Genomic DNA, 72089 nt, shown 5'->3' with positions numbered 1-72089 from the left:
GCTTTCTCAATAGTCATTCAGAGGAAGTATCAGAAGTTATTCGTCATGTTGTCAGCATAGTGAAAGTTGACAAAAACCATATACTATTAAAGAAGTCAATGATTCAAAAGAAACCGAGCAAAAAATTTCTATCTTCAATCGTATCAAGCCTTCAACTACTCGATCTCAAGTCTTTCAAAGATTGAGTATGGCCACGATAGAAGAAGGACACCAATGCCCAATGTCTACTGAATTCAAACTTCGGCTTTCAAGAGGCTAACTATCTTCACATCAAAGAAAGATCGACCTTCAATATCTTCTTTTGATCGTTTCAAGACAACAAACGATCAACATAAAGGAAGGATAAAAATTTTGAAGGCAACATCATTTCATTAAGAAGACAACGACGAAAAGATCCACAGTCGTATTTCTTCATGCATGAAGAGGAAATTGTCTGTTGATATAAATATAGAAGGTTCCTTGATAGTGAAGCCAAAACTCATCATATTGACGAATCCTATAAATGAAGAGGATGATTAAAACCATGATAAAATAAAAGCTTCTGAAGTTTATATATGAATGAACCCCTCATTGCAAGAGCCTAAACTACATGAGCTTAAAATGTGAACGCCCCCCCCCCCCAAAAAAAAAAAAAAAAAAAATCTTTGTACGAACCACGTTATGACTAGATCTCCGCCATTATAAAGGGTACATAGACAGCTTAAAGAGATTTAAGTTGTCACGTGATCAAAAAAATATATATGTGTATGTACATGAGTCCAGTGTAAAATAATAATAATAAATAGATAAATAAACAAATCAAAGAAGTAGAAATTTGAAGAAGGCTACAAGGCGCCAGAGAACGTCACTAAGGAAATAAAAAAAAAAAAACTTCCATATAAGAGATTTCAACACTACAATAGTTGAATCTAGTAACTAAAATAAAGATACAAGAAAAAAAAATTCTTAGGCCACTGGGTACTGATGTACGCTTAATCCAATAAGACAAGCAACGTTAAGTCAAAGTACCCAGTGGTAGTTCCCCAACTTCTGCTGCACGGCTTCTAACACCTGGTGAAGGACATCCAAAGCTTTGACATCTTTATCAGAAAGGATTCGAGTGGTCTCGATCTTGTTTATCGCCCCTCGCATCTCCGAGGCCTCAAGCTTATGCCGAGTCAAAAAGCCTTCGCTTTCAAAAGTCAGCTGAGATATTTCGGTCTGTTCGACCCTGATGGCCTATAACCTGGCTAAAAGTTCCTCATCTTCTTGTAAGGCTCGAAAGTCGCGTTCAAGTAGCACTTTTCGTTTAGCAAAAACACTACTCTCATTGTACAGTATTTTCTCCATATCAGACTTAGCCTCCTTCAGACATTATTCCCTACTTGTCTGAGTTAATTGAGAGAAAAAGGATAGCTAAAGCTTATTATACTTCTCCACGTTTTGAAAATACTCATCTACAAGTTTTCTAAGAGGAGTGAGGTTGGCACCATAAATGTCGACAATAGCTCAGAATATTTCATGAGTTTCTTTCTCCAGACAGAGGACCTTCTCGAAAGAAGTACGCATGATCTTCTTGTGCATAGTCTTCCACATGGCTAAGGTCGTGTGCCGTCGAACGTCGAAAACCACATTGGCAACACAGAACTCGAAAACCTTAGGAATGACCAGAGGTTCTGCTCTATTTACTCGCCTCGGGAGGTCACGATCGTCTGGACTTTCCAAGACCCTCGACGCTTCTCCGGGTTGGAGAACCCTTCCTGTTGCAGGCACCAAGGGGCAAATAGTTTCCTTGGTTAGGATCTGAAGCCTTGATGTTCCCAACTACCACCACCTCTTTGACATGAGGGATATCACCAAGGATAGCACGCACTTGATAAAACCTTGGCACGGGATCCACTAGCAGCGCTTTGGAAGTACCAATTCCATCAATGGTTGAGTCAACGACAAAAGAGCCCACCAAAGATTCTTTGCTTTGCAATGCCTCAAGCCCTTGAAGAGAAAGGTTCAAGGGTGACTACAGGAAAAGGAGACTAAATGTAAACTGTATAGTCAAAAAGATGAGATGAGAGGACTTTAAAAAAAAAAACAAAAAGGAGACGAGGTACCAATAGGTTGAGAGCATTAGAAGCCACTGGATCATTCTGAACCTTCTTAAGAAAACCGATATCCGATGCCCTGTGCTTTTTTAGGGTCACTTCTAATGACGGTGCCCAGTACTACTATGTCTATCCTCCTCAATCGGTTTAGAAGCGTTTTTTTGTGCGATCGTGGCCGCCTCCTCAGTCAGGCAAAACTACTTACCTCCATGATTGATCCCTCTACCTTTGGATAGTCTGGGTGGCGCTGGGGGAGGAATAGTACTGGTCACTAACAGATGATGGTTCTCTTCGAAGTAGTTCCCGTGCTTTGTTAACCACAAATCCTTGAATCGTGGAGTAACATGGGTGTGCAGATCCAATCTACAAGTCGACAGAAATACCTAAGACAAGGGCTTTTATCTCATGCATATTCTCCAGTAATGTAAAACATTCTTCGGCATAGGGGTAGGTGGTATTCCCAATATATTTTTCAGAATGTCCTGATGGAAGCCAAACTGTCGGTCGAAGCGAAAAGGACTATACGAGTCTATAATTCAGACATTCCCACACTGGGAGGATAAATAGCCTGATCGCACGCTGGAGAAATAACTGGACTTTAGAAAAGATAGGTCTCTACCATCAGTCAAGCGCCCATGCCTGCTTCTGTTCTAAATGCTCGTGTGCCACTGAATACTGGCGCCGCTGTGGATCAGCTCTCATGCCTCGTGCTCATCAAAGTAAATCGACCCCCCTTCGTCAGAAAAGCTAGCCATCTTGGGACCCCAAATAGCTGCCGGGACAGGGTAATGCGTGTTGAAGTAATAGCCCAGCCAACCATGGACATAATGCATGGGGAAGTGAAAGTCCATACGCCAATTGGGTTTGAAGCCTCTGTTATCAGCCCTAGACCATGGTAGATATTGGCCAAGACTGGAACAGCAAGACTGTAAACAGTCCCATTAGCCATTAAACTAGCCATTCTAAAGACCCAAGGGTGAAGGTAACCTCCCTTCTGAGGAAATACAAAAAGACATAACTAGCAGGATAGAAAGGTAGCCAGATAGGTTTTGTCCTTCAACTTATTTCCTACCTCTAGCTTTGCAAATAGCATGTTTTCCCTGCTCGACCAATCTCAAAACGTGATCTGTGTACCTTAAAGATTTTGTGTGGATCGGGAACGAGAGGCTTTCTTTTGTTTCCGTTTAATAGGCTTGGCTTATTTGCAAGTCCCCAGTAACCAAAAAGATATCCAGAAGCTGATGGACACTAAGGAGTCATGCTTCGAAGGAGTCATGCTATTTTCTCTATGCGAGCACACTATCAAAAAATACACCTGAAAAAGGTGTTCACATGTTTTCGGCAAGTACTTCTCTTTCTCGCGGTAATCGGTTAGCACTTTGAGGGAAGGAACCACTTCCTCGTAAAAGCTTCCTTTGATTGGAAGGCCCCCAAGCAACCAAAGATCCCATAAAGAAATTGATGCTTCGTCCGCCACGGTATGAAAAGTGTTGGTAGAAGGGTACCAGGCTTCACAGAAAGCTCGAATTATGTCACCATTGCGATCATGTGTGTACAAGAAGGGCATCACTGTGCCAAACAAACTAATGTCATGAAGGAATCGTTCGCTTCAACCAACTACAACTTCGAGCCACTCCCAATAACAGGTAACAAAGTCGAATTCTCCAAGGACTTTTGTGATGGCATTCTAGCGGACCTGGCCCTCAATTATATGACGTCCGAGAGTTAGCATGCGATTTGGATTAGAGGTCTCCTCATGAATAGAAGATTACAGGATCCATGCAAGCTCTCCCCGGGTCAAGGGCACTTCCATCGATAATTTGGAAAGGATCATCTCGTCGTCTAGACTTAGTAAATGATCAGTGAAAGGATCGGCTAATGAATTTGCCACAGGAAGGCTAAGTCCGTCCTTTATAGGTTGACTCCGGTCTTTAAGAATCACGAGGTGTCTCTCATCAAATGAAACGTGCTTGGTGAAGTGAACCATCGTTCTGCAAAAAAAAAATGTCATAAGGGGATAAGCCTCAACCAAAGGGTTCAAAGATTTTTTTTTAAAAAAAAAAACCTATTCTCCATGAAAATTTGCTAAAAAAGAAGAGGAATGGAGGAATCGTAATAGAGCCTTCTAGGATCGTCCCTAGGGTGATCGAACGGGAGAGTTGTAAGCCTTTGCGGGGCCCCTCCCATGACGATCAAGATGCACGAGCAATGAGACAAGGTAGACCTTCCTGAGGTCATTGATAACTGGCAGAAATATCAATTATTATAAGATTTTTCTTTAGAATTATGAGGGCTAACAAGTAGAAAATGCAGTGATAATACTCAAAACTTGTGAAAAATTGAGTTTCGCATCGATTATAACCCAAATCTTCACTGACCCCAATATTTTGCGTTACTCCGTGCCAAAGTGTCTATTTTTGTAGCTATCGCAGGAATTAAATGCATGCGTTGGAAATAAGGAATCGAAATCAAACACATGCACTGAAGCCAGGCGACCGCAAAGACAAACGCATGCGCTGAAAACCGAGCTATCGCATAAACGAATGCATGCAGTGATCGCATGTGTCCATCGCATGGAAGTTGCGGTGATCGAATGCGTCCATCGCATGGAGGTTGCGGTGATCAAGCGAATGCGGTAATCACTTAGAGATTGCAGCCACAAAGTGATAACCATAATAGAAGGGCGATCGCAAGATGGGTATAATGCGTTGATACTTCAGTTGAATCAAGCTCGGATGCATACCTTGGAAATATCAACAAGATAAGATGATGTGACATTGCCCATATTACGACAAAGGCAACAGTGAGATATAATGTCGGCGTTTAAACTCTATAAATAGCCCCTTGGACCTTCATTTCAAGACATCCGAACTTCTACCTTAAGGCAAAGGTTTGCGATCACAGATGAGAGCATGAGCGAGATTTTCAGTGAGAATTCTTCATCTCCAAAAACCAGACCGAGTGACAATCAGAGCTTTCGCCGGAGATAGAGCTCGAGAGAGACATCTCCACCATTCATCCATGGCACCACCAGCAGCCTTGATGCAGAGTCTTTCATTTCTTCTCTAACCTCTGTATTGTATTACATTTTAGCTTAAGATATTAAGACATTTTGTAATCAATGCATATCTTGATTCCTTCAATGCCATCTTCTTCATCATCTTTATCTTTATCATCGTTTACCTTCATCATTTATTTATCAAAGGCGATCGCATACTTAATCGTGTAGCTTAAAGATAGGACGTATGTAGCAACCCATCGAAAGGTGTGCGTTGTGCGAGTATAGTAAGTTAATCCTCTTTGCTTAGTGAAAGGTTGTAGCAACGCTTGTCGATGGGTTGTTGCAATGCTTGTCTATAAATTAATTAGCCGCGTCTAACTGCCTGAGAAGGTAAGAGATGGAATGCACTAAAGTAAAGTATGCATTGTTCCTAGAGATAGGCACAATCTTATGCCCAATTAGGAGTTAAACTTATGTACTAAATTCACAGTTTGACTGACACATCAATTGAGGTCAAATTCAAGGACAGATATATTTGGATTTTGATTCCAACTTTATATTTTTTGAGATTCATCCACCCATATTTGTGCATAAATCTCGAAAGGGGGCATTTGTTGAATAAGAAATTTTGGACCAATCACAAGTTGTCATGTCATTTACTAAATTAATGACGAAATTCTAAATCATTAAATTTGGGCCCAATTAGGAGTCGATATATGTCCCGAATGGAAGTTGAAGACAAATTTCTATGGCGCCATGTTGTTTTATCATGACCGTTGAATCAGATAAGATTAACTTGGCCCAATTTGATATTATTATTTGGGTCAAAGTCCAACTAAGCCCAAAAATAGTTCGAATTTGACCCAAATGTCAAATCAAGCCTAAATCCAATTAATTGGGCCCAAAGGCCAGGCCCATGGACCAACCAAGCCCAAACCCATGGGCTAACTAGGCCCAAGCCCATGAAGCCCATCAGAGAGCCCTATAAATAGAGGCACTCTTCTCATTTCAAGGGTCAACAATTCTATATTCCATAGAGCTTATAGAGAATTCTCTACAATCAGAATACTCCTTGACTCCTGAAGTTGACCACGCCTGAAGACTGAAGTCTTTCGAAGATACAAGCATTCTGAAGGCTAAAGTCCTTTGAAGATGCAAGCATTCTGAAGACTGAAGTCCTTTGAACATACAAGTATTCTAAATACTGAAGTCTTTTGAAAATACAAGCAATTTCATATTTAGAGAGCCCAGAGAGAATTCATCAACAAGCAGAAGACTCCCAAGACTCCTGAAGCTATACTCCTAGAAGACAGAAGACCCTTGAAGACACAAATACTCTTCCAAGACTTCTACTTCAAGAACGTTCGGTGCTTTTCTTCTTCAAGTCAAGCACATCCACTCAACCAAGAGAGAATCATAGGATCAAGTACTAGAGATTGAACCACATCACATCAAATCAATCTCAATATCAACACCTACTCAAGTTCAACTCCACAAAATAAGTTTCTCCGGAAGCCTCGTGCAAACACTAATCTTTCATGAAGATCAACAAGCCCGAAGGCCGATCATCTAAAAAGATCAACAAGCCCAAAGGTCGATCGTCCAAGAAGATCAACAAGCCCAAAGATCAATCGTCCAAGAAGATCAACAAGTCCAAAGGTCGATCTTCCAAGAAGATCATCAAGCCTAAAGGCCTGTCTCTTATACACATCTAGATGTGTATAAGAGACAGAAGGTCGATCTTCCAAGAAGATCAATAAGCCCAAAGATCAATCATCCAATAAAATCATCAAGAAAAAAAGTCAATCATCCAAGAAGATCAACAAGCCCAAAGGCCGATCATCCAAGAAGATCAACAAGCTCAAAGGTCGATCACCCTAGAAGATCAACAAGCCCAAAGGTCGATCGTTCAAGAAGATCAACCAGCTTAAAGATTATAATTTATTTTGAAAGCATCAAAATACTATGTATTAAAGATTGTACTCACTTTCCACAAAATTAATACCAATACAAAGTTCAAGTTCCACGAAATAAATTTCTATTGAAATCTCGTGCGAACAGAATCATTAAATTATTTTTATCATAGAAATTTTATTATATGCTTTTTACCAACAAAAAGCACAGATTAAAATTTTACAATACACAATTACTCTATTAATTCTAAAAAATACATGTTAAATACAAACCATTACATTGAATAGTGCATGTAAAAAAAATATCTAGATATCAATAATGTGGATAAAGTAAAGGGCTATTTTTAAATATAGAAAGAACTAAAATATTTATAAATATAGTAAATCTTACTGTCTATGTGCGATAATAGACCACTCTTGTCTATATGTGTCATGATTGACACTGATAGTAGTTTATCGCAGTCTATCATAGTCTATCGCAAATAGACTATAATGCTTGGCTATTATTTGTAAATATTTTCAGCAATTTTATCATTCAAAATAATAAAAGTACACACAAATGAGATATTTTTCAATCACGCTAATTTTTTTTTTGAAAGAATTAATGATACTACTGTTCACACGAGGTTTCCTGAGAAACGTATTTCGTGGAATTGAACTTAAGTTGGTGTTGGTGTTGATGTTGATTTGATGCGATGTGGTTCGATCTCTAGTACTTGATCCTCTAATTCTCTCTCGGTTGAGTGGATGTGCTTGACTTGAAGAAGAAAGGCACCAAACGTTCTTGAAGTAGAAGTCTTGGAAGAGTCTTTGTATATTCAAGGGTCTTCTGTCTTCTAGGAGTGTAGCTTTAGGAGTCTTGAGAGTCTTTTGTTTGTTGAGGAATTCTCTCTGGACTATCTGAATGTAGAATTGTTGAGCCTTTGGAATGAAATGAGCTCTTCTATTTATAGGACTCTCTGATGGGCTTCATGGACTTGGGCTTGCTCTTTAGGCCCAATTAATTGGACTTGGCCCAGACCTTTACGTTCTGTTAATTGGACTTTGGCCTAACCTTTGGGCCATATTAATTAGATTTGGGCTTATCCTAGACCCAAATTAAGCCCATATTTGGGCGTAACTGCACCAACGCCCAAATTGAAATGTCAAATCGATCGAAATTAATTTTACTCAACCAACGTTCATGACGAAAACACGTGATGTCATCAGAATTCGTCTTCAATCTAAATTTGGAACACATGTCAACTCTTAACTAGTCCCAAATTTGATGATTTTGGCATTTCTTTGTTAGTTTAATAAATGATGTGGCGATCCATGATTAGTCCGAAATTTCTCCTCCAACAACTACACTAAATTGACCATTTTCGAAGGTCACAACCTTTGAAAAAATCTTTAATAGATCTTTGAAACATCTTTTTTCGAAGGTTAACTCAACCTTCAAAATGTGACGAAATAGATCCCATCAAAAAAAGTTTTTCAAAGGTTTAGTAACCTTAAAAAATTATTAATTTTCAAAGGTTTATTTTAACCTTCAGAAATTATTATTTTACTAAGGTCACGTGTCTTCGATAATTGTCATATACTTTATTGATAATTGTTTGTTGTCAAATGGTTTTTCCGAAGATTTTCATTATTTTTAAAGGCTTGTAATATTATTTTCAAATAGTTTAAAGCCTTCTTAAATAGTTCTTTATCAACAATTATAATTCCTTTGAAAAAAAAAATATCACCAACATTCAAATTAAATCAGAACCAAGACTTGAAGTAAGCTAAAATGAATAAACAACAATGACCATAAATATTTCTATAAACACTACAAGAATGTTACTATTTGCCAATACAAAAAAACATCGATAGATCTTACAAAAAGCATTGGCAGAAGCTTGGATTGGTCTTCATCTTTGGCCATTTGCACCATAATGCTGTAAGATATAGACCTGAAAAGATGTATTAAAATCCAATAAGCACAATATACTCGAGTTTACTTGTTTTAAATGAATCATGCATCAAAATTAATAAAATAAACTTATGCCTCTGAGAGATAAGCTAAATTTATAGAGTAGAATGATCAAAGAGACAAACTTTATTTTTACCATAAAAATAGATTGAGAAGATCACACAAATTAAAGATGCATAAAATAAAAGATAGAAAGACTTAGGTATAAGAGATGAGAAATAGTGTCATTCTTAGCATCGCTGCAACTAAACTAGATAGCTTATATTATGTTAATCAAGCAAACAACTACCCCTCAAAACAAACACCCAACTAAATACTAGTCTCATTCAAGCATGCTCATTAAGTAAACAAAAGAGAATTTGAAATCATGTATCTCACCACTCTACGGAGTATTGGTTCCAATGATGATCAAAGCTTTTCTTTAGAGCTTCTAAAATCACACTGCATGGTCACAAAGATCTGACAAGCTTCTAAAATCAAAGCAAACTAGTCAATAGCAACAAGCCCACTGACAGGCCTAAACCTGATTCCTGAAGGATCTAATCTAGTTTCATTATCCAATGACATATGCTCTACCCAGCACAAAGGTCTGTAAGCAAAGAAGGTTCAACAAGCATACCAAATTTAGTTATATAAAACCAACCAACAATTTCTTTATATGTGCATAATGTTAAACAGTTCCTTGCAAATATTACTATCTAGATGAATTCTTAAAAAATCAATTACACAACACCAATAACCACAACTTCAAATAATCCAATACATCAATTATAATTCTTGAAGGGATTGAAATTCCCCACAACAGAAGCAATTGGATGCATTAATCTCTAAATTTTGTTTTACAGAACGTAGAAAATTCAGAGTGATGGAAACTATGAAAAAACATAAACCTAAGCATGCTTTCTACAGTGCAAATTAGAGAGGAAGGGATTAAGAAATCACTCACCTTCGAAGACCAATTCTTCATGTTCCTCTCCAATTCGAGTCATCTTTTCCTAATCTCACGAACTCGGCATCCACGAACTCAACGAATAAGAAACGACATCACCAAAAGGTCTTCCCCGTTATTCTCAAGGACGAGAACCATGCAGAGGTGTGGGCTTGCACTCAATTTTAGCGTGAGGGAATGAGAAGAGAATTGAGAGAGAAAAATTCCTCTGTAAACAACGAGAATAACTAGAGAGAGTGAGAGGGAGAGAACCTTCTCTCTTCTCATTTGTTAGGTAAGAGAATGAGAGATTAAGGGGTGAGGGAGTTGTAACTCTGTCCTCTTTATTAAATTTGAAATAATTAAATTCAAATTTTAAATTTGAATTTAATATATATATATTAACCACTTTAATATTTATTTAAACTATATGTTATATCACATGTAATATTTAACCTATAGTTAATATTATATCACATATAACATAAACAATAGTTTATTGTTCTCTCAAATAACCTAAGGTATTAATATAAATCAAATTCATTTTAATTTTAACCTATAGTTTTTATATGAATCACATTCATATAAATAATAATTAAATTATGTTCAAATTATAACACCTCTTAATAAAATACATAAATTTAATATGAATCATATTCATATTAATTTTAACATATAGTTCCTACATGAATCATATTTATATGATTAATATTTAAATCATATTCAAACATTTATTCTCTCATAAAACTATATAAATTTAACATGAATCATATTCACATTAAATTATAATTTATAGTTTTTATATGAATCATATTCATTTAATTAATATTTCAATCATATTCAAATATTTATTTCTCTCATAAAATTATATTTAAATTTAATATGAATCATATATACATTAAATTTTAACATATAGTTTTTATATAAATCATATTTATATAATTAATATTTGAATCATATTCAAATATATATTTCTCTAACAAAAATGTATCAATATACATTATTGTATGAGTATATCAGCATGCAGCGGAAGCAACAAGGATCAATAACCATTCTAATTCATTAATTTTTAGCTATAAATAAAGCATACTCATACAATAATAAGGGGATTTCAAGACATACATTTGTAGAACCGCTTGAAACTCGAATTCAGCTGCAAATCGTCTCCAAATCTTCTTGTGAATCACCTCAAGGCCTTCCCTACTGTTCTCTTGGAGCCTTAGATTGAGTTGTGGGACTCAAAATAAGCTTGAATGAAGAGAATTTAGAGAATAAGCTCACTTATGCAACTTGAAGAACACCTTCTTCAACCCCTCGAGTTTTCAGCAAAACTCAACAAGTATATCAGTTTTTGCATACTAGATTCTCAGTCCAATCTTCCCTATTTATTGCAAGACCATCATGCAAAGACGAAAGTTGCATTAAGACCACCTCATGCTTGAAAGTTTGAATCAAGAATTTGGTGGGAACTGAGTGAGCTAGTTCATGGTGAAATTGGAGTTCTCCTACCTTTTCATTTTGTGTTTTTCAATCTTTTTTCAATTTTGTTTTTATAAAGTATATCTTTTTGCTAGATATACAAAATTGAGATAAAAATCTAAGACAAAACAACTTAAAATTTTTTATTGTTGTGCTGGATCCACAATTAAGCCTATGGATCCTTAGGATTGGTGTAATCGTTTAATATATTATATCCCATAGCGGTGTTTTAGATTTGAGATCGAGCCAAGTATCACAACTTCTTCTACCCATCCTTGTATATTGTTCTTTTTGTTCTGGATTGGAATACAAATTTTTTAGTAGACGATATTTTACAAAAAAAAAAAATCTTCATATTCATAAGGAGAACAACGATTTTTTTATGTGAATTTGACATAACAGGTGAGAAACCGCTATTTATTAATTTTTGATTTCCAAAACCAATTTTTGTTTTCAAAATTGAAAACTTTATTAATTTTACAAAATTAATTCTTTGATTAATTTTCTAATAAAATTAATAATAATTAATTAATTAAACAATTTAATTATTTCTAATTAATTTAATATCAAATATTAAATTAATTTTACACAAATTCCATCATCATGAATCCCTATTCATGAATTTAATATTTAAATCATATCTAAATATTAATTGATTCTCCAATTCCGTTTAATTCCAAAATTAAATGTGTCATTATATCACATATAATTACTAATTTCCTTAGTTTTAATTTGAACGTTTCAAATTAACTAATCACACTACTCTAAGGTTAATCCATTACGAGCTAGTAGGAGGACCTCGTGGACCTACAGATCATAGGCTCCAACGTTCTTAAATTACTTGGCTAAACTCTTTACACCAAATTAACCCATATTTGTTAACTAATGGGTCACACCATTAAAGCCCATCGTTACACTCCCCTCACTATAGATATGTTATATCCACTCGATATAACCATGATTAGTAAGTTAACCCTTCACAGGTTGCTCGTAATAACGGCTAGGTCAAAAGTCTATTTTACCTCCAAGATTACCTCTTGTTCCTTAAGTCCCACTGATCCTCTAATGAACAATTGGTTTGTGATCCCATCCACAAACGAGAGTAGAGCCCCTTGTCCAAGTACCGAAGTCATCACTTAAGGGAATAACCTCTCTACTATTCCTAAAAGCAGGTAGGAACAAATTTCATCTTACACCCTATGTCCTCAGCTATCTACCCATTCTCACCCCTAAAATTGAGGTTTATTGAGTCGACGCTGTTGAGCCAACCCTCACCTATGCAAATCTAAGGATAATCTCGAATAAACAGCAGTTCATAGTTAGCTCAGGATTAAGGTCAAGTTACCTAGGTCATCGCTTTGAAATAGTCAGTCTTAAACCGTAAACAGCGATACAAAGTAAGAGTGACTAATTTCGTGGTACGATCTTGTATAAACCCATTGCACAGGACGCCCCCACTCCTCATGTCATAACATGTACGAATTAGGATTACATCGTCTGTAGCACTTTACAACTCCTTGTAAGAACTACAGAGTGGGTTGTATCCAATAGTGTTATCAGAATAAGGCACCAAACCTTATTCATATACTATAGATCATTTTGACTATTTACTCGAACCTGATCCACTTTTATGTCTCCACATAAAGTTCAAGTACTCATGTAATAGTCATGAATCTTTTAGTTTATTGGATTTATTTATAAAACGAAATAAGCAATTCATATATTCAGTAACAACTTATTGAAATTTTAGAATAAGTTTTATTGTTTACAAACCACGAGCTTTAGGACATAAAACCCAGTAATTATATTATATAATGTATCAATATACACTATTTAATTGTATCTTATACAATTAATTCCCTTTAATTAGTTTGAACAATTAAAATCACACCAAAATTAATTTGATTCCCATCAGTTCTCATTTAGCTAACGAGGGGACGTTGTGCACCTATAAATTGAAGCTCTAATGATACGAGATTAATTGATTAAAATCTTTTAATCAAATTAATCAACATTCTTAACTGTCGGTCACTCCACTAAAGACCGACAGCTGAACTCTTCACACTATAGATATATTTCTGTGTCCATTGGATATAACTAATCAATAGTGTTTGACATTCACAAAGCGCTCATAAGTTCAATTGGGTCAGATTACCATTTTACCCATGCAGTTACATTAACTCCTTAAGTACCACCAATCATTCTAATGAACAACTAGTCATAGTCCAACTATGACCAAACCCCTCTTGGGCCAGAAGAGAGTGAAGCGCCTCATTGTTCAAGCCCCAAAATCAGCCCATCTTCTTACCCTAAATATAGGGAATGAGTGAATTTCTTCTTATGTAACTATGTTCCCAACTCCTCAATCAGACGAATCCCCAAAATGGTAGGTTATTGAGTTAGCGAATCTGGCCACTCTCACCCATACAAATCAAAGGATCGCCTTCATAGAGAAGTTCACAACTCACTCAGGATTAATATCAAGTCCCCTATGGTCATCTTGGTGAAATATAAGTCTCTTCTAGCAACAGCATTATAAAGATAGATTTAACATTTCGTTGTCTAATCTTTATACAAACTATTTTGTTAAGATACTCTCACTCACATGTCACCACAAGACTAATCAGGATCAGATCATTTGTAGTACTTTACAATAATTGTAACAACGGGTCGTATCAGTAATATTACCAGGATAAGGCACCCAACCTTATCCATATGCTACAGACCATTTAGGTTTCCACCTGTATGTCTCCACATACATATTTAAGTTACATTAGATAACCTTGGTGTTGGATTTTATGTCCTAAAACTCGTAGTTTGTAAATTAATAAACATATTCTGTTTTGTTTTTCGATAAAGTTGTTATTAAAATTGTAATCTTGAATCCAATAAACTAAGGTCCTAAGGCTATTTAATGTAGTTTGAACTTTATGTAGTGACATAAATGTGGATCAAGTTCAAATATATAGCCAAAATGGTCTATAGTATATGAATAAGGTTGGGCGCCTTATTCTGGGGACACTATGAATACGGCCCACTTTGTAGTTAGTACAAACAATGTGATCCTGAATCGTTCATATAGAGATATGTGAGTGGGGACATCCTATATAATGAGTTTGCATAAGACTGAACCATGAAATAGTCACTTTTTATGTTCTAAATGTCGTTTTATGTATAAAACTGACTATCTCGTTAATTAATGACCTAGGTAACTTAATCTTAATCCTGAGCTAACTATGAACTCCTATTCACTCGGAATTATCCTTAGATCTGCATAGGTGAGGGCAGCTCAATATCGCTAGCCCAATAAGCCTCTCATTTCAGGGGTAAGATCGGGTGGATAGCTGAGAACATAGAGTGCAAGACGAAATTCACTCTTACTCGTTATAGAGATAGTAGATAGGTTGTTTCCTTTAATACTGAATCCAGGTCTTGAACAAGGGGCCCCACCCTCTCCTTGGCCCTAGAGGGATTCGGTATATAGGTTAGATCTTAAACCAATTGTTCATTAGAGGATTAGTGGAACTTTAGGAACAAGATGTAGTCTTGGGGTAAAACGATTTTTATGACCCAGCCGAGATTACGAACAATCTGTGAAGGATTAGCTTACTAATCATTGTTATATCAAATGGACACAAATATATCTATAGTGAGAGGAGTGCAACTACGGGACTATAGAGGAATGACCCATTAATTAACTAATGTTGATTAGCTCCGTCTAAAGAGTTTTGCTAGCTAATCTCGAATCGTTGGAGCCCATGATCTATAGGTCTATTAGGTTCCCCTACTAGCTCATATGGAATAAACTTAGAACAGTATGATAGAATAATTCGAATTGTTCGAATTAGGTGAAGAAAGAGAAACCGACAAGTATATGTGATATAGTGGTCGGGTTTTTCAATTTAGAGATACAGCTTTAATATTTAAATGTGATTTAAATATCAAAAATATGAATACGTTCATATTCGGAAGTTCGGAAATAATGAAAATGGTCAAAGATGTAAAAAATCAAAGAGTTGACTTTTGACTTTGAAAAGTCAAACTTTGATTGAACTTATATTCAAATGTGATTTGAATTTTGAGAAAATGAATGCGGATTCATGCTCGGGAGGTCAAAATAAGTCAATACGGAAAAAATCATAAAAAGTCAAAATGTTGACTTTTTGGTCAAAGTTTGACTTTGACCAAATGACTATTTTGCCCTTTGACAAAAGTTAGTGGGAAAATCCAAACTTTTGTTGGATAATTCTACTAACAAAATAGTGGGCTAGGTGTTGGCTTATAGTGAAGACATTAAGCCCACTAAGATAGTGGATTATAGGTGAGTTTTTATAGATTTAAGTTCATGCAATTATTGCATGGTTTTTTCTATAAATTGGGTTTTTGAATTTGGATTTAAAACTCTTGAAATTTTGTTAAATTTAGTTTTTCAAAATTGGGCTAAAAACAAAGTTAAAACCCAAACCTAATCCAAAATTCCATTTCTTTTTTCCATCTCTTTCTCTCTCTCGGTTTTCTTCATCCACCAGGTCCCACAACTCGGTTCTGAGTCCAGAGGATAGTAGGTCAACTCTAGTGGTGGTCTGAAAGATTTCGGGTCGAGATTTAGCGAGAAAAAGTGGTGTTCGGAAGCTACAAAGGTTGTTTGCTATCCACTTTATTTACTGTTTTTTTCCTCCATTTGCATGCTTATTTCCTTTAAATTAGAAGCAATTAAAGTGTAATTAGATCCTAATTCCACTGCGTATGTCTCGTGTTCCATCACTTGGGTCTTAGGTTAATAGATTATTGCACAAGTAATATGAAATTAATCAACTATTGATTCAACTAACATAAAACCATGAGGCTTTAGGGCATATACCCCAACAACGCTCTCATATATCACCCTTCAATTTATGTAGAAGATTTACTAAAACTTAGCATTATGTATAAAACTATAACAATTAGACAAACAAACTTGAAATGATTAAATTATTCAAACAAAGGTATAGAGGAGGGTCATAATATCAAATACCTTTTATACACTTCGCTGAATATACAGCCCCATATACCTTAACCACCCTAAATGACCACATATTAAGAAAAAAGTACCATGAATAATAAAATTACCATATATATTATCAAAAAAGAACCAAATGAGAAAGAAATGGAACAAATGGTTTATAGAGGAAAAAATATCCAAATGTGGCAAAGGTGAGTGGCGGTGGGAGCGGAGCAATGACGATTTGAAGAAAAGTAAAAGGGAAAAATGAGGGTTATGGCAGCTTACAAAACGCGTGTATTAGTAATGGGGATGAGGAAGCATGGAACTATAGAAACGAACGAGCTGACGATGGTTGTGTAGTGGCGTGTGGTGGTCATAGTCCTACCATAGGTGAGATGTTTCCACAAATCTCTGGTGAAATCTCAAAGAAGATCACTAACCTTTGGTGAAGTCCCAAAGAAAATCACAACCTCTGGTGAATCTTGAAGGAGTCATAAACCTTTGGTGAATCTCGAAGGAGATAGAAACCTCTAGTAAAATTTTAAAGGAAATCACTAACCTCTAGTGAATCCCAAAGGAAACTTAAACCTCTGGTGAATCCCAAAGAAGATACTAACCTTTGGTGAATCTTGAAGGAGACACTAACGTCTGGTGGGTACACGACTACGGGTAGGGGCAACTATCATTAACATAATATCATGCAATAAATCGGTCCCACAATCATGAAAATATAACATCATACTCATACATCCTCATAACATATCAAGTAAAATTAATTCATGCTCATTCATCCTCTTAAAATATCTCATCAAATTCTAGATCATGCTCATACACATAACATGCTTCAAACACATTTATCACATGATCGTATATTCTCTCTAATCAGGCATCGCGATTCATAAAGTCTTAGAACCATGGAAGTTATCCTTAATTTTATCGTCCGACACAAAGGCGGGTCTTGTAGTAAGATTACTTATCTCAAAATTAAATCCAAGTAAACTCAAGCAAGCATAACTTCTCCTTGCCAAGCAAGGCCTTGAAACAATACGTAAAATAATAAATCAAAATTTAAATTGAACCTTTAAGGCCTAATTCCCAATCTAAATTCGTTCAAAATAACTCTAAACATTTACTCACGTGATTCGCTCCAAATTCACTTTAAAACTTCAAACAACACCTTCAACCTATGCCCAAAATCACAACAAAGGGTTGTAAACCAATTTACATAATCCTTTAATAGCCTAAAGAGCCTTGAAACTTTAAAATACTTGCAGTAACAGTACTAAAATCACCAAAATTGACCTTTAATATCAATGGACAACAATCCTTGACATCTCGAAACTACGTCCCAATATTTAAAACATAGTGAATATCAAAAAATTGGAACTGAAAGTTAATGGGTACTGAAAATGCTTCAAAGATACTACTAAATCACTTGACGTTACCTCAAAACCAAAGATTCGAAGAACAGGTGGCGCGATGACAGTGATTGGCATCAGATGACAGCTTTCAGACGACTGACGATTGTAGGTGGTGATAGATGATGGAAGACGTGGGCAGCGAATCAACAAACCAACCACGAGATCCAACGAGATCGTTGCGAAATGCTGCTGGCAAGATCTAACGATGGCATGGTTGGTCTAAGAAGAATGGACGTTATGGCGCGCCTAGGTTAAATGGAGAAAATTTTCCTAAAATACATTTTTTTTTCAAAATAGGAAAGCCAGAACCGCGACACTCTATCATAGCGTCGCGGTGCTATATGCATGAAAGGCCTCTACATGATAGAGCATTGTGGCATGCCTTAGGTGCTCTCAGATTTTTACGCCGAGGACGGCGCCTAACAATGCTACGGCGCTACCCTGTCCTCTTGAAACTTCATGTTTTGGCCTTTTTTCTTGATATTTGGCCCGGTTTTCATTCTTTTGACTTTCGATTCTTGTTTTTTTGATATTTCTATGAAAAACACTTGCAAACACATTAAATCCAATAAAAAAAATAACTCTAGATAAAGAGCAATTAAAGCATGTTTCAAGTGCTTTTCAATGTTTAGAGGTCGTTCAAGTGTTCTCGAGGTGCCATCAAAGGAGTTTTACCAATTTCCATCCAACGGAGGGTTCTTCGACAATAAAGTTTTCTTTAATATTTCATTCTTTTAATCTCTTTACATTAAGAATTTGTACGCAAATATGTTTTATAAAGCGATGAGTGGTTAAACTCTTTAGTTTTAGGGTATTGAGAAATTGTTTATAAAGTTATGCTAATGTTATAAACTTTTCATGGATTGTTGTAAATAATATGTTTTTCATGGTTATTACGCTTAGTTTTGTTGATTTGCTCTCAATGAATGTTAGATTAGATATTCAATTTGATGGATATATAGAATTTATTGAACTTAATCTAAGGTGTATTTTACTTTATTTTCCTTTTTTTAAAAAAAAAAAAAAAAGATTGGTCGGTTGTACTTTAGTATATACCCCGAGATAATTCTAATCTTCTTTTGTTTGCCCCCGAGATTGATAGAACTTTCAGAAGGAATGTAAGAGCTCAAACAAATCAAACTGGTGAGATGACAGAAGAAGCACCACCAAAGGTAAATAGGGAGCATTTTCAACCAATCCTCATGAAGAATCAACCCGGAGTTGTGAATGTGCCAATAAATGTCAACAATTTTGGATTCAAATTAGAGTTTATACAAATGGCTCGTGATATAACTTTTAGACAATGTCTCACTAATGACTCTTACAAGCACCTTTGATCTTCCAAATGGAAAAGAGGGAGAAGATAAGAATTCGATCGAAGAAAAAAATGTGGTCAAGAAGAACAAAAAAAATGAAGAAGAAAAATAAAAAGAGGGATGAAGAGAAAAAGAAATTTGGTAATTTTGTAAAATTGGATGATATAAGCAAGTTAAAAAACTTAAGTTAACTTGGAGGGTTGTAGTTAGCTCTCGAAAAGAGCTACTTTTATGCATCTAATCTTACTTTCTTGTTATGTTTAATGTTTATAATCATAGATTCTCGAGCAATTCATGTATTCTGGAGTGTTGCGGCTATTCAGGCTTAATTTGGAGCTATTCGAATCAGATCAAGCACCCAATGTTGGGATTGGTGTTCTAATTCTCCCAGAGTCTTGTAGTTTATACACTGTACACATTATTATGAATAAAATAAGAGTTATTTTATTTGGCATTTACTCATATCCAATAAACAAAGCTCCATGGTTATTGTATGAAAACTTAAGCATGTATATAAGATATACAAGTGGATCATGCCTTAAGTGATAACCTAAAAAGGCCTGTAGTATAAGACTTAAGGAGGGATACCTGATCCTGTGACACTACGGATACGGTCCACTAGTCGTTGATACTTGATGGTTGATCCTGACCATTAATGTGGAGACATGCGAGTAGAGGTGTCCTATACAAAGAGTTTGTATAAGATCAGACCACGAGATGAATAGCCTCTTTATATAACATCATTGATACTTGAGACTTACATCTCACCTAAACAACCATAGGTGGCATGACCTTAATCTTAAGTGTTTTGGGAACTCTTGCCTTTGAGGGTGATCCTTTGATTACTATGGGTGAGAGTGGCCATTGCCAATTCAACATGCCTACCTTTTTGGTGATTTATCTGATTTGGGAGTTGGAAACTCAGTTACACAAGATGGAGTTCACTCCTTCCCCGAAGCAGGGGTAAGTAGATAGATTGCTCCTTTAAGGGTTGATTCTGGGTCTTGAACATAGTGGCCACAGCTTCTCTTTGGAAGAGAGGACTCAGTCATTATAGGACTATGACTTATGTCCATTAGAGTGATCAATGGTACTTAAGGAATTAGATGTAACTACAGGGACATAACAGTAATTGGTCTAACTGTACTTACGAGCGATCTGTGAAGGGTTATCGCATTGTTGATTGGTTGATATGAACAAAAAATATATCTGTAGTAAGGAGAGTGCAGCTGTCGATCTTTAGTGGAGTGTCCGACAATTAACGGATGGTGGATCTCGTGACTAAAGAGTTGAATCAGTCATACACGTATCATTGAAGCTTCAAGCTACAAGTTCATAAGGTCCCCTAGGTAGCTCAATGGATTCAAGTTGAGAATCAGTTCTTAGGGTTGATTTAAAATGTTCAAATTGATAAGAGGAAATTCGATTATATATGATATGATCGGTTTGATGTAAGAGATACATCAAATGGAGGATTAATGTAAATGAGATTTACATTAAGTACCATAAAATAGAAAAAGAACTATAGTTTATATGTTTCATGAGATGAAATACTAAAACTATAGGTTATAAATATAATATGGTAACTTTGTTATCATATATATTTATAATAATATTAATTATTGGATAATTATATCTTTTTCTCTAATAACCAATTGAGTTGAAGGTTATTGGTGGTTTTATGGTAACTGTGAAATAAAAGAAAAAATGTTTTCCTAAATTTAGCAGAGTTGCTATTCTCGAAAAGGAACTCACGGATTGTTGTCAAGTGAATTGGTTTCACTAAACGATGGCTGAAAAAGAGACTAAACGATTGTGGAGTGTTACTATATGATAGTTCACTCAGCTGGTCGTAGCTAAACGATCGTAGGACATTATCTATACAATAAGTTGCCTTCTTCTAAACGACTGAGCATTTGTCTATACGATAGACACTTCTCATCTCCCACTTGCTCAATTGTTTACATGATTGTTATTCCTCCGGTCTCTTCCTCTAACTAATTCCACACAGAGCCCACACTTCTGGATTCTCACACCGAGAATACCAAGGTGGCCATTGTGGTGGTGTCCTCACTCAACTCGACTGAGTTCGAGGTTTTGAAGGTCGTTCATTGTGTGTTCGCGGTGTTCGTGTGGTGGTTGTTGTTAATCGTGCTGTGTTACGATCATTGTGTACAAGCGTTCGTGTGTTGCTGTCTTGGAGATTGATCGAACGTTCGTGATCGAGGGAGTTTGAAGCATGAGTGTTCAAAGGCATGTATTTGTTATCCCTTGATTGTCTATAACATGCTAGAATTTCGTATTGTGCATGACCAGTTAGTTTCCATTTCTTGTACTATAATTGTGTATGTTCAATATCGAATGGAATTTGAAACGATCGTTTCGCTGCTCATGAAAATCCCCATGTTTGATTTCCTTCACTCGAGACTTCGAGGAAAGTCAAAAGGATGAAAATACTCCGGAAGTCTTAGTGCCACGAAGCTGGTTGGTGCCTTGTGGGGTGCAAATTCCAGTAGGCAACATAAAGGGTAAGCACCATATGTTTCAAAGTTTGACGGAACCACGAGGGCGCACGCGTGTGAGAACGCCATGACGCTGCCCCTTAGCATCGCGATACTACGTCGATGCTATAAAATTTTCAAAGGGTTGGAAGGTCGAGATTTTGATAGAGGCAACCAATTTTTCTTCCTCTTCTTCCATTCTTCTATCATTCTCTCAGTTTAAGATATTATTTTGGGGTGTAGAGGTTAGTATTTTTTAGATTTAGGGAGCAAAAGACCAATGTAATTTTTGTGAGATTTCTTTTAACTAATTGAATGCTTTTGATTTATTTCTTTGAATCTCAATTTATTTAGATGTATGTTTATGTTTTGATTGGGTCTCCCTCCATGGATGTATGTCTTAGTTGATAGGTCGACTTGCACGTTCTTTCTTTATTCGCCTAGCTTTAATCTCTCAAGTAGCAAAAGATTGTGTTGTGTATGTTAAGGAATATAATCTACCAGTAGGCCTTAAAATGCATGTTCAATCTAGATTCAAAGACAAATTAATTGATTAGTTAGGCTATCTAATTAGTTCTAGAGAGGTGCTTTTCAACCTAATAGGGCTAAAGCACGTAGTTAATTAGGACGCTTGATTGGTTCACCCAATGAGTTGGCTGCCATTGAGTTAATGAATTCGTTTGGGTAAATTGTTGTGAGTATGTAAATTGAATGCATGTTTAATTAAGAGAAGTCAATGATCGAAATTACATTAGAACCCTCTCTTGGTCCTAGAACTAGATTTTCTAATTCAAAGTTACATTTACCACTTACTTTTGTTTTCATGTCTTTATTTCTACGCCATTCTATTTCACACAAAACTCCCTATTTACCACTATAATCAAAGAATTGACTTGATGAAACACATCTCGCGCTTCCCTGCGGATTGACCTAGACTTGCCACTTGTACTACTGAGTAATATAGATAGTATAGTTTGGTAATCATAAATTTTATTTGATCGGTCATTTTCAGGTGACAGCAAACGGTTGTTTCAATTGCAGCTAATAGCATTGTGCTATGTGGCAGTTTTTATATAAAAAAAAATTAATTATTTTATTTTTATTTTTATAGTAAGAGCACGAGGTCTACATTTAAGAAGAAAAATTTATAGTATTAACAAGGGGAATATGGTACTTCTTAAGTATTTGAAAGATGAAAAATACTCGGGTGTATCTCGGATAACACTTATCTTTGGGCATCCCATTGAATGGTCGCTATATGGAAAATTCTTCTTCTTCTTCTTTTTCCTTATTTTGAAATATTTTATATTTTTTTGGTGTGAGTGATGAAGCACCCAAGCATCACCCTAGGAAAATTCTTAGATTAAGTAGAAAAATAGGGTTGTCCAGGTGTCGAGACTGGTATTAGTTGTTATTGGAGATAAATTTGTTTGCGTTGTTGATATGTGTTAATGGTCATGCGATGATCATGTGATGGTCTGAAGAATATGTGTTATGCGTGTATGCAATGATCATGCGTTCCTATCACAAGTTTTCTTGCTCTCTCGCCAAGTATAACGAGATCACAAGTTTCTTGGGATGATCCGAGGTCGAACACGAGGACTTGCAACTAAAAGATGAATGTAAAGTAATATGTTTGAGACAGAGAATAAAAATAAAAAGAAAGAAGCTGATTAACTATACGCTACTCCTACTTCTAGCTAAACAGACTGAACTAATGAAGTTTGACTATGAGAATCGGTAGAGATGGCAACTGTTAACGCATAATAGAATGCATGGAGAAGTAGGGTTGGGGAGGAGATATCATCAAGTCCTTAAGTTTGGTCGCAAGGGTAATTCCAGCTCGCCACACTCGCGCATTGCACACTTCTCGGTTGTTAGCCATATGTTTTATAGTTCTATAATGTATGGTTGCGTTGATCATAAGGTTATTCCTATCTCTAGGAACACTGCTTACTTTGTTTAATGAGTTCCACTACTTATCCTCTCGGGCAGTTGGTTATAGCTACTCACTCATAGAAAGCATTGTGAAAGCCTCGCACTAAGTAAACAGGATTGACTTACTATACTCACGCGACGCACACCTCTCAATGGTTCGCTACATACGTCATATCTCCATGCTGCATGATTGAGTATTCGATAACTCTTGAAATTTGTATCTAACTCATGGCGATGAAAGTAAAAGATGGAGTAGAAGAAGATGATGTAAATGATATTGAAGGAACTAAAGAGATGCATTGATTACAAAATGTATTAATGTCTTAAGTTCAAATGTAATACAATAAAGAGGTGAGAAGAGAGATGGACGGCTAGATGTACGCAATCTCTTGCTACTATCAGATATATGTCAAGGCTGCTGGTGGTGTAATGGATGGGTGGTGGAGTAGTCCCTCTCGAGCTCTATCTCTAACGAAGCTTCGGTCGTCAATCGAAGAAGTTGTAGAAATGAAGAACCCTCAAAGAATTTTTTGCTCATGCTTTCGTTTGTGATCACAGGAATCTGCCCAAGGCAGAAGTCTCGAATGGTTGAACTTGGGCTTCAAGGCTCTATTTATAAAGCCCAAATGGCAACAGCTTTCATAATCCCGCCCTGAATCACTGCCATTACTAACGCGGTAGGTGAGAATGTCATCATGATCTTATCTCTTTGGTACTCCCGAGGCATGCGTTCATAATTGTATCTTCTGAAGGATTAACGCATTCCACCCACTTTTTGCGATCATACTTCTATCATGGCTATCACTCTGTAGTTGCGACAGCGCATGTGACCAACTTTTCTTCGTTGAGATCAATGCATGTGATCGCCTTTTCTTCATGCGATCAACTCTTGTGATAACTACAAAATAGACACTTTGACACAAGATAACACATGATATGAGGTTAGAAGGGATTTTTAGTGCATATCATCTAAGGGGGTTTGGAATTTTAAGACCTAGAAAGGCATTCGATTTATTAAATGAGCTGTTGTTAGAACATCATCTCCTCATAAATAGGACGGAAGAGAAGTTGACAACATAAAGGACCGAACAACTTCGATAAGATGACGGTTTTTCTGTTTGGCTACTCCATTTTATTGAGGAGTATACGCACACGAACTCTGATGGACAATTCCTTTAAAAACTAAGAATTCCCTAAAGAAATTATTAAAAAAACTCCCAACCATTGTCACTTTGAAGGATAACAATTTTTGCGCTAAACTGGGTTTCTACAGAACTGTAGAACTATTTGAAAACCGACGTGACTTCAAACTTATCAATGAGAAGAAAAACCTAAGTTAATCTAGTGTGGTCATCAATGAAAGTTACAAACCACCGTTTACCAGTGGCAGTAGTAACAGGTGATGGACCCCAAATATCACTATGGAAGAGGGTGAGTGGTTTGGAAGGCTTATAAGGCTAAGGTTTTAGTGAGACACGAGGTTGTTTAGCTTAGATACACACATCACAATTCAAGTTAGAAAGATTAACATTGCGAAACAGATGAGGAAACAAATATTTCATATAATGGAAACTAGGATATCCAAGATGATAATGCCATAACATATAATCAGTTTCAGAAGTAGAAAAACAAGATGAAAGTAAAATAGTCCTATCACATATCCTAGATGAAGCATCTTCAGTAAAGAAATAAAGCCCCTCATCATGTCGGGCAGTGCCAATCGTTGTCCCCGAGTTCAAGTCCTGAAAAACAACAACATCAAGTGAGAAAGTAACTTAACATTTTAAATCTCTTGTAATCTTGCTAACAGATATTAGATTATAAGAAATTTTAGGAACATGCAGCACATCTTGAAGAACCAAATCCTCAAAGGGTGACAAATGACCTTTCCCAGGCACAGTAGCAAAGGACCCATCAGTGATTCTGATCTTTTCATTCCTAGCACTTGAATGATATGAAAGAAATTGGTCGGAAGAGCCAGTTAAGTGGTCTGTAGCCCCTGAATCTAAAATCCACCAATTATATTAACAAGACCAAAAGATTGAAGAGTACCTGATTGGACGATCACACTTACACCCACTGTACTAGAGTTACTTTTATTGGTTTCCTGATTCTGAGGTTGAAGACCCCCAGTTGCTGATTCACCTCCTAGTGCTCGTCCAAAACCTGACTGATGTCGTTTACCATTAGGTGGATGGCCATGCAGCTTCCAGCATTGGTCTTTAGTGTGCCAGGGTTTTTTGCAGTGTTCACATACTGGAGTTGGCTTGCCGTTTTACTTATCATTGATAGGACCTGGCGTTTTAAATGTAGCAGAATTAGTTGGTGAAACCTGTGTATTATTCATAGCATTGGACCTGTTTTTTTCAAGGTGAATTTCAGAGCAAACTTCCATTAGGGATGGTATCGGACGGGTTCCCAATATCCGACTCCATACCATGTCAAACTTAGAATTCAGTCTTGCCAGAAAGTCATAAACTCGATCAGTCTCCTCAGACTGGTAATGTAAGACTCCCCCACACGGACAATTCCATACCATCTCTCGACATAGGTCCATTTCTTGCCAGATAAGAGATAGCTTGTTGAAGTACGTTGTAACGTCCACTATTCCCTGCTTGCATTCATGGGCATGTTTGCGTAAAGTATAGAGTCAAGAAGCATTCTGTCATTTGGAGTACAACTTCTAGACAGCCTTCTAAAAATCTCATGTAGTGACAGCATATAATAGGGGTTTGCCAATTTGAGGCTCTATACTCCCTACTAGAATAGACCGAAGTAAGAAGTCTTCACCCTTCCATATATGTTCTTGAGGGTCACCCGGTCTTGGTTTCGATATATCGCCTGTTAGATATCTAAATTTATGACGACCATCGAGGGCTATTTTTATGGATTGAGACTAAGAAAAGTAATTATGACCATTTATTTTCTCCACTACAATAAAGCTAGCAGAATTTCCTAAGAAAATAAATTTGTTGTAGATAAGGCAGGGAAAGAGGTTACCGGACTTCCTGAGTAAGTTGTAGAATAAAGGGGAGTTCTGATCGGGCATTAAATGTAGCTCTAAGAACTTCTTCGAGAGTAGCCATATGTTGCTGAACTGACTCATTCTGCTATTTAATCTGGAGTTGAAGTTGAGTGAACTGTTCCTGGATATAGTCAAGTTTTTGTTCCGAATATGACGAAGACGATTCACCCATCTTCAATCGGCCACCCATAGGAATTCCTTGGCTGAAATCGCTACCCACACTCGGCTGGAATGGAGGCATCACGACTGGAATAGGGAAAACCCTAGGTGCGGCTGGGCAAGAGCCACGGCTCGGGTTTGAAGGTTCGCGGCAGAACTGAACAACTGAGTCTACGTGCGAACGTCTACGTTGAAGCCGAATGGCAGTTGGGGATGATCGGATGTCTGTGCTCGGCTAGAGCCGGTCTAGAAGGCTCCAACTGGGTGGGCGCCGGACGGGTTGTATCTATCTTCGATCGGTTGGCTCTCTTCGACCGGCTGGCGTCTGCTTATGGAAGGATCGATGCGAAGCTGCAATCCACTCATCCCTTGGCTTTTGATCGTCTGGCACACTGTAGCTTTTGTAGCCGCCGTCTGGTGGCTGATCCAATCGGTCAGCTAGATTTGTTAGTTTCTGATCCAATCGGCTACCTGTCCTTCAGGTTGGGCTACTCCAATCGGCAGATGAAGATGAGGTAAGACCGTCTGGAAGTACTGTTTTATAGCGATTTGTACGACAACAACAATATCCGTGGTTGTGGTGCCAGATGGCACTTGTGATTCTCCTATTTGATTTTCCTCAATGGTGGCAAGGATTTCATCTCCTTGCTCTGATATCATGATGAAAAGTAGAAAGAGAAGGAAAAATAGGGCACACACAGGGATACGTGGAAAACCCTATTATAGGGAGAAAAAAATCGTAATATAGAGTTTTTCTTATTAAGATTTGATACACCAGATACATAGAGGCTAATTTAAATAGAAAAAGGGAAACCCTAGATTATGGTGAAAAGACAAAAATGCCCCTAGGGCTTAAACCCTATTTTCAACACGATGGTGAAGAAGTTTGTATTACCCTTGTTTGTCCCTCTAAAATGATAGTTCATTGTGCAATGAACTGATATGGAGAGGATCTATATGAAAGGGTATTCTGATTTTTCATCCGGAGCAAAACTGATTAGTAGAAATGTAAAGAACACTGAAAGTTATAATAATAAAATATCGTAAGAACAGTTATGAGGATGATGAACAAATGCTCTGTTTCAGATATTTTACATTTTTCCTGTAGAAGTTTGAGAGAAATATTAGTATCTGATTCCTTGGGAGAAGTTAATTGTTTGCTTTCATGAGGAGGTTCTCTGTCCTCTAATGAAAAAGATTTATACTTATACTTGAACCCTACAAAATTCTTGATTAAATGGGCATTATATATTCTTGATTATATCTCTTGTTCCCCAATTATTTTCTTACTTTTCAGGCTCATGGCTCACTTGAAAGTGTGATGATGAGGTATGACGACAGTAATTCACCTTTACTTTTTGAATGGGGAAGCTAAATCTTCTGAATGAACTTGCATCAGTGCGGTTATTTATCCTTTATAAAGATTTTGTGTCTATTTTTCTTTCCTCCCAATCAGAATTTATTTCACCCCCTTCTTTTGCTTGCTATTTAGCTCATGGATTTTTTAAATTCAACATCATGAATGACTACTGTGTTGTTTGTTTAAGATGGCTGTGAAATGGGCCTGACTATTATGTTCTTGTGATATCATGATAAGCTGGTGGAAGGCTTTGATAGAATAAGCCGCACGTACTAGGTGATAGGCATCGCTTTGGGTGTCATACTATGACTATCTTAAGTTTCGGAATTTGTAAGTAAAATATCAATTGGTTATTGTGTATGTGTGTCAATGTAGGAAGTGGATATCATATTTGAATGTCCTCATAGACTTTGAGGTGGTTTATACTTCACGCGAAGCAAGGGATTAGATATTTCGAGACATTTCCTTTGGATAGGCTAATGTTCATATTTTGCTTTTGGGATGATCTTGTTGGAAATTGTCTTTTAAATGTAATGTAGAGCTTTTGCAGGAGGTTTATTTCGATGATGAATCTGCAGAAGTTGTTTTTTCTTTTATAACAAATGGTTACCAATAATCTAGAACTAGTGTGTTACATCTGTGGAAATGAGGTGATTTGTCCATTGTAAGATATGTAATGTGATAGTAACCAATTTCTTTTACAGATGCATTTATTAAAAATGAGCAAGGATTGATATTTGTACTAGGGTTAATAAACAACAAAAAGTGAAAAGGCAAAGCCAGGAGATAAAATGAAACCAAAGAGTCTCTCTTTTTGTTTCTCTTAGCATTGGTATTCTAGGCATTTGGTATATTATTAGTTGAAGTTGGTCAATATAATCAAGTTTAGTAGAGCTTATTCTTTTCCAGCAGTGGCATATGTCCATGCCCTGAAAATTTCTCCCTTTTTCTCATCAGACAATAATTAATTAAGATGCTTTTCTGTTTCATACGGTGGTTCTCTGTTTACAAATTCAAGTTGGTTTGCTTTTGAGAGTGTTTAATTGCAAGTGATCGTACAATTGGCTTGCTTGCTTCTCCTTCTCTTGGTATTAAAGCGAGACTGGAGTCGTCAATGATGGTGGTGATAATGTTATTATTGGTGAAGATGATGATTTGTATGACAATGTAACATCCTCTCCAGAATCATAAGGGACAGAAAACTCACGCAATGTAAAAAGCAATTCAAAAGAAATAGTAGCCAACGACACTGATAAGGCGCCTGAGTGGGTCGAATGGAGGAAGACCTCAAATGATGCAGGTTCCTCTTTAATACTTCCAAATGGGGAAGCTGCAGTAGTTTCAAAGGTCACTGAACCAGATACCACAGAACCCTCTTCATCCGTAGATGCATTGACTAGTAGTAAAGAACCCTTAGACTTTGTTTTGGTGGCTAGGGAATTGTATTCTTAGATCCTTGTGTACATCAATCAATGGGGCAGGTATAATAGGTTGGTTATTCTCTCACCCTTTATAGAAAAGTTGAGGTCTTATGTTTGTCTTTCACTCTCGTGGTATCTCTATGAAAGAGAAGGTTCTGATGTCATATATATATTGCGGGTAATTGAATAGTATTTAGTTATTAATGGACGTCGATAAGGTTTATCTTTATTCTCGTGTCTGGAAACTTTACCTCTGTTTATGGAACTATTGTGCAGAATATTGATGATTGTGAGATCAAATTACGAGTACGTGTTGAACAAAGTACATTATAGCACAAGAGCCCAGCATGTGCGGTTGAAACTCGGTATTGATCATCTTTTGTCTATGATGAGATGACAGCATATCATCCAATACAAAAGTTATCTCCCCATATATGGTATTTCTTTTTTTCTTTTTGCCTTTTTATTTTGAGTCTAATTAGTGGGTCGGAGGTTAATATTTTTACCTTTTAACTGAAGACACGTACCTTAACTTGAGATATGTCCAAACTGGCATGATATAAATGTTGCCTTTATTTGACCAACATAAAATCTTGAGGCTTATTATGCATAGAATCTTTAAAATAGTACATAAACTTGTGTTGTCTTATCTTGAGTATTATTAAGTCGGCTGCATTATGTGAAGGGAAAAGGCTAACTTCTTTTTCAAAGCAACTTATGTAATTTGTACTTCATATTTGGTAGGACGTATTATTCACCCAAGTCTCCTTTATTGATGTGATTTAATTTTGTGCACATTCGCCTCCCTTTTATTTTTATATGATTTTGTTCTAATGGTTATTGCCGAGATTTGCTATTTACTACTAGATGCAAGGTAAACTGGCTAAGTGAGGGTTAATTGATATTTTAGCCCTTTTGACATTTGAATTTCTAAAATTAGACAATTTTTAAAAACATTGCTGTTCTTTTACCCTTCAGTTTTTAAAAGAAATGGAAATTACAATTATATCCTTCATATTTCAAAATTCAAAACAAAACCAAAAAATGGGGTAAGTTCAAAAATAATATATTTTTTAAAAATAATGACAAAAATAGAGTATATAGGAAAGAAATTACAAAAGTAAGGTGGAGGGAAAAAGTAATGACAAAAATACAGAAGCATAATCGTGTACCTAGTACACGATTTTTTATGTCCGCTAACAAACTCGTGGACCCGTCCACAAGTTCCATATTTTTATTTTTTTATTGCTTTTTGATTTAGGTGGATAGAAAGTTGAACAAATCTATTTGAATTTCACAGTAAAACAAATCTACTAGTAAAACAAATCTATCTGAAAAAAATAGATTAGATTTAGCCTTCAAATTTGATTCAATTTAAAAATAGATTTGGCCTTAATTCGTGGCCAAAAATTTGATTCAGTTTTTATTTTATTGTAAGCCTCTAAGAATTTGAAAAAAAATAAATTTAACCTTAATTCATGGCTAGAAATTTGATTCAATTTTTATTTTAGTGTAGGCCTTTGAAAATTTGAATTTCACCGTAAAAATTCTCCGAAGATGCAAAAAGGCTAAAAAAAATATACGTAAGAAGACGGAAGTTAAGAGAAAATGTTAAAAAAAAAAAAAGATTTAGCCTTAATTCGTTGTTGGCCTTAAATCGGGATACACGATTTATGTTCTGACTCAAAACTCATGGACCCCGTCCACGATTTCAAAATCCTATTTTCGTCAAAAGTTTTAAACCAACCCTATTTTTATCAATAAATATTAAAATAACATTGTTTTTTAAAAAATTCCCAAAAAATCCCGCTTTCTTCACTCTCCTGCTTTGTTTCCCTTCTCTTCACTATTCGATTGAGTTCTCATCTTTCATTTACAATTTCAAATCGATTTTAGGACACATTTTTCCTCCATTTTCTTCCTCCATATTTCGACTGGATTGATTGAGTTTTCATCTTTTTCATAGGTTCGGTTCAAACCCCCTTTTCACATTTTTGTTTGTTTTTTTAGATGTTTTAAGATGCTGGATGTATTTTAGGATTTTTTTTTTAGTATTTTGGGATTTTTTTTGAACCAATGTATTTTTAGGGTTTCGAGTGAAATTTCTTCGATTTTAGAATCTTTTTGCATTTACATATCATTTTCAGCGTTCTTTGAAAGGATATTGACCTAAAAATTTGATTTTTTTTCCCCACAAAGATCCAACCTTTACTTTCTCAAAAATGAGGAATATCAGATCAGGCTTCATGCGAGCCTAACGGGTCTTGACCAGGGTGGACAAACGAAGAGACGATACACTCCTCGGTCTACCCTTGGTTGGGTGTGGACCAGGGAACTTACGTACATGTGAAAGCCTTGACTGGGTCTAGACCGGGCGCTAAGGTTAGGCAGAAGACTCTACTTAGCTAGTAATGAAGAGTTTTGCCTCCCTTTTATTTTTATATGGTTTTATTCTAATGGTTATTGTCGAGATTTGTTATTTACTACTAAATGCAAGGTAATTTGGCTAAGTGAGGGTTAATTGACATTTTAATTTGTAAAATTAGACCATTTTAAAAAACATTGTTTTTTTTACCCCTTCAATTTTTTAAAAAATGGAAATTATAATTATACCCTTCAGATTTCAATTTTTTTTAGGAAAAAAAAAACAAAACAAAAAATCTCTCTTTCTTCACTCTCCCTTCCTCTCCCGCTTCATTTCCCTTCTCTTCACTATCTGATTGAGTTCTCATCTTCTTTCATTTACGATTTCAAATTGATTTCAGGACATTGACATTTTTTTCCTCCATATTTCGATTGGATCGACTGAGTTTTCATCTTCTTCACAAGTTCAGTTTAAACCCTTTTTTTCGCATTTTTATTTGTGTTTGAGATGTCTTGAGATGTTCCAAGATGCTGGATGTTTTTTTTTTTTAAGAGTTATCTTTGTGATTAGATTTAGTAAGATGCTAGATATTTTTTAGGAATTTTTTTAGTATTTTGGGATTTTTTTCTAAACCAATGTATTTTTAGGGTTTCGAGGGATTGTTCTTCAATTTTAGAATCTCTTTGCATTTAAATATCATTTTCGACATTCTCTCAAAAGATATTGACCCAAAATTTGATTTTTATTCCCACAAAAGTCCAACCTTTGCTTTCTGGAAAACGAGGAATACCCAATCGGGCTTCATGCGAGCCTAACTGGGTCTTGTCAGGGGCGGGAAAATGAAGAGACGATGACATTCCTCGATCTACCCTTGGCTGGGTATGGACCGAGGAACTTACGCACCCGGTGCAAGCCTTGACTGGGTCTAGACTGAGCACTAGGGTTAGGTTGGGCTCTAGCGACGGGGAAGTGAGGATTACTCGGTCTTTTCTCGGCCGAGAGTGTACTTGAGCTGAAAAGCAGGTTTCCTGGAGCCGATCGAGGTAGGGGTGACCTGGTCACGCCCTGGCTGGGTAGGAATCGGTTACAACACTGGGATTTTGGCTCGGCCTCCCTTTGGTCAGGTGGTGACCAGACGTCAAAGATTGTGGCCTATGGCCTGAAGTCAGGCAAGGTAGAGGTTACTCAACCGCTCCCTAGATGGGTAGTGACTGGGGACATCATTTTGTGATGTTGCTGGATTGTGCCTCGGTCTCGCCTTGGTCGTGTGGAGATCGGGCTTCAAGGATTGTGGCCTGAAGCCAGACGACATATGTGTGACCCAGTTGCTCTTTGGTCGAGTAAGGATCGAGTATAACACTAGGATTTTGGTCCAGTCTCACCTTGGTCGGATGGGGACTGGGTATATCACTTGGATCAAAGCTATTAGATGTTGGTCCAGTCTCGCGTTGCCCGAGTGCGGATCGGGCTGTATGTGACCTGAGGCTAGGGAGCACCAGGTTTCCCATTGCTTTCTTTTTTTTCTGGTTTCTGGCCTGATCACATTTTCAGCTGAGTATGGACCAAACCTTTTTTATGTTGTTTTTTTTTTCTTTTAAATTTGTGTTGCTTAATAATTATTCGTCTTTATTTAATTAATATATACTATTTGCATCAAATAATATAGTTATGATGGATTTGACTACAAACATCCACCCTGGTGACCATTTCCCTGCTACTCTTACTTGTTGTGCACACTTACGGAAAGCTCGGACGAGCATAAAAAAGATAAAAAAGAAACTGACCCCAATCCAATTAGCAATGTTTAGGCATTGTAATGAAAATATTGGTTATTTTTAGGAAGAGAAGTATGGTTTTTAAATTGGCATTGGGATGCGTGCAAAAAGGACAAAAAAAGGTTCTTCTTCTTCCTCCTCCAGCCCCCCTTGCTACAGTCGCCTTCGTCGGTTGTCTCTCAATGCCAGCCTTTCGTCGCTCACCTCCTTTTCCGATACACCCGCCGCTCGACCCGACGCAGGTCGTCTGTCTCAGCCGCGTTGTCTGCTTCCATTCCACGCGAGGCCTAGCCACGCCGTCTGCTATTTCTTTTCCGCGTCGCAGGCTTCCGTTCTGCACCGAGCTTCTTTTCGCGTTGTTGTTCGTCCGCCGTTTGTCGTCAACGCTGATAGCGGTCGGTTCGCAACAGTCCAGCCGAGATGTCTATTGGGGGTAAGTTGTTTTCTTGGCAGCCCATTGCCATTTTGGGGATTCTTGGGCCTAAGCTAACATTTACCTATGGATTTTGTAATTGGTTTCAGGAACGTATGTCAATAAAGGAAGTCTTCGAGCGGAGTAGGGTCTTGTTTTGGACACTGAGTTATCTTGAGGTAAGTGGTTTACTGCTGGTTGCCCTAGGATGTTGTTAGGCCTACTGTGAAATATTTTTATTTCATATGTGAAACTGTGATGAGATCTGCTGTGGGTTTTATGCCGAATTCGATGTGTTGAATTTGAAGTATTCTTGTTGTGATGAATTTAGATGTAAGAATTAAAGGATACTGTGATAAGGTTGAAGCATGGATATAATGTGTTAAGGTCTGGTGTTGAGTACTGATGTATGAGTTATATAATGTGTTAAGGCTTGATCTGAGTACTGAAGTATGGGTTAGTATTGATGTATGAGTCATGAGTAGACTGAAATAGTTGATGAAAACATGGGGCGTTATTAAAGTTTAATGTTGAGTCATGGCCTTGATTGCATGTTTATGTTTAATTATGTACTTGATGTTTGTAAGCTTATGTCCATATGAGATTTTAGTGACTGTTAGTGTACCATTGGGCCATGCACATCGCATGTGTGAGCCTTCGGGCCACACCCTATGTTTATGTATGGTGTCCTTTTTGGGATTACCACTTGTAATTATGTTGTGACCTTTGAGTCACTACTTATGAAAGCGTGTCTTTGGGTTCGCCCCTTATGCCTATGCCTATGCCTCTGTTTATGATGCCTTTATGCATTTTTTGGTCCAATGGATAAACTAATAGGTCACTGAGTGGGTCCAGTAGTGGGTCACTTACTGAGTATATTTTTATACTCACTATTTTCTCTCCCTATTTTTCAAGTAAGAGTAATGACAAACTGACGCATGATAAGAGAGATCCGTGACCTGGCTATTAGGACGTTTCACTGCTTCCATATATAGTATTTTGTTCTGAATTATGGTTTAGGAGTTAGGTTTCTTTCACTATTATTTAAAATATATAAATTTTATTATTTGACTATTTAATTTCAAACATTTGTTTTAGTATAAATTAGGGGTACCCTGACTGGTAAATTGTCTCATTTTATTTTGCTTTAGTTTATTTAATATTATTTAATTATGTTTTCCCATCCTTGCTCGTTTGAGCATTATTAAATAAATTTTTTTGGCTCTTTAACTTAATGATTTAAAAGACATTGTACGATTGAGTCTATACATGCATGAAGTACCATCCTAGAACATTGTAGGAAACTAGGGTCATTACAGGCATACTTGTTTTGGATATTTATTAGATGGCAACATAATGTTCAATGGGCCCCTTATTTTTTACATATTGATAAGGGAGGATAAGGAGACTAGGAGAGATACTCTTAGTTTTAATTTACCAAACACGAAAGTGTCATTTGACCGTAGGGAGTTTGATTTGGTGATAGGATTGAAACACCATACTAGGCGGGTAGATAGGGATACTACCCATGTTAGACTTAGGGGCAAAGACCTCAACGATGTTGAAGGGTATTTCATCGAGTATCGACTAATGGGAAGGAAGAGAAAATCAAGTATGAACTAATGACTTCCTAGGTTACATTGATGTTTGGGAGAAGTTCTGTAATGTAAAGTGGGGAAATATATATTTGATATCACAATTAAACAGATGAAAAAAGGATTGCAAGACAAAGTAGACAAAAGGAATGCGTGTACGGAGGGGAACAACAAACGTATAGTCTGTACAACCTTTCTTGCACGCTTTCCAAGTTAGTTGTTATAACTAGTTATTGTTACCTTTCGTTGCTTTATTTGTTGTATAACATGATATATTTATTAAATTCTACATAGATATGGGCGCATGATACTATGTCGTCTTTAGTTGGACGTGTCGCCAATTGGTTGAGCGAAAATGCCTCACCACATATTTATCAATGGTCTTGCTCACACTTTCCCTCCCATGCTGTGATTAAGGGTGAGGTTTTCGGTGTTGAATGGGTATGTTCATTTCTAACATTTTTATAATGATTGCGCTTTGTTGTTATTTATGGATACTATTATATTCTTATTTATGGGTACTGTTCCATTTTCGTTGTAGGCAATTATCACGTCGAAGCTTGTGGTAACCAACGAGGAGATGGAGTCCATGAATCACATTACGTTGCCACCGGAAGCATCGATTTTACCACCGCCACGGAACCCTCATTACCACCAATGCCACCTGTCCCACCCATTGGAGTCGAGACTTCGACAACTCAAGCTCCAGATAACGTTAATGCAAATGAGGATGAAGAAAGAAGGAATAGGAGGAGGAAGAATAAGAAGAGCATGAAGAAAATGTTTAAAAAATTTATGAAAGAAGTTGGAAAGCGCTTTGATGCCCTTGATCAGCATGTTGAGAGACTCGAGAAGAACTTTAAAGCGATGAAAAAATATATGCGCCGAATGTCTAAGGTATGATAAAAAAGAATTATCTCGAGTATTTCCATTGTGATTTCCTTTTAAGTGAATAACTCATGTTTATGTAGGATAAATTTGTGGATAAGGAAATTGCTTCCATAAGAAGGATGATGCTTATGAAGGTGTGAGTGAGCACAAAGGATATCCGATCTGAGTCTGAACTAGGTCATTTCTACCAGACTTGATGCTTGACCAAAAGAGAAAGAGGAAAACCCGGCGGGATACCCCACCCCACTGACCCGGCAAGGCCCCGATGTATGCGTTATGAAGCCCAACCAAGTTTCTTCACTCTAACTTTTTTCTTTTTATAACCCGACAGGATACCCGGTCCCCATGTCAACCCCGCCTCATCGACTTGATAAGTACCCAGTGTATGCATTATGAAGCTCGACAGGGTTTCTTCACTTCATTTTTTTAACTTTTTTTTTTTTTTGAACTAATTTCTTTCTTTCACTATTCTCCATTTATTTTTTCCTTTTTTATCTTATTATTGTGGATAATCCAATGGGATTGTAATTAATTGGTGGTTGAGGTAGGTAATTTATTAGTAATTATGGTTGGTTGCTTGAAATAAGTTTGGTAGGATAAAAAAGTAATTAACCTTATCAAGTTTTTCCTTGCTTACATTACTTTCATCATCATGGAGTAAAAAAAAAAAAAAGTTTTTTAAAAAGTGTCATTGAAAAAAAAAGTTGGCCATGGCTTGTACCGTTTTGCAGCCTCATCCTCGGGATTTTTTTTTTTTTAGGATGGCCCCTCTTCAGGCCCAAATAAAAAAGTCCAAATTTTAAAAATCATTGAATTTTGGTGCTTGCATTAGCTCCATGTGTAATTATTATACCAAAGAATGCATGCGTCGGGATGTTTGCTCTCCCTTCTTGTTTCTCGTTCCTTCCATCTTCCTTCTCATATTGTTTTTCTATGGTCAAAAATCTTCTTGCATCATGCTCTCACTTCTTTCTTGCCCTCCTTATTTCTAAAAAGAAAAATTATAGATTGAGTCAAAGAAGAATCAAAGGAATTGATTAAAGAATAAGAAGAAGAAAAATTACTCGAAAAAGAAGAAGAACCGATTGTAGAAGCTGCAAATTGAAGAGGAAGAATCGATTAGTTTAAAAAAATTGTAGATTAAATTAAAAGAAAGAAAGCGTAGATGGAAGAATAAGGAAAAGGTATATATTAAAGAGTCAATGTCGTAATTTTATATGACACTGATGTAAATCGAAGGCAAAAATTTCATAAATTTCAATCTGAGAGCTAATTTTCTGTACAAAAGTATCCTCATCCCCAGTCTCAATTTCTTTAATTTGTAAGCTCTTGCACCCAACAAATTGGTTATTCTTTTTGTTACCTGATCATATAATATAAAAAATTGGCAATAAAATTTGAAAGCCAGCTCTATGAAGCACAATTCTAAGATGTGAATATGGTGGTCGCCCATAAGATGTACACTCCCTAAAAGATCAAAATCGGTGCTGGTAACCCATAGCAAGACAAGATTTTTGTTGGTAGAAGCCACAACATTGTGATGTGATGTAGCTAGTCTACCAAACAATAATAATTTAGATTCCATTTGATATTGGTTTTATATAATCATTCACGATAATTCTTATCCTTTTGTAGTTTCATTCAATCAATGAGATCATGACTAATTTTTCTTATAAAAAAATCTTTCATTTGGTAACTTTTTGAGGTTTTAATTTTTTTGTTTTTGATAATCGAACCTATAAACACCATTACATTTTGAAGTGTTTTCAAAATTAAAACCAAATGTTTATGTGAAAAATATGAAAACTATGAGTAAGAAATTGATAGAAAATAAACACAAACTTGATTCACTCATATATTAAATGTACAAAGTTGTTAGTGACGTTATACTAATCGTATCAAATAATTTATTGATATCTATCACATCCTAATAATATGACTACATCATTCTTTTCCTTTGCTTCGAGTAACTATCTCAAGAGCTTGAATAGAGTTCTCTTCATTACATGGATATAATTCATTTTGTAGCTAGCAAGGCAGTGTAGCTAGAATAATTGAAGTCTTATTTTAAGGGTAATGTTTTAAGTTACCTATATATAAATATATTCAATTGATGGTGAAAGATTCAAGTTTATAATGAACACATAACCAACTATCTATTATTAGTTGGGTTGTCTTGCTGGATAATTTTCAACTAATTAAATTATAAATAATTACATTATATTTTATCGTGTCAAACTTAGTAATATCTCAAGATTTAATTATTTAATTTTTAATGCTACATTGAATGTTCAACCTACCTTTGATTTGGAAAAGATTGAAATTTTAAAGTATGTTTGAAATGTATTTTCAAGTGTTTAATGAACTTGTTTAAAAAATAAAGGTAAAAAACACAATGATGTTATATATTCAAAATAATTGTGCCCATGTTCAACTCTACTCGCTTTATTCTCCTCTTTAGTATACTTTCACTTACACTTCAGTCCTCTCACTTAAACTTTAAGGTGTGCTTGATGCCTTTGTTCTTTAAAAAAATGCATTTTTAAGTGAAATACTATTTTTTCAAAAAAAAAAAAAAAAAGAGTAAAACATCTATTTTATCAATACTTTTGAAAAAAAAATCAATTAAATAATTAAAAAAAACATGTTTGGTCCCTAAACTTTCATGAACGTAACTATTTAATCCTTAAACTTTAATTGGTAATTATTTAATTTTTATATTTTCAAATTTGTAACAATTTAGTTCATAAAACTGATCCGAAATCAATTTTATTTGTTTACTATAAAAATTAAATCACTATGTAGTAAAAAGCCAACACTTAATTTGATGGAATTTATCACGACATGGACTAAATCGTTACAAATTGTAAAATATAAGAACTAGATCGTTACTTATTAAAGTTTTTAGACTAAATTGATACAAACACTAAATTATTACCAACTAAAGTTTAAAGACTTAATTGTTCTTTTGTTGAAAGTTTGGTACAAAAAATATTTTTTAACCATTTATTTTGGAATCCTGAAATTAATTTTATCATATAAATTTTACTATATGCTTTTTATCTATTAAAAGCAAAGTTTAAAAATTTAAGAATACACAATTAATCTACCAATTCTTAAAAGTACATGTCAAACACAAACCAGTTTATCGAATAGTTCACGTAAAAAAGAATGGAGAACTCATTAATTTCGTAAAATAAAAGTACACACAAATGAAATATTTTTCCAATCTTGTCAAGAACTTTTAATCGAATTTAATGATAATATCAAAAAGAAAAGAAAAGGTGTTAATCAAAAATTGATTATTACTCCTTATCCAACCTGTAGAAATCTCAAACTTTTGGCATCTTTTCAAACCCAAGTTTTTAAAATAAAAAAGGAAAAGAAAAAGCAGAACTTGATTGATGAAAAGGCCAAGTATGATATATTGTTGACCTTTTTCCACTCCCATACAATTCTTAGCCAACAACCGAGTTAACTCGTCCGAGTTTAACTCAAAACCATTTTATTTATTTATGTTTTTAAATTTGTCACCTTTGAAAATTAAAATGGTTTCCGCCAAAATGAATTGACGTCCAAGTTTCCAAATTCCGAAATAATATTTATTTCTTTATTAAAAAAAAAACGTTTATTCAAATAATCCGACAGTGGCCCCAGCCAGCTGCTCCCCTCTTTTAGCTTATTGGTTCTCCCACTCTCTTCTTCCATCTCTCTCTTGCTTTTGCTTTTTAATTTTTGGTGCCACTCTGCGAAAATTCCCAAGCTTTCTCAGCTTTCTCTTTGCTAAATCAAAAACCCTAGACCTGTTTTTCCATTTCAATTTTTACCCTTCTGTTTCGCTTTCTTGTCACCTCAGATCCAAGGCATTGTTTGTTTTGGTAAGTTTGGTCTCAGTGTATGCTCTGTTCTGTGTGCTGCATTTTGAGCTTGAATTGTTTCTTTGTCGGTTTGCTTTTTTTTGGATTGGAGTGATTTTCTTTTTGGTTTTGATTCTGGGTGACTTGTTTTCAGCTCGGGGGATTTCATTTTGTGCAGGATCGAAGTGTGGTGTTTGTTTTGAAGTGTGGTGTTTGCTCTGTGTACTGCAAGCTTCAGTGGGTTTTCAATTTTGTAGTGTGGTTTTTGTTGTTGCCTTTTATTTTTTGGATGAAGAATGTCGTTATGAGTTGTTTGATAGGGAGCGTAGAGAAAAATTTTGGACGGCTTTAACGAGAGAATTGACGGTTGCCCTGTCCTGATTGAATTCACCTGGTGAACAGAATAAGAAAATGCTGGCCATTTGCCTCTTTTGACCAACCTGTCACTTTTATTGAATTCTGCTCGGCCAGATTTTACCCGAATGGAGGATTCCCCGAACCAACCAGTGGAAGCAAAACTGGAAGATTCCATTGCTCAGTCAGGTGAAACGCAATTGGACGTTCCAGTTCTTGTACGGAGTGAAGATATAGTTGTGAAGCATCCCAAATCGCAAAAAGCTCCTGCCGTCAATTCGTCAACAAATGCAAAAAGAAGTATAAAAACTGTGAAACCTTCTGCTGCAGATGCACCGAAGGTTAGCTCAGTTAGAAGGAGTATGGAGTCTAAAACAGCTCTAGATTCCAGTTCTAATCTCACCAAATCAACTGCAAGTGGGTCTACTCGAGTTTCAGGCTCAGTTCCAGCGACGAGAAGAAAAAGTACAGGAGGATTGCCCGAGAAGTCACCTGCATCTTCCTCAAAAAAAGTAAACAATGTCAACAATGCTGCAGCCATGAGGACTCCAGCACCTGAACCAACAAGGCATTCTCTCCCAGAACTTAAAAGGAGCTCATTGTCTTCAGTTGTCTCCAAGCATTCACCTCGAACAAGCGTACCCGAGGCTAGAAAGTCTGTTCCAATTTCATCAGCAGACAGGAGTTTGAAATCTTCGATATCATCTGATACACCTGAGAAAGCAACAAGTAAAGAAGCTGCTAAGAGGTCTTCAATTAAGTCAACACCATCAATCTCATCTTCTCTTACCTCAAGAAGGCTCACATCCACTTCCCTGGATAGCAGCGCCAGTAGTGGCAGTGTAGCTAGAAAGACAATCTCAAAGGTTTCCTCTCCATCAGCTCGGTCCCCTGCATTTTCTAGTGGATCAAGGGCTGCATCTTTATCCTCACCTCTTGAAAAGAATTCGAGATCATTGGGACAGAGAAAGGCCAGCAGAACCCCTGAAAGCAGGGATTCTCGGTTTGTTGTTCTTCCTCAGGTGGAAATAAAAGCGGGTGACGATTTGGTAAGGAACTTTGTCAATAATAATTTTATACACGCTCATCTTCATGAACTTCAGCTTGGCCATCCTTTCACTGCTTAGTCATAATGTAATAAGTAGTCTTAGGGTGTTGGACACTGGTGTACATTTACCTAATTTTTGTTTATTCTTTATATGCTTCTATTATACACAACACATTAATTATATGTACTCTCCTTTTACATTCATGAGTTAAGGAATGGCCTATAACCCTATATACACTTTTTGGTAGAATGTTAAATGCATCTCCACCTCATCTTGATAGAACATAATTAAATGGCCTAGGTACTGCTTGTTATAAAACTTTAAAATTTAATTTTCAAACTAGATCGTGTCTAACTGCTAGAAAGAGCAGGCTTTTCTCTGATTTATCCTCCCACTAGGATCAAAGGCCATATTTACTAAAGAGATGATCCACTGTTTATTTTCAACTGTAATTGGTCATGGAATGGGGCACTGAGCTCATATTTTTGTGAACTCGGTTGTTCTTGCCTTTTGGTCTTTAAAGTTGAAATTGAATTCTGATGTCATAGGACAAATCTGGAAGGTTCTAATTCGTGTACTATACTACCCATTGCCTTGCTAGAGTCTCACTTGTAACTAGCAACTGAAAGTCCATTATCAATTTTAATCCATAATAGCTACAAATAGAGAAATTCTTACTCCCTATTGATGCCTAAGTTGAGTTGATCTTGAATTTAAATTTGAAGCAAGTTAGAGTTTGTGATAAACAAAATTCATAACTGGTAGATCAACCAGCTAGTACTGTCCATTAGCATAAGTTGCTAACAGTACAAATAGTTCGGGTTTGACCGGACTTGTGCTTTAAAATTGGATCCAAATTTATTGTTTCTCATCAAAAAAAAAAAAAAAAAAAAGATCCAAATTCTCTAGGATAGTTCAATTTCATTAATCTTCATATTGCAAAATCACTCTACTGAACATGTTCCTTCTTCTTTCTATACTCTCTCTTCTTCTTCTTCTTTTGTTGGTATAAATTGAGTTTTGGGAGCCATTCCTTGCCTTATCTTCATGGTCCACTCTCCATTATTTGGTGCTAGCTTTGAGAGATACATGAGAAGATGATGTTCGAAAAATTTGTATAGTCTGAAAAATTTTGTTGTCTAAGGCACTAGAAGACGGTCTCCGCAGCACAACATCTAATTTATGGGGGAGAACAAAAAAATGCTTTCTTATTTCTATCACTGCCCTCTCTTTATTGTCAATTCTAATTTTTTTTTTCTGAAAAGGATACCATAATTGTCATTCAGAAAATGAAAAGAGACTAATGCTCCAAAATACAAAGAAGTCACAAAAACAAGACAATTCTCAAGGATAATGATGCAAAAAATACAATTATTTTTGTTCTGTTTATTTTGGAAATGATGAGGGTGCTATGAGTATGTCAACCTAGTTGAGATGTCCAGATGCACCTCTTGGTCTTCGTGTAAAGTTTGAATGTTGATACTCTTATACTATGAGCTTTGTCTCATTTCATTATCTTAACGAAGAGACTGTTTCCTTTTCCAAAAAAAAAAAAGTACAATTAATAAACAAAAAAACGTAACTAGTGAAGAACTATAAATTTCTTCCAACTCCCATTCCTTCTAATTTCTGGTTTTAAAAAAACAATGACATCTTTTTTCTTGGCATGCCAAGGTTGATTGATTAGTGACCAGTGGCTTGAACTCTGTCTGTAGAACTGTCTGTATGATGTCTCATCCATTTTCTGAAAAATATTATTGTTGTTTCATCTAACTATATTCTTTCTAGAAATCCATGGTTGTGAAAAATATCATTATTAAGTTTGTTTTGATGTGATGCATCAGAGGTTGGATCTCAGGGGCCACAGAGTCCGCAGTCTTAATGCTAGTGGGTTGAACTTGTCGCCTAATTTAGAGGTAGGCTTGTGTATTCTTGACATACTCTTTTTGTATCTAAAACTGTTATTTGTTGTATAGTAATTTTGTAAAGAATAATTTACCTGTTTCTTTATATCATTGTTTCTGCTACATTTTTTTTGTTGAATACTGAATTCTAATGAAATATTAGATTTTTACTTTGGTGTAAAATAATTTCAAAGACCATTACAAGCATGCTTATAGGTTCTTAGTTATTGGTTAGATATGATAAATTGATATGGAAATTGGTTTTTGTGGGTGAACAATCCATGATTTATGTAGTGAGGTTACATTGTAACACTGACGGGGAACATGTAGATAAGCCCCAGATGCATTGGACTTATAGGACTGTTAAGAGACAGTTAAGGGCAGGACAATAAGAGTGTTTCCTGCATGTGGCCCATGAGAGAGAAGAAGTTAATTCGATGAGGCAGGGGTTTGTTTGGCAATCAATTGAATGAATGTAAAGGGGATTGCTTGTCAAGGATGGTAGCAGATAGCTCTCGTCTCGTGAGAGAGAAGATCTCTCATGGTCTTTTCCTTGTTTTCCTTTGAATTGACTGAGGTATATTTCCTCAGTCGTTTACCTTTCCTCAAGCTCACTTTTTAGTCATTGGAGTAGTTGGCATTCATATGTTTTACTCCATGGAAGCATCAAGGCGCCTGACATGTTTTCAAGGGTGAAAGCACCTTCCATGCTATCATACACCTTAAAAGTGACTTCACAGAAAAGGAGCAGAAGAGCTATTATTAGAAACCCAATAGGCTCATATTTGAACAAACATAAATGCATTTATAAGGGAAGATATAAGCATCGCTCTTCCTTTCTCTCTAGACTCTCGGTCATATATTTTCTTATCTTCCATCACAATTCAACCAACTTCTTCACTTTTGCTTCGCTGGTAATTTGAAGTGCATGATTTGATTTCCTGATATTGTTTTTGGTAGTTTGTTTATTTGAGGGACAATCTCTTGTCAACATTGGAAGGAGTAGAGATACTGAAGAGAGTCAAGGTTCGTCGTTTCTTTATATCCATCCACATTTAGTTCTTTTGATGTGTATTGCTTATGTGCAACGAACTAAACACAGTTAATCAATAACGCAGTTCTGAAACTTGGTAACATTGCTAATAACTTTTTAACAACTTTTGTGATTTTGTTTTTTATGCCTTTAATTTTCTAATTTTCCCCCTTTATTTTCAGGTTCTAGACTTGAGTTTCAATGATTTTAAAGGACCTGGATTTGAACCTCTTGATAATTGCAAAGCTCTTCAGGTATTATCTCTCGCTCTTTTTTTTTTTTTTTTTCCTTTTTCTTTTTCTTTTGAAAAGCATTTGTTGCGTGGAAGATTAACTATTATTCCTAAATGTTTTTTATGGTTTTAGCAACTGTATCTGGCTGGTAATCAAATTACTTCCTTAGCGAGTCTTCCACAACTACCGAATTTGGAGGTAAAAGTTGGAAAAAAGCCCTCACCCATCCGACCCTGCCCAGCCCAAAATTGTTGTTCGCAAGCCTTCTGACATTCTTGCTCCTTTTCTCTGATATTTATTCTTGTTTTTCATTTCATTGTCCTATAGTTTCTCTCTGTTGCCCAAAATAAGTTGAAGTCACTTTCAATGGCAAGTCAGCCTCGACTTCAGGTTTTTATCTATCTAACGTTTTCTTTTGTCAGCAGGTCATTCAATTTCTTTCGACCTCTCTCTCTCTCTTCTTATTTAAGACATGCTTCAAATTTTTTTGCAGGTACTAGCTGCCAGCAAAAACAGAATTTCAACCCTCAAGGGTTTTCCTCATTTACCTGCACTGGAGGTTAGTTATCTGTTTATATAGGTTTACATAAAATGTATAAATGGCCTAAATTCAACCACTTAAAACTGTTATGTACGTCTAGGCTGAAAAGGTTTGCTCGACAGTTAAAATGGCATATTTATTTGTAAAATTTGTTCACTTGAAGTTAACTTATGTTAAAGTTCGTTATTGTTCATCTCATTTCAACCTCTTGAATAGAAGCAATGCCTATAGAGACAAAGTTAAAGTTCACTATTCCATTAACTTCTGATGATTTTTTACAATGCAGCATTTACGTGTAGAGGAGAATCCCATACTCAAAATGGCACATTTAGAAGCAGCTTCCATCTTGTTGGTTGGTCCTACTTTGAAAAAATTTAACGATAGAGGTGACCTAATTAAAATTTATTTTGCAACTATCTATATTGGAAATGCTGGCCTCTCTCCCTTTTTTTTTTAAATGGAAACAAATCTTTTTATTGAAGAAATGAAAAGAGGCTAATGCTCAAAGTACAATGAGACAAAATAAGCAAGATAATAAGATAAAGCTAATACAACCCCAAATAACCCAAAGCTGGAATTGGCCCTCTCCTTTTCAAATCGGTAGTTTACATTTCAGATAAAGACCATTGGATGACACTCCCTTTTTTATAACTTCAATTTGGGATGTATATGGGTCTGTTTGTATGTATACATTTATTGATAAAAGTAACTTCTGGCTTCAACAGCTAGAGATTCGAGAAGAGATCTTTTGGTCCACTTTTCTCTGGAGTTCTTTTAAAGCTTTTGTTTCAATTCCTCTCTCTCTGATTGTCTTCAATTGAAAAACCTTTTTGAAACCTTGGAAGCCTTCTTATGTTTCATCATCGTGAATGGAGTACTTGTTGGTGGAGAGTCTAGAGGAAAGCTAGAATTCTTTGGAAGTGTGCAGCAAGGGCCATTGTGTGGATAGAATGGAAAGTGTGTAACCAGAAGACCTTTGAACATAGGATGCCACAATGGATTGTTTTGGAACAATATACAGCATACTACTTCTGGGTGGTGCTCAAACCACAAGCAATAATATTGTAATTAATAGCCTCTTGATGATTACGAATATTTGGACTTTCATTGTGTAGTTTCTTTTTGAGCAGGGACATCTCTTCTTTGAAAAGAAAAAAAAGGAGAAAAAGAAACTACGTTACATGAAGAGAAACTATTTGACTAAAATAGCAAATTCGAAATATGTATGATATATTGAATCGACTATTAGCTATTAGCTTTTGTTTTTTATGTTTGAAAATTTTGGACAGATCTCTCTCGAGAGGAGGTTGCATTGGCTAAGCGTTATCCTGCGCATACTGGTCTATGCATTAGAGATGGTTGGGAGTTTTGCCGTCCAGAGCATGCAGCAGGTCGTTACTATTCTGCTTTTAAAACCACGTTTATCGCCTTTTAGTTACTTCACAAAGCTATTTCACTCGATTCTTTATCCTCGGAGTTGGCATATGATTTTGCAAGAATCAGGTTACTTGATATTGTTGAAACTAGGTTTCAGGCAAGGACTTTTTGGTATGGTAGAAAAAGATATTACCAAGGAGCATGAAAACGATTTAGTTGATAGGAAAATTGCTAAATGATTTATGGACAGGTAGCAAAGCATAGGAATGTCACGTACGCTTCCAACTGTCGAAGGGAAACAACATCTGTTAGAGTGTTGATATAATGCCAAATTTACTTTCACCCATCAACTTAAGCTTTTGAGTCACGGTGATTTAAAATGATACCAGAGCTAGAGGTCATGTGTTCAAACTCTTGCAATATTATTTCTAACCCTAGTTAATATTGATTTCTATTTGTTGGGTCTTCTACTTATTTCAAGTCTGATATAATATTATGTTGGAATACCTTGAATTTGTTATGTGGTGCTCCGAATGACCAAGTACTTTGCTTTGTATTTTGAATATTTCTCTCCAATAATAAATTGTTCTCTCTGCTCGTGAATGTAGTTAACACGTTGTTAATGAACCACGTAAATCTCTGTGTTGATTTTCTTTTATTTTACGTTATCTGTGTTCTTTGTTTATCGATTCCATAACATATTAAATTTACCTTCACCCATCAACTTAAGTTTTTGGACCAATCGGTGATTTAACAATATCCTATCTTCTTCTTTTTTAATTTTTATATGTATAACAAACTACAAGGTCATACAAAAATAAAGCCCAGAAAAAAGGAGCATAACTACAAAAAGGGGCCCAAATAAAAAAATTAAAATTAAAATACAAATCCAACTCTGAAAGGGAATTTCTATTCATCAAGTTATACTTAATTTGTTTATAAATACATTGGTCAATTGTATAATCCTCATCCTTTCAATTAAATTGTGTAAATCAAAAGTGAAATAAGTTGGCTTACAAACAGGATCATGTTCATGTCAAAATATTGTTCGAATACTTTTTCCATGGATGAACTTGGCATACAATTATGTTTATCAGGTCCTTTGATCTTTGTTGATTTTAGTGCTAATTCTTTTCCATGTGTTCCTTAAATGACCAGACTCAACTTTTCGCTTTCTTCTTGAGAAATGGAAAGATCATTCTCCCCCTGGGTACTTACTCAAGGAAGCATCTGTTGATCGTCCATTCGAAGAAGATACTTGTCTCTGCCATTTTTCATTTAACCCAGAAGATGCAAGTGACACACAATTAGTGCTAACATATCAATGGTTTATTGGGGAGAGAATAGCTACAAATTTTGCTGCTATACCTGATGCTACTGCTGAGGTACAAGACCCTAGAGTGATTTATTTTTCTGTTTTAGCCTTGTGATAAAATGGAAGGACATCATTCTTATGTCATGCTGGTGATGTTTGGGAAGGTATATTGGCCAAAGCATGAAGATATTGGAAAAGTGTTAAAAGTAGAGTGCACTCCCATCCTTGGAGATACAAAGTATACTTCCATTTTCGCGATATCGTCTCCAGTTGCCCCAGGTACCTACGCTTGTTTTGTTAGGAATACAAATGGGTAAGATGGGATGTACCCTTGCTAAAATATGTTTTTGGTGTTCAATATATGTGTTTCGTACTGTTCTCCGTCAAGTATATAATATATTTTTCTTCCCTGCCTCTTCTTCTTTCTTTCTTTCCTATTTATTTATTTATTTTTTATTAAAAATAATTTCATTGAGAAGATTAAATTGTACAAAAGAATTGAAATACCCACCCTCGAAAAGTGGTTACCAAAAATTCCTCCATTTGTATAAAAGAGTGCTAATGCTGTCATTGCCATAGGGTGAGACATTTTTACTCCAAGATAATGTAAAAAAAGACAGATTAAAAAGGGGTTTCAAATATCTTCTCCTATCTTTTTATAGAAAGGAATCTTCTCCTTATCTTGGAAGATACGGTGATAAGCCAAATATCTTCTTTGCTTGTTGGAAAGAGGAGGATCAAGGATAACAATGGTGTTAGGAGTAGCCACAGTCCACCCAAAGGCAGTGAGAATAAGCCTCCTAATTCTGTTTAGGAGTAGCCACAGTCCACCCAAAGGCAGTGAGAATAANGAATAAGCCTCCTAATTCTGTTTAGGAGTAGCCACAGTCCACCCAAAGGCAGTGAGAATAAGCCTCCTAATTCTGTTTAGGAGTAGCCACAGTCCGCCCAAAGGCAGTGAGAATAAGCCTCCTAATTCTGTAAGGATATGGACAAGTGATGAAAATATGGCACTGAGATCTGCTTTCAGCTAGAAGAATGAAAGTAAAAAAAGAGGCCACCTGAAAGAATGTATTTGGTTTTTTATCAATGAAGTACAAATTCTAGAGAGCTATGAAATTTCTGTCTCACTTGCTTCTATTAAATTTATTTGGTAACTCTAGTTTTTTAAAGTTAGAATGCATGGCTTCTGATTTAGAATAAACAGAAATGTTTGCTAGCTCAGGGTGGTAACTATGAGCTCTTCTCCCAAGTTCTTATGTAATTACTCTCCAACTACAGTTACCTCAAAAATCTTTTTGTAATCTGTGGAAGTCCTTTTTCATTTTAATACTCGATGAATATGTTGTTATACAAAAGAAAAAGAAGTTTTGAGATTGCTAGAGTCAAAGCTTCTTCTTGGTGATCCCTCTCTAAGAAATTCTTTGATTGTTCAGTTCAAGATATTTGTCTTAATTGGAATGCTTTTGTTCATTCTATGTAATTATATCTTTATGACATAAAGTATTCTATCGGCATTATCATATTTTTTTTGAGATGCGATGAGGATGCTATGGGTGTGTCAACCTAGTTGAGATAGACAGGTGCATCTGCTGATCTCTAGTTCTAGTTCTTGTTTTTTTGTTGTATTTTTGTAATTTGAGCATTAGTCTCTTTTCACTTCATCAATGAAAAGTGTTGTTTCCTTTAAAAAAAGAAAAGATTACTTTTCTCTTATTGCTGTTCTTTTGTTGGGATTCATACCAAGCTATCTTCATAATTACTTATGAGCAGCTTAGATAATGGCATTATCCAGTCATATTTTTTAATTTTATTTTTTTAAGGAAGCAAAATTCCGAAGGTTGTAAACCTTGAAGTGCACGGGGAGCTTATGGAGGGTAATATTATCAAAGGCTCAGCTGTCGTGGCATGGTGTGGAGGATCTCCTGGGAAAAGTGTTGCCAGGTAAGATTTGATTAAAATGATTATGTATTCTATTTGGCTGTTGGCATCATGATAAAAATGGAAGCCTTCAAAATTTCCAATTGACAGTTCGTAAGTAAATATTAGGACTTGTACCTATATAAATATTATAGGTTTAATTACTAATTTTGGTCCATTGGTTTAGTTTCGATTTGATCCATATTAATTTGATGGTTATAGTTTGATCTTCATGATTCTAATGGGTATAATTTGTTAATTTGGTCCATATGTTTTGGTCAAATCTCACATATTGTCCTTTTCACTCCAATTCGTTACCATATAAAATACATGACATATTTTCTGTACATTGACCATCTCTTTGCCGCTTGCCATGTTGTGTTTGGATAAGGTTTGAATCAAGACAATTAAAGGTTATAAAGCGGATCACTTTGTCTAATGCTCCATGTTGAACCCATTTATGATAACCAAGTAGTTAGCTAGAATACATCCAAGGATCATTTTCTCCCCAAAACTCCAAACTATTTAGCTATGAGGATCGCATCCAAGAAACCCCTCAACCGTGTCTAAAGCCTTCTCCAAGTCCAACTTTATAACACTCCGTTTTCTTGGAGAAATATGCCAATCTTCAATCAACCCATTAGCAATCAAAGAGGCATCCAAAATTTGTTTATTAGCAACAGAAGCCATTTGATTTTCAGCAATAGAAGATACGAAAGAGCATGCTTCAACCTATAGTCACATGGGATAAGATTGATAGGTCTATAGTCTCTCTCTCTCTCTCTATATATATATATATGTAGATGTATATGTATAGTTTTTTTAAACAAGGAAATATAACTTTTTATTGATGTAAGGAAGAGAGGCTAACGGTCAAAATACAATAGTAGTCACTAACCGATTTGGCATCCACTTTCTTTGATACAAGGCATATATGGTCTCATTCAAAGCCACATTGATGATTCACCATTAGATTGTGTTTAATAGTATTCCAAGAATTCTTAAAAAAGTTCAGTAGTAATCATCCGGAAACAGTCCTATAGTAGCTAATACATGCACATATGCATATAAGCATGGTCTTTTTCTGAAAAACTATCTTTACATCCTCAGTTGGTTAAGGAGAAAGTGGAACAGCCCTCCTGTTGTTATTGTTGGAGCAGAAGACGAGGAGTATTGCTTGACAGTAGATGATATTGATTCAAGCTTGGTTTTCATGTACACACCTGTTACAGAAGAAGGTGCCAAAGGCGAACCTCAATATAAATACACCGATTTCATCAAAGCCGGTATGTGGATGAAGAACTGCATAGATGTTTTCTCAATCCTAGCTATACTTTTTTCTACTGAAATAAACAAATAAGTACGTTTTTAGTACGTTTGAATTAATAAAATGTTTGTTTCCTTTTTTTTTTTAAAAAAGTATGTTTTTAGTATTCTTTTAGAATATGCATTTTATTGATTGACTGAGCTGTACTGATTACTATCGAAAGGTAATGCACTTACAGAATGGAAAAAAGTTGGCCGGGAGATAAAAAAAGTTTAGTACTTATCCTTTGTTTGTATCCTCAATGATTGAAGCCCTTTTTGTAATATGTTTTGCTTTTTTATGTGTTTTTGTATGGGCTCGTTTTGTCTTTGTTTTTGTTTTTGTTTTGTTTTGCATTTTTGCATGTTTTACTTTATCTTTTTATTACTTTTTTATTTCTTATGTTGCCTCCTGCATATTCTTTCATTAGGTCTACTGAAGTACAGTTTTCCATACTATAGTAGATCCAACGAAAGAAATAAAAAAAGTATAGTTTTCATATAAATAGAAAGAAAGAAAGAAAATGTTAGGACTTGATAGCCAGGGATAAAATAGTAATTAGCAAGATAGTGTGTTAGGAGTTCCTTATAAATAAACAGGTTGAGCTCTGAGGATTTTGAGCAATTGTTTAGTTGATTTAGATTTAGACTTGAGTGCATCTCAAGAGAGGAGATTCTTCTAAGTGCCTTGAATACTTGGCTATATTGTAATTTTCATATCTTTTATTTTTCATTATATTTTAGCTCTCGAGTTTCTGTCACGAAAGAAAAAGAAACAAAAATTATGGGTGGAGGACAAGAGTAATAGAAATTACGAGCCATTCTAGTGTTTAGATAAGTACAAGTCATAAAGTTTCACAGTGTTAGCCCTCAAAAGGATATTATAAAATGAGATTAGTTCTTAGCTCTTACTAAGTGTAAATATTCTCATTTTTATTTATTTAAAAACAGCATTAGAAACGAAGCTAATCATGACCTCTGATGGCAGCTCCCCCATCAGTTCTTAATGTTCGAATAATAGGAGATGTTGTTGAAGGAACTACTATCAAGGGAGTTGGTGATTACTTTGGCGGAAGAGAAGGTCCAAGCAAGTTTGAATGGTTGTATGAGAACCAGGATACTGGGTGAGTATTAAGTTCACATTTCTTTTTTTACAATAAGAAACAAACTTTTCATTAATCGTTAAAGGAAAAAAAAAACAATTCTAGGATACAACTTCCAAAGGGAGCATAGTTTCATCTTTTAGAGAACATCAATGTTTGTTTGGATAATTTTCTTCTGCTTCTGTACTGACCTATGCTTTTGATGGGCTAAAGGTTTACAGATGTGAACTTGATAAACCTGATCTAATGCATAGTTTTTGTTATGTTGCTTCTATCTGCCATTTCCATGCCCCTTCTGCTCCTGTCACATATCTATTTGTCGTTAGTTCATTTGTAATGCAGACTGATTATGCTACCCATCTGATTGGATTGCTAGAATTCCAGTTCTTTATAAATTATATCAGAAGGGCCAAGCCTCAGTTAATTGGTTAGCAATGGGCTAGAACATTATCTGGTAGTAAGATGTAGTTACTAGGGAGAGTGAGAAGTGTATAGCAGAGGGTATGGAATAGTTTAGGAAGGGTGGGAAGCCTCTCAAAAGCTGGAAAATTGCACCAAATTGCTCAGTTACCACTTAATAAACCCCACTGAGGCGTTCCTAACACCATCTTTCCTGTTTTTAAAAAAACAGATTTGAAACAGCAACATTTTTAGTTCTTGAATTTGTTATTTGTAGATATTTTTTATATCCTGTTATTAAAATTTTCTTGACTTCTTTTGCAGAGATTTTGAGTTGGTGTCTTCTGGTACATGTGAATATACCTTGAATAAAGAAGATGTCGGGCGACAATTAACTTTTATATACGTGCCTGTCAATCTGGAGGGTTTGCCTTTTGCCCTTTTGTTTTATAATAATTGGTCTAATATTTAAATTTGGTTGCCGTGAAAATAATCAATAATCTTATTTAATGTGTCTTAGGGCAAGAAGGCGAATCCATGTCAGTAACATCTAATGTAGTTAAGCCAGGTAATTTGAGTAGTTTCAATTTTGAGATCTATAAGTTTCTAGCAATGTCCTTTGGCAAAAAAAAAAAAAAAAATTAAATGCGCATGGATTAGTATTTGATGAGCTTTTTCAGATATTGCAGTTTCATGCATACGCTTTGTTCTAGTTTCAATAAATTAGATTTCATGTGCAATTTCAAGTTTGATCTCTCCAAGGATGATGGATTCCTCATCCCTAAGATCTTAAAGTTGCCCCTTCCATTTCATTGGTTTTCTTTTAATACCGTCTTGATTTTTGTAAACAATTGACAACTTGTAGGTGTCAGTATCTAGGGGTTGAGAGATTGAGGGATTGGGAGGATGTTTGGAAGGTTGTTAGATTTAACACCTCTTTGTGAGTGTAAATATTTCGTGCTTTTTAGCCTTTAGGTTGTACAACTGTATTACTGAGTTCTAAGGAGACAAGAACCAAAGTCTGTTTAGGTTGGTCTCGGCCAGCTCCGTTCTGCTAGGATGGTCTCAAGAGTATTTCACGCTTTTTGTAATTATCAACTATGCGTCATTGTTTTGAATTGATGTCTGTTTCTACTTAGTCAAGGTCTGGATTACTTTTGTGGTGCAGGTTTTTTTTGTATGCCCTTGTCTAGTCTTCCATTTTGCTTGATGAAACTTGGTTTCTCATAAAATAAAATAAAAAAAAAGAGAGAAAAAGAACCAAATAACACCTTGTCATGTTTGTGTTGTTCTCATATCTCTTAGGTGTTGTGTTTTTGTCATTATGCTCTATTCTATTTTTTCCTACTTCTGTTTGAAAATTGTATCCATGCATTTAAGTTTCTATCTATCGCTCGTGCAAAACCTGCATAAGGTTATTTATATTTTATATACGCAAATTATCCATCCTTTCTTTTTTAGCTTTGCTTTTATATATTATATACTGGAAATGTAAATTTTTAAAAGTGATGTTCTTAAAACATATATAGTCGAACATTACTTTACTTGGGTATATTCCCTCTCTTTCCATTTCTTTTTCCCACTTGTAGCTCCTCCAAAAGTCACAAACCTGAAGATAATTGGAGATATAAGAGAGAACAGTAAGATTACTGTAACCGGTATTGTTACTGGAGGAAGTGAAGGCTCTAGTCGAGTACAATGGTTTAAAACAAGATCTTCAATATTGGAAAGTTTGGATGGTTTTGAGGCATTAAGCACATCCAAAATTGCAAAGGTAAGCAGCAAACTTGATCACGTTGTCAGTTGCATCTTAGGCAATTTTCAAATGTTGGAACACTACCTTTAAGTTTGATGTTTGTCTAGGCATTCCGCATACCTTTAGGCGCTGTTGGCTTCTATATTGTTGCAAAATTCACTCCAATGACTCCAGATGGTGAATCTGGGGAACCAGCTTATGCAATATCAGACAGTCCAGTTGATAGTAAGCCTTCTTACTATGTTTATTTATGTCTTTAAATTTATTGAAATTTCAACTAATCGAAGAGTGGGATAATTCATATAGTCAATTAATATAATTTTATGACCTTAATGTGCATAATAACATATTTGTGAGTAATTTTTTCTAGAAAAGGTACAGAACTTTTCATTAAAGAAATGAAAAGACACTATATTTGGGAGTGATTTTAAAATGGTTAAAATCACTTTTGTCATTTTCAAAAATACTTCAAAACATGGTTTTAATGGTTCAAAATCAATCTTGATCATATGGAAATCACCTTTGAAAGTGTAAAATCAAATCGGCCTTAGCTTGTTCGATTTGAATTTGCCAGAGTTAAAAATTCTTCTTCTTGGTATTCTCTCTCCAATCTATTTGCAGAATTTTCTATGCCTTATGCTTAACTGGGATTGTATTTTTGTTTTCAGTTTAATTATCTTGTATTGATCTATGTATTAGTTTAAGTGTATTTGGCAACTTCTTGTTTCGTTTTGTGTCCTTGTATTTTGAGCATTAGCCTCTTGTCATTTATTTAATGAAAATCTTGTTTCTTAAAAAGTAAGTATAAAATCAAATATTAAATTTAATTTAAACAAGTAGAGACAAGTTTTAGAGTAATTTTGAATCTGACAAAAGTGATTATAACTATTTCAAAATTACTCAATGCCCTTAAAATTGTAAACATTTTTTAATTTTAAGTATGCAGACAAACTTGCATTTTATTTCTTCAGCTCTTATCTCAATTACAAAAAATTCTGCAGAATAAAAAATTTCTTTTATCAAGTTGTTGGAAATGATTAGGTAACTAAACCATTTTAAACTAAAAATTTAACCCAAAAATACATGTGGCAGCACAAACCATTTGCCCTTTGATAGTAATGTGGCAAAAAATAATGTGCTTGCATGAAACCTGCTCTTAGGAATAAATAACAGTTTGAGTTGAATCATGATTAGTTTGTAAAAGTAAATCTTACAGCTTACATGTTCAACATGTGTATTATTGGGCCTAAGATTTTTATTGCCCAATCAGCGTGCAGTTCATTCAGAGTATACTTGTATCCGTCAAGAGCAGTGACATTTTAGATGTCTCCTTATTCAGTTTCTGTTAGTTATATCAAATTAAATTTATCTTTACCCGCTAGTTTAAGTTTTTGGGTCAATCGGTGATTTAAGATGGTATTAGAGCAGATGGTCTAGAAAGGTCCTGTGTTCAACCCCCTGCAATATTATTTCCTCCCCATTTAATATTGATTTCCACCTGTTGGACTTTTTTCATATTTCAAACCCACAAGTGAAGGAGAGTGTTAGTCATATAAAATTAAATTTACCTTCACCCCTAGTTTAAGCATTTAAGTTAGTCAGTAATTTAAGAGTTTTTTCCTGTAGTGCTTCCTCCTAGCTTGAACTTCTTATCAATTACTGGAGATTACACTGAAGGCGGGATATTAACAGCATCATATGGTTATGTTGGTGGTCATGAAGGAAAAAGCATTTACAGATGGTATCTTCATGAGGTATGCACCTTGGTCCTGTTCCTTTAAGTGGTGTATCGTCATCATGTGCAATAATAATAATTTATTGTATGGATAATCACCATGAGTTTTCACAGTTGTTAATCAACATGTACTAAGCCTACTGTTGGGCCACAACCACCAATATTTATTGTCTATCATAGGCAGGGTAAAGAAGGGAGTACAATCATTAGCAGTTAGTTCGGTGTATCAGCCTGTGTATTTAATTATTTATGTTGGGGAGGAACGAGAGCATGAGGTTATTTGGGAAAAAATTCTTGTAGGGAAGAGTGATCAACCCTTTGATTGACTTCAATGACAATTGTTTGGATCATCTTAATTATCCTTTCTTTCATATTTTTGGATCATAGGTTGAAACCTTCTTGGCTATATGTGGATGTCAATTATTGACTTCAATGACAATTCTTTCAGCTGGAGTTAAATTTGTTTTAATTTACTTTACTTTCAGTCTTCTGTAGCTTCTGTTTTAGTTAGTTAGCTGCTGGATGTTATTTGTTAGTTGCTGGTTGTCATTTTCCAGCCTTGTATTCGGTTGAGGCAGCCTCTATATATGGCTGCCCTTTCCTTTCATTAACTCATAAATAAAACACTAATTCTCCAAGAATTCTCCAAGAATTGAATACATCACTAGGGATTAATTTGACACGAACCTCAAACCTCAAACTTCAAGGACTACAAACCTTAAACGTCAAATCTCAGTGACCAAACGTGTAATTTACCCATAATTTTATTTAGTTGACTTTGAGATGATTTTTAATAGAATCAAGAAAAAATAATTTATAGATCACTATCAAGGGTCTAAATTGATTCAATTTTAACATTTTGGGGTTGAAATTGATACAATTTTAGTTTGAGGTTTTAATTGATATAGACCCCAAAGTTTAGGGATATAAATTGATTTTTCTCTCTTCCTCTTCTTTTATATAAATTTATTTACTTATTTTTACTTTTAATCTCAAATGTCAACAGGATTAGCAGAGGTTTATGTAAGCTGCTTGTCTTAACACACACAATTATTTTGAAAAAAAGAAAAAGACCATATTAGGAATTTTACAATTTTCATTGGAATTAGTTTTAGCTTGTTTTTTAGGTTGTATATTTCGTGTATAAAAATTCTAGTATTATGGTTTTCTTAACAATATTCTATATTTAAATTCTCTCAAGTAGTATTTCTCAGTATCCATATGAGCTTTTTTGGTTTTTGGGACCAATGTTCACAGATCACCTTGTTAACTGTTATTTTGTAGAACCTCACTTAGGATTTAGGAATTTTCTTTTTACTACAGCTAGTGCTCAGGGTAAAATTTTAATACTTATTTAGGATCAAGTGCAAAGCCCAAGACTAAACAAAAAATCGTGTATTTTCCCCAGGCCATCCCTTGCTCTCTTCTATTTACTTGATTGATGGTCTAACAGACCGTACTGATAGTTAGCCTGATGATTAATTTTGCTTGATAAGGTGTTAGGTTTATTTTGCTGGATAAGGTGAGTTTTATTATGATGTTGACATAACCGTTCTATGAATCTGCAGATTGAAAATGACTCTGGTACTTTAATACCTGAGGTTTTAGGACTTCTTCAGTATCGTATTACCAAGGATGTAATTGGCAAATTTATTTCATTTCAATGTACACCGGTTCGTGATGATGGGATAATGGGCGAGCCAAGAATTTGCATGGCACAAGAGCGAATCCGTCCTGGTAATTTCCTTTCTACTGTCTTCTAGTTGCAGTTATAACCTTACTTAAACATGATATGTTAAGTTGTACAATCACGTCTTAAGTTCTAAAGCCTCTGGTGCAGTTATCCTCTGTTATCCTAATTCATTGCCCATTTACTGAAAATGTTTACTTCCATCATAATTCTGTATGACATACACTATATAGTTTTTTTAAAAAGAAAACAGTCTATTCATTAAGATAATGAAATGAGACAAAGCTCATAGTACAAGATTAACAATGTTGAAGACTTGACACGAAGATCAGGAGGTGCATCTGGACATCTCAACTAGATTGACACCCCATGTAGTTTAAAATGTGAATATGCCTTCTATTCTTTTGTTGGCAATATAAACTATTTTTTTTTTTAAAAAAAAAAGAAACTAGTGCTAAAAAATGAGAATATTAAAAAAAAAGGAACGGCGAAAGGAGAATGTTTAAAAAAAAAAAAAAAAAAACTCTAAACTGTAAAACTACAGGGTTAAAACTGAGAATTTCTGATTATAGGATTATAGGTTTATATAATAATAATAATAATATACAAACAGTGGTGTGTTAAATTAAAGTGGATTTTTATGGCCCTATATTTGTGTGTGTGTGTAACACACATATAGCAAGAAACAAACTTTGCAGTGATGAGTAAAATTTTAGTAGTATGTTCAGAGATGAGCACAAATTCATTAAAAGTAATAAAATTAGAAAGGGAGGTAGCGCTGTGTGTAAATTGAAGGGAATTTTTATGGCCCTATATTTGTGTGTGTGTGTCACACACATATAGCAAGAAACAAACTTTGCAGTGATGAGTGAAATTTTAAAAGTATGTTCAGAGATGAGCATAATTTCATTAAAGTAATAAAAGTAGAAAGGGGGGGAGACCTCTAGGGGTTTAGAAAACTCCCCTTCAATTAACACACAACACTAAAATAATAATTTTTTTTTCACATAGCTTTCTGAATTTTTATTCAAATATCGTTACTGCTGCCGATTTTTGTTTAGCAGTTTAGTTTAAGAAAGCTCCCGTGAGGCAGTTATAAACTAAACTATCAAATTAGAAGCTAAACAACCAACAGTAACTAACAGGAAAAATCCAACAAGGAGACAAAAGGTTGCAATAATGCCTCCATTAGTCCAGTCAACGACTTTTATTTGTTTCAAACATTTAGTTTTTCCTATGCTGCGAGAAACCTTTGTAGTTCAAATAAATATTTGGCTCTGTTCTATTCTTTGGCTATACCTATTTTCTTGAAGTTAGTTTCAATTTAAGTTGGTTGGTTTTTGATGACCAGGTAGCCCGAGATTGCTCTCTCTGCAGATTGTTGGAAGTGTCGTTGAAGGAACAATTCTTAGTGTTGACAAAAGCTACTGGGGTGGTGATGAGGGTGAATCGGTTTTTCGGTGGTTTCGAGTACTTTCTTCAACCTCTATCTATTGTTGTAACTTTGTATCAGAAAGTTTTTCATAGTCACTTTGACAAGTACCAAATAATATTGGGTCATTCTGAACAAGATTAAATAAAAAAGGATGGTACTAGCCCGTAGGAAATTAAAATTTGGTAATTTAAAAGTCTGTTATACCATGAAATTCATTTTTATTCATTTATTTGCTGGTTGCTATGTGCACAACCACTCTATGTCTCAAAGTTTATTATTGGTACAGACTACCAGTGATGGGAACCAGAATGAAGTTAGGGGTGCAACCTCTTCTTCGTACATGTTATCAGTTGACGACATTGGCTTCCTTATTTCTGTTTCTTGTGAGCCTGTAAGAAATGACTGGGCTCGTGGTCCTATTGTTATTTCTGAACAAATTGGACCTATAGTGCCTGGTAAATATATTTCTTTTCATCTTCACATAGAAAATTTTTGTGAGGAGCTCTGTTTCCCTTTTTGTGCTATAAATAATATATTTTTTTTAAACAAGAAACAATTCTAGATTTTGTTAAGCTTCTTATATTCATGTGTGATATATATAATGTAGGTCCTCCCACTTGTCAGTCTTTGGAGATTGCTGGATTGCTGGTCGAGGGCCAACGTTTGAGCTTCAATGCAGCTTATAGTGGGGGGTCTGATTCTGAGAAATATACTTCTGTTCTTGATTCCAAGGCTTTTTCTTTTGTTTACTTGTTCTTTAAATGCAGGGAGAGAGGAGATTGCCATCATGAGTGGTTTAGGGTTAATAATAATGGAATAAAGGAGGAACGCAGGAAAGATGGTGAGATCATGTTGAATTATTTGATTGGTTTAGTTTCTTCTGATGTCAAATTCTCATTAAATTTCCTTATATAGCAGAATTTCTGGATTTAACTTTGGATGATGTGGGAAGCCATATTGAACTTGTATACACTCCAGTACGAGATGATGGAATGAAAGGAAACCCAATAAGCATAATATCTGATGCAATTGCTCCAGGTAATTTATGTCTATCTATTAGGATTGTTACATTGTTCTTCTGGGAGATTCTGCATTCCATATTACTGTTTTAACTTCACGGTGTTCAAGCCAAGATAATATCTCACACGTGAACTTTCATAGAACTGGAATTGGACTGAAGAAAATTAACATTGAGAATGTTACTATGCTTGGAATGAGAAATAGATTAAAGCTGGCTCACGAGAAGCAGAGAGAAAATAAGATAGATGGAATAGGTGGTGGGACCCACTAGATGGGTAATGAATCAATGAAATGGTAATGGTTTTCAACATCCATGTGGAGGTCACTGGTTTTGGATCTCCCAAAAAGATTCATCCTGCCCAGTTAATTCAAATATTGCTATCTGTTCTCTCCGCTGCACTGCTAAAAGAGAATTCATGGTTCTTAGTTTTCTCTGTACTTTATCCCACATGGAGAAGGGAAAGGCCAGGCACCCCCAAATGGAAAACATTCTTCTGAATCTGTTGTTCCCTTGAATGAATTGGCATGTATTTACTACATGAACTATATGAAAGTCTAGCATACATAGTTAAATGCATTTATTTAGCAACTGAATCCCCTTTCTTCGGTGTAGGGGAACCTGTGGGACAAAAACTTGTGATACAAGATTGCTGTGAGGGCAAAGAGGTAGTTCCAATCAAATTGTATTTTGGTGGGCATGAAGGTGCTGGACAGTATATCTGGTACAGGACGAGGCGTAAGCTGGAAGAATCTGAACTAGGGGACTCGTTGAATTCTTGTGAAGATGCTGTCATATGTGATAGGACGTTGTAAGTGACACTTTCGATTTTCAATTCATTTAACTGAGTTCACTTGATAAATAAATGATTTGCGTGGTTATCATACTGTGCCAGAACATATACTCCATCTCTTGATGATGTGGGGACATATTTATCCTTGTATTGGCTTCCCACACGTGTTGATGGCAAATGTGGAAAGCCCTTAGTTGCAATTTCAAGTTCACCTGTAATCCCAGGTACAGTTGTGGCTATAATTCTTCAGTTCTTCGTCCAAATTAGGATACTTGGTTTAAAGAAAAGAATAGGGTTTGAATTCTTCTACTGATATTATGTCTGCAATTGATACTAATTCTTCTGGATTGGCAAGCTCTTCGTAAGTAGTTCCTTGGATGGGGGGTCTCTCATCTCTCAGCCCTCAGGCTGTCGTTTTCAGTTCTTCTTGAATGATATTTTTTTGTTGTTTCTTATTTAAAAAAAAAAAAAAAAAACTGCAATTGTGCTAATTTTCTTGTTTCTTACGTCCTTCACAACATGTGGGCTAATTTCTTTCAGTTTTTGATTTGTTGACTTATCGATAAATATTGTGACAGCCTTACCAGTGGTTTCTGGTGTTTGTGTCAAAGAATTGTCATTTGGTATTTATTCTGGAGAAGGAAAATATTTTGGTGGTTATGAGGGATCAAGCCTCTTTAGTTGGTATCAAGAGACAAATGATGGAACAATCGTTCTCATTAAGGGAGCGACATCTATGACCTATAAAGTCACTGAAGCTGATTATAACTGCCGTCTGATATTTGGGTAATAATACTTTTTGTTCTCTCTAATAAATGTCCAATGCTCTTACCTTACATCAACTCAACATTTCCATGCAGTTATTATTTATTATTGGACTGGGGTTATGGTAGCTAGTCGTAGATGAAGTGAATGGAAAATATTAGTTGCTTTTATATCTCACATTCTAAGAGGCAAATGCCAAATTGCGTTAGGTAGGTGCTAGGCTCCTTAAGGGAAATAAAAGGTCTAAACAGGCCTGAAAGCCTAAAGTTAATACAATAATTTTATTATGTGTTCTTATAAAAAAAAAATATTATTTTATATTCAAGTCGTCGAAGCTAATAACCTTTAATGCATTTCATGCTTAACAAAACACTAATCACACTAATGTTACCATGTGAAAGTATCGAAAGAGAACACAAGGAGGTTTTACCAAAAGAAAGAGAACACAGGAAGTGACATGATGTCTATTCTATGATTCTTTTAAATTAATTTTTGGGCTTGGAATTTTTTAGGATGTATAAAAGTAGAAAGATGTTGAATGACTAAGTTAATTTGGAAGTGACTGAAAATGTTGGTCTTGAAGGATATTGTTGATGATTTCACGTTGAAAAAAAAATCAAAGTCACAATTTTTGTAAGATACACGGTCTACTCCTCATTGCCATTTGGTTTTGAGATAGAACCCCATATTAATTAATATGGTATTAGAGCTCATGGAACTCAAATAGGCATGCGGTTCAAAAACAAAAATTGGGGATTCGTTCCAAGAATGGTGAACACAGAGCATTAAGCTTTTAGGTTGTTGGTGATTTAACATGACATCGGAGTTGGAGATTTTAAGTTTGAACCCCCGTAAAGTCATGTGCTCCTCAATTAATATTGAATTTTACCCGTTGGCCCTTTAACTCATTTTCAACCTGCAAGTGAGGGGGAGCTTTAAAGCGTTTATATAATGTTAAATTTGTCAATAATTTATTAGCTTAAGCTCTTAAGTTGAATGATGATTTAACGGATATCAAGAGGAACAAAATAAAAAAGATTATTAGGTCATTCCTTGTGATGAAGGATGAAGTATGTCATTCTTGTTTGTATAATAGAAACATTCAAAAGACAGACAATAATTGTTTTCCTACACTTTTATTTCTGCACATGGTCATTGTCTTTTTTAAGGAGCCACTAAAAAGAAAATCCGAAGCTAAGAAGCCCACAACAAGAATTTCAAAAGGAGACTTCTTGTTAATATCTTTTGACATCTGTCCACATTATCTGTTTTCTTGCTTCATGTGTTTTTTCAGTTAAATCATTCTAAAATTTAAATATCATAACGTATTAAGAAAGATAGAATTTTATGCACAGTTGTTTGTGTAAGTCAAATCATGTGAAATCCTTTTTCACTTTGACTTGTTATGTAGTTCTTTTAGCAGCCAAGCCATCAGATAGGATGCTCTAACGGGATCACTTTTGTAACCAATATCCAACAGGTACACACCAGTTCGTTCTGATTCTATTGTTGGAGAACTCGTGTTGTCTGATCCAACAGACATTATTCTCCCAGGTAATGAATTTTTCCAATCTGCTTGGAACTTTTACTTCTAATTAATTTTCTCATGCTAAGCTTTTTGGATTTTATTTTTAAATTTTGACCTGTTGATCTATAGAGCTTCCTAAAGTGGAAATGCTTGCTCTCACTGGAAAGGCAATCGAAGGTGAAGTCCTAACTGCAGTAGAAGTGATCCCAAAGAGTGACCATCAGCAATGTGTCTGGAATAAGTACATAAAAGAAATAACGTACCAATGGTATGGTATCATACATTCATTCTGTGCTTTTGTTCTTCAATCCTTGTTAAGTGACTTCTTTGGCTGCTAACTACAGGTTCAAAAAAATATTTTGTGTTTTTGTTTTCTGGTTTATCAAAACTGAATGCCTGTTCACTGTCATTCCATCCATCAGAGCATGTGTATAATATCTGATTATTCGGATTATGTCTCTTTTTAAATTAATGCATAATGTTTCATAGGCATGGTATATCAATTGTATACAGATTTTTGGTGTTCAATTGCAGTTCACTTTGTTTACTTGATTGATGTTTGGAATCGAAAATGTATAAAGTACATGTACATGCAATGTTTCATAATTTTCAGACTTCTTAACGCAACAAATACAAAAAACAGGTCCAGTTCAGCTGAAGTAGGAGATACCAAGTCTTTTGAGCTTTTACCTACGCAGCGTTCGTGCTCTTACAAAGTCCGTCTTGAGGACATTGGTCATTGTTTGAGATGTGAGTGCATTGTGATAGATTCCTTTGGAAGATCAACTGAACCAACCTATGCTGAGACTTCGTCAGTGTTGCCAGGTCATATGCTTTTCAAATGCTCTCAAAGTATCTTGTTGCTCACTAAGTAGTTGTCCTCTAAGGTTATGTGTAAATTGTGTTAGTTTGGTACAATTCTAATAGATGAACACGTAATATTTTGAGATAAATGAGTGTACAATAACATAAATGATGGTAAAATATGCATAATAGTTTCTTTTCTTTTCTGAAAACAGTGGTCAATTAGATTAAATTTCCTAGCCCTTTATTATTTCAAATGAACGAAAATAATCTCTCTTTATTTTTAACATTATATTTTAGACAATTTACTGACAGTTAAAATTTGAACTTTTCCTATTCACATTACGTCATAAGATATGAATCTCATGGAGACAAAAAGTTTAACATCAATTCAATAGTTTTATAACTCCTATGTATAATCATTACCTTTAATTCCTCGATGTGAACTGTTTAAATTGTTTTGTCAATCTCCAATTTTCCATACGCTTGGAGTAGAAAGAGTCTGTAGATTATCTTCCCAAGAACATAGGTATTTTCGGCATTATTAGTATGTTTTTAGGCTTCTTTACTTCCTTTTTGCTGATGAACACTTTTAATTACTTTAATCTTTCTTGGGTGGTTAGTTTCCTATCTCCTGCATTGCTACCATTTAAGTCTCCTTACTGTTACTTTTTCAGCTTTCTTTTTTTTCAAACCCTTCTTTTCCTTATAGGAGTTCCTAAGATTGATAAGCTGGAGATAGAAGGCAGAGGTTTTCATACCAATTTATATGCAGTTCGTGGCACTTACAGTGGAGGAAAAGAAGGAAAAAGCAGAATACAGTGGCTTAGGTCCATGGTTGGGAGCCCTGATCTTATCTCTATCCCAGGTATTTTAGATACTTTTTCTTTCCTTCTAATATTAATTAGATTAAATCACCAATTTTCTGTCACTATTAAGATTAAATTTCAATCATAATTATTTTGAATATTAACTGAAAGTTAACACCGAAAACTAAGTGATCATTAGTGAAAACGCGAAGACAAAAATGTAAAATATTGAAACTGAAAGACCAAATGAAAACTGAACTTAAAACTCAATATTAAAAATATAACATTTTGAAACATAGAAACCAAATGAAAATTGAACTTAAAATTAAGTCGATATAAAAATGTTTTATTTGAAAATTAAAATGAGGCTTTTGAGCTTGAGACTCTTGTTTATGTGACCTGTCTCTCAACCTTCTAGCATTATTCTGTTTAAGGTTTGGCAATTTTGCATTCAGTGGTCACATAATGACCATTAGGTTTCCTTCCCCTAAATGGCATGCAAATTTATTTATTTGTTTCTAAGTTTAGAAATTAGGTAAGCTAAACTATCGTGATTTTGAGTTGTTTTATTTGATGAAACTCCAGGAGAAACAGGCAGGATGTATGAAGCTAATGTTGATGACGTGGGCTATAGGTTGGTTGCCATTTATACCCCTGTGAGAGAGGATGGTATTGAAGGTCAACCTGTCTCAGCTTCTACAGAGTCCATTGCTGTTGGTAATTCAAAATGTTATTATCTTGTGTCGCTGTATTTTTCCTAAGCTCTTGTACTTGATTTTTTTAAACAGTATATTAATATGGTCACAAAAGATTGCTCAAGAGAGGAAGGGAAGATTAAAAAAGACATATAACCTAAGTCAATCCTTTTTTCTTTCCTCTTTTCGAAGATTCCATATTGGCAACAGTCAGCTTCTCCTCCAAATATCTTCCCAAAACCAAATTTCTTTCATTACTACCCATGATTAGGGACCTCAAAAGTCAAGATGTGATGTAGTCATTAGATGATAACCCTAGGACTTTGACCATTTCCTCTTTCAACCACTCTGTAGTCTTTGCCCATTACAAAGTCATATATGCTGCCTCTGAAAGAAAACCATGATGATCTTGTTTTCCTTTGGAACCTCCACACAACCATTTACCAACAAGGGCAATTAATAATCTCAAGGGAATGGTTCGGAGGGAAAAAAAAAAAAAAAACCCAACAAGGGCAATATTATTTTTTTTTTCAAGTTGCCAATGCCAACTACATCAAATTCTAGAGAAATCATGACAATTGGATACAAATGCTTGAAGATTCTTAGAAATTGGCTACATGCCATCTTTAAATACTTTCCAAATTGGATACTAGTTTTCTTCCCATATCTCTGCTGTAGCAAATGTAATAATTTAGCTATATTAAATTATCATGAGTATGAAAAATATTTATAGAACCAAACCAAGGGAACTGCTTCATCAACGTTTTATTTCTACTCTTTTTTTCTTTTTCTTTTTCTTTTTTTAATACCAAAAGAAAGAGACCGAAGTTATAGGATTTGCAATGTTACATTAGGAAAGAAGTAAGCTAGTGGACAAAGTAAAGGACTCTCACTAACATGAACATTGTTTAATAATTAAGACCTTACCAACTGTTTAAAGGCGAGTATTCCCAATTAAGACCTTGGTACTAAAAGTTTGTTGGGATATGAAAGTTCTCTTCAAGAACTGCTGAGTCGTGTATTCCAAAATAGGTAGAGTGGTAATGCTTTCAATGCTGCATAAATATTAACTTGTTGAAGACATCCGTATTTGATGATTTTGATTGATCTCACTGAACTATTGCACGTAGTTTTGTGTAAATCTATTTCATGTTATGTCATTATAACATGGACCTATTATATTATATCTGCTGTATCATTCAATAATATTTCCAGTTTTTATTTCTACGAAATAACCTGATTGAAGTCTATTTTCTCAGAGCCTGATGTTGTTAGGGAAGTGAAGCAAAAGCTTGATCTCGGTTCTGTAAAGTTTGAGGTATGAAAAGAAAATCCTTATATGCATTTGATTCTCATTTTATTATCGTAACAACCTAGGGCATTCTTTTGGTGCTCATTGGTTGAAACATGTCATCAAGTGACATAATTCTGTCGATGGGTATATGCATCTTAAAGAGTAAGTGTAGCAAAAGGGAGGAGCTGAATCTTTCTTAGCTACAGTTTGTATTGGGACTACTCTAATTTGAGTCAGGTCGTTGGTTTACTCTAGTTCAACAACAGCGACCAAGTACGATCCCCAGTTTTCAATAGTTTCCAATAGTTATTATGAAGTGAAAATTGGAGAAAAGCACTATTGTTCCTTTTTTTTTCTGGACTTGATTTGGCATTTGGCCAGTTGCTCCTTACCTAAGATATTCTTGTTTCAACTTGTTTTCCCCTGGTTTTATTGCTCAACGCTCTTGAAACAGGTGCTGTATGACAAGGACCATGCTCAGAAGAAGGTGCGACCTCTTCTTGTTACAATCTACATTGTAGTTCGTTTTAAGGGTTAGAGATGCAATTCAAATTAACCATTATTCGGTTGATATCCTCCCAGATTTCCCTAGTAGGAAGCCTCGAGAGAAGAATTCTGGAAATTAATAAGAAAAGAGTGAAGGTTGTAAAGCCAGGTTCAAAGACATCTTTTCCGACTACTGAAATTCGTGGAAGTTATGCACCACCATTTCATGTAAGTTTCTTCGGCTTTAAACGTGCTTGAGCTTAAACCATCCATCCCTCCTCTCTGGACTGGCATCTATATGGGTTGTCATTTTCTTCCCCATTTTTTATCTAGTATTCTGATGCCAATAGTTTTAGCTATTTATGTAATTTCGTTTATTATTTCTGGGATATTTAATATGATAATGGTTGCATCGTAGACATTGAAAATAAAAGTCAATTCCACTCTTCAATTATTTGTTCTACTTATGAGCGATTCAGAATTTGGCAATTGCATGATCATATGGATTCACTGAAAGATCGAGAACAAGAATAACATATTTATAGGGCTCTAGGAATAATGCATAACTAATGAAATATAGGTTAACATATGATTTTCCTTCAATGTGTTCTGTAAGTGTATCATGCTCTTAGGATCTACACTTCAATTGGTTTGCATATATCTTTAGTATTTGCCTTGGCGCTCTTTCATTGATCACCTCATTAGATTGCTATCAATAATCCTTGTTGATGTGTCTAAATGATGCAACAGGTTGAGCTTTTTAGAAGTGATCAACATCGGCTTCGAATTGTAGTGGACTCCGAAAATGAGGTCGACTTGATAGTGCATTCCCGACACCTCCGAGATGTTATCGTCCTAGTGATTAGAGGCTTTGCTCAAAGATTCAACAGTACATCCCTTAACACTCTCCTCAAAATAGATGCATGATTGTTTCTATAGTAAAAAGAACAAAAACAGATATGAAAGTACAGCCAATTCTTATCAAACTGAGTCACTCATCCCACCACCTACCATCATTATTTTTTCCCCATAATTAGTTAGTTCATCATATATAAAGCTTCTTCATGCTCATTGTTGTTTAAAGCAGTGGTCACTGGATTGGTGTTCCAGATTCAATTGTATATCATTTGTGTTTCCTTCTCTTGTATATCTCAAGTTGTATCGTATTCTTGTATCTTTTATCTTCTTTCAATATAATGTGCTTGTTTATTATTATTGGAGCTTAAAGTCTTGTATTACCTTGTCCACTGTATTGTATTGTCAAGTGGATCTATCTTCTATGTTTTATTTTCTGTTATGCTTTGTAGTTCGACAGCTATACTTCATATATATGCCTTTTGTCAGATGAATAAATTAAGCGAGTTTCATCTACTCTTACTCTCAATATGGTATCAGTTGAATTGCTACGACTTCGAGGGCTTTGATGCCTTCTTTAGTTAGGAACTTATTCTTCTTATCATGATCGGAATGATCCTTCGTCATCTTCTTCGGCGATCCAACCTCTCCAACATGATGTGGTTGAAAAATGTCTACCGTACTTTCTTCATCATTTGGATAGCACCAAAGTGATCCTTATTAAGCAATAAGCATAACATAATATACAACAGATACATCCACCTGACTATATACAATACACAGCTCTAATAATTACCAAGAAAAACAGAGCTAATCTTCCACCATTAGTATATAATGAACTCTGTTTTATTTAATTTGAAGACGAGAATTATTTTCAGGGGGGAAATCAAGCTTTTATTAAGATCAGAAACATCAGGACAATGTAACTTCTATATGTTTTCTTGTGTATATCAAATTCTAAGTGGCAAAATGTTTTGCACTAGACACGTTCTCACTCTTTTATTAATTCAATTTGAACCCCGTGCCGAGTCCGAATTTGACTGAGGTTGAATCCATTTTGATTGTGACTTGGAATAAACGTTTCTTTGTAGAGAAAGGTAAATATCCATTTTTTTTTTCCCTTTGAATGAAAAATTGGGACGCACAATGCGTCTTTGGATAGGTAAGGCTTGGACAAGTTCAAAATTGTCATTTGTGGGTTTGTTATTTCATTTATATATATTAGAGTAAATACTAATTTATATCCCTAAATTTTGGAGATTGTATTTATTTAAATCTTAAACTTAAGAGGTAGTATCAATTTAAACCCGCGAATTATATATATTATATATATATATATATATATATATATAAATATATATATATATATATATATATATATATATTTAATTTATTTCCTAAATTTTTATAAGTGATTCAATAATACATAATGAAGGGTTTAAATTGATGTAGTTATAAAAGTTTAAGTTTTAAATTGATACAATCCCGAAAGTTTAGAGGTGTAAATTGATGTTTCCCTTTTTATTATCACAATTTTGGGATGAAAAGGAATTAATTGAACATTTGTGAAAGTGGAAATTTCGACATTAATGGAATTTAGATATTAGTTGGTGAAGAATGTTGGTAATGTGATTTGTTCAAAGAGTTGATTAGATTCTTCGCGTGCATATATGTAGATGACAATGATATATAAGCTTGTAGTGTCTAAGGAAGTGTTTGCTAAACAATCTCTAATGTTTAAATCAATTGAAGCCTTGAATTATGATAATTATGGTAACAAATTATTATATTTTTTTCATTCACTATAAGTTATAGAAGTGTATATGGGTTGGATTGAGTTAAGGGTATCTTTTTATACCAACCCAAAAATTCGAATTCGTTGGATTGATAACCCAAAAGACCCACATAAAGTCTCCAACCCAACCCAACTCAATCCAATTCGGGTTGGGTTGAGTTATCAGGTTATAACTTATTTTTTTCTTATTAATTTTAAATATGTAAATTTATTAACAACACATAGCTCAAAACTAAAATCTCATAAAAATTTTAAAACCAAATATCTAAGATATTTATTACAAACTTCAAACAAATACCAACTTCATAACAATTTTAATACAAAAATATTAAGTCCTTAAATCCATGAACTCAAAGTAGCAAACCTTTAAACAAATAGAACTATATATATGTTTTTTGTTAATATATATATATATATAAAATTTAGGGTAGCATCAACTCGAATCTTTATTCAGCCAACCCGACACCCAACCCAATCCAACAAAAATAAAAATAAAAAAGTTTGACCCAACTCAATCCACCTCTTATAGTTTAGGTTGGATAATTCGGACTGTTCGGGGTATCGAATTTTTTAACACTCCTAATAAGTATCTGTAAGGTAAATCTATAATTCTTTCATAAACAATAACCATAACCATTTTCAAAAATCAAGTCAACCAGTAGTTCAAATCAAATATCTTCAAATTTCTTGTCCGTTTGTTTGAACTCAAGATGTCTTATTTCGTTTTTGTACTAAAATTGATCATCGATTGCAGAACCAACTAACCAAGCTTAAGTTATTTGTAAGGTATCTCAATTAATCACTATGACCTGTTTTTATGTGAGAGGAAATAATAATATTTTTTTCAAAGCCAGTAACTATCGCTGGCTTCCAATTTTTAATTAAAACCAACTCAAGCTTTGTTGTCACTTGTCACCTCCCTATTATTAAATTCAGAAGAGATGCATTTTTCAAGGTGTTTTGGAACTAAATACCAAGATACAACATTGAGATTTGTCTTTCCCCTTATAAATGGGTTGAATAGGATGGTATCAACAAAATGAATAATATAGACAGATGCAAGAAAGGGGCAAGCAATTGACCTCTTTTGTCTTTTCTATTTTTCTTTAGAAAGAACAAGCAGCAACATCACTAGCAATAAGGACATTGTGAAACAAATAAAGAAGCAAAGTGGTAAAATGTCTTTCTACTCGTTTGAAATTGCAGCAGTCCTCTTCTGTTTTCCTTGGCTGTTCTTCAACTTCTCTGTTTTCCTATTCCCATTATATTGGTTACTGACTGAACCCTCTTGAGCACTGCACATTTGAGACTTCAATTTGAATCCAAATTTCTTCGACACGCTTCCCCATGCACTCGAACCCTTTGTTCGCCCCAATTTCTCGATTTCCTGCTTCATGTTTGAGCATTCCTTCTCGAGCTCGGACACTCGCATCCTCATGTTATCCATCCCCACCTTCAAAACCTGATTCTCTCTAACAGCTGTTCCCCAACCTCCTTCATTAGATCCAACAATCCCACTTCTCAACTGTCTGGATCCATCAAGATTGTCTGAAACCAGAAAACAGCCAGCAATTGAGGTCCTGAGCTGAAGCTGCTCAAAAAAGAGTACTTGAACGATAATTCTAAGGGGTAGCCTTTCATTCTGTGCAGCATGGGTACAAGCTTCTAAAGAAAGCTTCTGGCAGTCCATCAGTCGACATAGTTGTTCTCTGTCAGATTCTC

At 35.2% G+C, this 72089-nt stretch overlaps 3 protein-coding genes and 1 long non-coding RNA gene across 8 annotated transcripts in view; 3 read left to right on the top strand and 1 right to left on the bottom strand.

Annotated features, from left to right (window-relative positions):
- Window positions 1-27875: 27875 nt before the first annotated feature.
- On the top strand, window positions 27876-30249 carry LOC120074476. The gene is made up of 2 exons (XR_005480998.1): window positions 27876-28029; window positions 29758-30249. It is a non-coding gene; the product is annotated as an uncharacterized LOC120074476 (long non-coding RNA).
- A 3469-nt stretch (window positions 30250-33718) lies between these two features.
- LOC120073060 lies at window positions 33719-37009 on the top strand. Its single transcript, XM_039025664.1, has 5 exons — window positions 33719-34054; window positions 34144-34212; window positions 35923-36046; window positions 36170-36525; window positions 36600-37009. Exons 1-5 carry the CDS (start codon window positions 33719-33721, stop codon window positions 36657-36659), a joined length of 945 nt encoding a protein of 314 aa, XP_038881592.1. The 3' UTR covers window positions 36660-37009.
- A 3193-nt stretch (window positions 37010-40202) lies between these two features.
- Window positions 40203-68940, top strand: LOC120072651 (187-kDa microtubule-associated protein AIR9). Of its 4 annotated transcripts, none has more exons than XM_039025082.1 (38): window positions 40203-40397; window positions 40779-41779; window positions 43624-43695; window positions 44644-44709; window positions 44899-44970; window positions 45082-45147; window positions 45277-45339; window positions 45443-45508; window positions 45777-45876; window positions 46780-46881; window positions 48026-48252; window positions 48347-48461; window positions 50006-50126; window positions 51213-51388; window positions 52396-52531; window positions 53234-53334; window positions 53430-53477; window positions 54499-54683; window positions 54773-54890; window positions 56292-56419; window positions 57969-58137; window positions 59442-59560; window positions 59812-59980; window positions 60133-60217; window positions 60293-60366; window positions 60441-60563; window positions 61159-61354; window positions 61439-61560; window positions 61915-62122; window positions 63582-63655; window positions 63759-63897; window positions 64273-64454; window positions 65146-65301; window positions 65828-65959; window positions 67197-67255; window positions 67686-67718; window positions 67814-67945; window positions 68468-68940. In XM_039025082.1, the coding sequence occupies exons 2-38, from the start codon at window positions 40859-40861 to the stop codon at window positions 68642-68644; spliced, it is 5232 nt and encodes a 1743-aa protein (XP_038881010.1). In that variant the 5' UTR covers window positions 40203-40397; window positions 40779-40858; the 3' UTR covers window positions 68645-68940. The 4 variants fall into 4 exon arrangements, with proteins under 4 accessions (XP_038881010.1, XP_038881009.1, XP_038881011.1 ...); XM_039025081.1 differs by having other exon boundaries at window positions 40555-41779; XM_039025083.1 differs by having other exon boundaries at window positions 40531-41779; window positions 60444-60563.
- A 2383-nt stretch (window positions 68941-71323) lies between these two features.
- Window positions 71324-72089, bottom strand: part of LOC120073179 (BTB/POZ domain-containing protein At1g30440) — a 5543-nt gene continuing 4777 nt past the window's right edge. For both annotated transcript variants that reach the window (XM_039025847.1, XM_039025846.1), the window contains exon 5: window positions 71324-72089. This exon is cut by the window's right edge and continues 16 nt beyond it. In XM_039025847.1, the coding sequence (XP_038881775.1) occupies window positions 71554-72089 (536 nt within the window). In that variant the 3' untranslated portion in view covers window positions 71324-71553.

This window comes from Benincasa hispida, chromosome 3 (genome assembly GCF_009727055.1).
Source record: "Benincasa hispida cultivar B227 chromosome 3, ASM972705v1, whole genome shotgun sequence".
Taxonomy (NCBI): domain Eukaryota; kingdom Viridiplantae; phylum Streptophyta; class Magnoliopsida; order Cucurbitales; family Cucurbitaceae; genus Benincasa; species Benincasa hispida.
This window is presented reverse-complemented; position numbering and strand designations above follow the sequence as displayed.

Excerpts from the sequence above, each read along its gene's own strand:
- LOC120072651 (XM_039025082.1), top strand. The coding sequence starts at position 40,859 with ATGGAGGATTCCCCGAACCAACCAGTGGAAGCAAAACTGGAAGATTCC. Across the intron at positions 48,253-48,346 it reads TACCTGATGCTACTGCTGAG|GTATATTGGCCAAAGCATGA; the intron begins GTACAAGACCCT and ends ATGTTTGGGAAG. Across the intron at positions 67,946-68,467 it reads GTTATGCACCACCATTTCAT|GTTGAGCTTTTTAGAAGTGA; the intron begins GTAAGTTTCTTC and ends ATGATGCAACAG.
- LOC120073060 (XM_039025664.1), top strand. The coding sequence starts at position 33,719 with ATGCGTGCAAAAAGGACAAAAAAAGGTTCTTCTTCTTCCTCCTCCAGC. Across the intron at positions 34,213-35,922 it reads GGACACTGAGTTATCTTGAG|ATATGGGCGCATGATACTAT; the intron begins GTAAGTGGTTTA and ends AATTCTACATAG. Across the intron at positions 36,047-36,169 it reads CTCCCATGCTGTGATTAAGG|GCAATTATCACGTCGAAGCT; the intron begins GTGAGGTTTTCG and ends TTTTCGTTGTAG.